The sequence below is a fragment of the Magnolia sinica genome, chromosome 3 (genome assembly GCF_029962835.1).
Source record: "Magnolia sinica isolate HGM2019 chromosome 3, MsV1, whole genome shotgun sequence".
NCBI lineage: Eukaryota > Viridiplantae > Streptophyta > Magnoliopsida > Magnoliales > Magnoliaceae > Magnolia > Magnolia sinica.
The window spans coordinates 19,014,007-19,086,095 of NC_080575.1; the positions used below are offsets into that span (position 1 = coordinate 19,014,007).

Here is a 72,089-nt window from a genome sequence, read left to right on the forward strand (position 1 = left end):
GATGATTGAATCGACAAGCTCGAAAGCTAAACAATGGAAGACTGCAGACCAAACTCAAAGTCATACTCTGAAACATCCTCGAGCATTGGCCATTCTCGCACCATCATCTGAGCCACCAGGCCTCGTGGCTGACGACTGAGCGCGTCCGCCACCACGTTTATCTTACCCGGGTGGTACTGAAGATCAAAATCATAGTCCTTCAATAGCTCCATCCATCGCCTCTGACGCAGGTTTAATTTGGACTATAAAAATAAATACTTCAAGCTCTTATGATCCAATAAGAGCTCGAACCTGACCCCATATAGATAATGACTCCACACATTCAGTGCGAAGATAACCGCTGCAAGCTCCAAATCATGGGCGAGTTAGTTCAGCTCATGGACCTTGAGCTGGCGCAAGGCATACGCCACTAGCTTCCCGTGCTGCATCAGGACAGCACCCAAGCCAACTCTGGAGGCATCGGTAAAAATAACAAAATCCTCACTCTCATCAGGAAGAGTGAGAACAGGAGCGGACGTGAGGCAATCCTTTAACTCCGTAAATGCCTCCTCGCAGGCATCACTCCAGATGAACTCGATGCCCTTCTGCGTCAACCGGGTCAGCGGTGCTGTAATATGGGAGAAATCCTCGATAAACCATCGATAATACCCCACTAAACCAAGGAAGCTATGGATCTCAGACGCGTTCGTGGGCTGGCCCCACTGACGCACTGCCAACCTTCAAGGGGTCCACAGTGACACCCTCCCTCGTCACCACGTGACTGAGGAACTTCACCTCCTCCTACCAAAACTCACACTTCTCCAACTTTGCATACAGCTAATAGGCACGGAGGGTCTCCAACACAATCTGCAAGTGCTTAACATGGTCCTCCCGAGTCCTCGAATATATAAGAATATATCAATGAATACCACCATGAACTGGTCGAGGAACGGCCAGAAGACCTCATTCATCAGCTGCATGAATACGGCGGGAGCATTGGTCAGTTCGAATGACATGACCAGAAACTCAAAGTGACCATTGCGTGTCCGGAAAGCTGTCTTCAGAATGTCCTCCTCTCGGACCCGAATCTTATGGTAGTCAGAGCACAAGTCTATCTTGGAAAAATATTGTGCACCCTGTAACTGATCGAACAGATCATTAATACAGGGAAGCGGGTATTGGTTCTTGATGGTGACTCTGTTGAGCTCACGATAGTCAACACATAGCCCCAACGAACATCCTTCTTCTTCACAAACAATACCGGGGCTCCCAAGGCAAACTGCTGGGACGAATGAAACCTAACTCACAGATCTCATCCAACTGCTCCTACAGTTCCCTCAACTCCAATGGTGCCATCCGGTAAGGGGCCTTCGAGATTGGCACGGTACCGGGCACCAGATCAATCTAAAACTCCACCTGCCGTCGACATGGAGGCAAACTATCTCCTGAAACACATCCGGTACTCATAAACGGCAGGTGCTCAATACTCTCTGCCACGAATCCTCAATGACCGAGCCCAAGAAACTAGATAATGGCTCTTCTCTGGGCTCGGGACGAACTGGAACACGGGCAAGCCTGGAATGTGAAACGAACCTTCCTCGCGGCACAATCTAAGACGGCACCATACTCTGCAAGCCAGTACACAGAATCACATCAAAACCTGACATCGGCATCACGAACAGATCGGCAGGAAGGAATATCTCGCCTACTAACACCGGGCAAGAAGGACAGCGACGGGTCAACATAATAGACTTTCCCATGGGAGTCGAAATGGTCAAAGCTTCAGACATGGACTCCGATGGAATACCGGTCAATCGACAAAAGTGCTCATCCATAAAAGAATGGGAGGCACCAGAATCAAATAAAACATGAGCAATGCAGGAAGAAACAAGAAGAATACCCTCGACTACTCCACCGGTCGATGATCGCGGTCTGGCTCGACGCCCGTGCGAGAATAGAAGCGGCCCGAGCCGGTAGGGGAAGCAACCGGAAGATCGAGGGTCTGAGTCGTACTCTGGCCGCGATACACTGGACCCAGGGGACCGGACATGCGGATATCCCCTCTGCCTGAGTGTGCCGCGCCGTTGTCTCGCTGCTTTTCTGCTGCCGCCGAGGAGGTCTCGCTCGGCCGCTCTGCGCCGAGGAGGAGCCCTAGGAGCGGCGGGTGGAAGCTGAGCTCTGCTGCTGCTGAGGAGGACGAGGAGGAGGCAACTGCGGTGGCCTCTGCTGCTGAATGGGGAGAGGACACTCACGCCTCCGATGCCCGACCTGTCCACAGCCGAAGCATACACCAGAAAAGGGGCCGGAAGATGAAGCGGCTGGCGGTGCTGATGATGATGAAGAAGCTACTAACTGAACCGCAGGTTGCCGAAATCCTGATCTGCCCCTCCTCCTCTGCTGACGGAGCTGCCTGGAGCTGCTGGCTGGTGCCCTCCTCTTCCGGTCTCCACCGGAACTCTGCTCTCTCGACCTCTGGGTCATAGCCCAGTCCTCCTCATAAACCAGTGCCCGATGAACGACCTGGTCAAACGTCTCTAAACAATGCCCTACCACACGACTGCGAAGGGCAGGACGTAAACCAGTCACAAAACGACAAGCCCTCATCTTCTCATCGCTAGTGAGATGAGGAGCAAATCTAGATAGGGCTAAGAAACGGGCCTCATATTGAGATACAGTCATATCACCCTGCACTAGGGTCTCGAACTCGATCATCCACTAAATCTGAACCTGCTCAGGGAAGAACTTCTGGTCGAAACGGACCACGAACTCCTCCCATGTCCAAGAAAACTGAGGCCCGACCATCCTAGATACGGATGACCACCAGTGACGGGCCTCACCCTGAAGAAGATATGTCGCAAGGGATACTCTCTGACCCGCAGGACACTGAATAGTGTCAAAAATCCTCGCAACCTCAGTGCGCCAAGCCTCAGCAGCAGAAGGGTCAGGGTCACCACTAAACCTCGGGGGATCATGCTGTCGGAACTCTCGAGCTATCGCACTAGCACGCGGTAAGTCAGACTGCCCAGAAACCTCAGCGGTAGCAGGCTGACGGGTCTGCAATGCGGTGGCAACAAGCTGCATCAACTGCTGGAAATGCTCGGCTCCTATAGGTACTGTCGGAAAGGCAGGGGCGGCACTCGCCTCAGGTGGAGGCACGGGGGCGGCCGGCGGAGCAGGAGCCTCAGTAACTGGAACAGCAGGCTGAGTAGGGGGAATAGGTGGGGGAACCGGAGCAACTGGAGGTATGGGCGCTACGGGCTCAACTGGAGGAACAGGCCGGATCGGGACCTCAGGAATCGGATCCTCAACAACGGGAGCCGGATGTGCTCGAGTAGAAGGGGTAACTCGGGCACCTCGTCCACGTGCACCACGACCACGGGTGCCACGACCACGGGAGCCACGTCCACGCGGCATCGTCTACAAAATAATGACGACTCAAGGAATCAAGACAATTACAGGCTCAATACGGAGCGAAAGGAAGGATCTCGGGACACTACTTGTCCCATGTTCTTAGCAGACCTGCGATGTCATCCTTAGTCTTTCCAGAATTACCTGCTATGCTCTGATACCAACTCCTGTCACGCCCCAGACTCGGTATCCGGACTCACAAGGAACCCGATGGCCGGTTCTGGCCGCAACAGCCTCCGTAGTACCCCATTCTCGGCTCCTGAGGTAGGTTCCGATCCTGGGATCCTACAAGGAGGATTTTCATAACAATATAATCACTTCCAATGCGAGCATACCCAAGATCACAGCAAGTACATCTGAAAATAACAAAGGCACACATCACAAAATCCACTAAAAATTTGAGCTTTTACAATCATCCAAAAGGTCCAAAAGGACATACATGAGAATAAAAAGGAAAAGAGAGAGAAATCAGCAACACTGGAGTCCTCACTGCTCAACTCTACTCCATGCTCTGCTGCTACGGCGCCTACCTAGAGTCTCCTGCACGTATCAATCGTGCATAAGCTTATAGAAGCTTAGAGGGTGGTGTAAGTGTGTGACAATGGTGCACAGAAGAATAGTAGGAGGTATAAGGAGAGAAGCATAATCAATGAACATACCACTAGTCTTACCAAGGCTTACCATGAATGCGGTGCAATAAGTAATGAGTGCCATACCAAGGCAATGTATGAAAGGGGGGCTTGTACAGCCAATGCTAATGCGATGTAAGTAATGTCAGTGCTCATATCCAAACCACAAGTCAAGTACATTTCCAATAATAAGGAAATCACCGAGTCCATTACACTGTTCAATGACTGCTGCTTTATCGATCCCGCACAGTCAAACGAGCGTAAGAGACCTCACTACCTGCCTGTGGACAACTAATCACCAACAAGGCCTGAAGGTAGCGGACCCATTTACGAGCTGGTCAGACTCAGCCTAGCAATGCCTCCTCACACCAGGCAGGTAAGGCCACACCCCTATCCAACCGACTACACGACAGTGGGAGTCGCGGCCTAACGGTATAAGGCCCTCGTGCGCTCATGTATTCCACCCGGTCACGGCGTTGGAGCAGATCCTTGGTACCATGAAAGTTTTGGGAATCTCACCCATGGGCATCCTACGCACCCAGTATGCTCAAGTAATATTTTCGGTGTCCACACATGCGGCCATCCACAAATGTCCCTGTGGAGGCAAGGCCCTGATGAAGCAAGGGCGATATCCTCATGAAATGCGATGCCAATGCATGAGTCGCACACACAAATCATGCACAAGTTTCAGGCACTCAATGTGCAAAAGGGAAGAAACTCCATCCCTGAATGACCACTATACAATGCAATCAATTCATACAGATGATGCATATGGGTTGCAACGATGTAAGTGTGCTACCTGAGGAATATGAAATCGTCTGTCCCAAGGAGGGTCAAGATCTAGGCACATCGATGGTATTCTAAGAAGAAGAGAAGTCCTCTAGTGGGATCCCATTACTTTGGGATGACCCACATAGTAAGAGAGTCAAAATCCTAAGGAGGAACAGTCCTAGCCAGGCCCAAGGTGGGCCTTTAACCACCTATAAGGGCCTCTATGGGCCTACCTTAAGGCCACCAAGGAGGACATCCAACCTCAACTGGGTCCCAAAAGGTAGCCTACTATATATGAAAAGAAAGGTCCAAGGCACAATCAACCCATGGCCTAGTGGGCCATACACTAAGCCCAAAAATAAAGGCAACCTGGTGGGCCCTTAAACAAGGTTAGGGCCCAACCATAAGGGTCATAGGTTCATTCATTGTAGTAGGCCTAATGGGCAGCCCATTATCCCAACATATGGGAAATTCTTAAATTTTTAACACATGTAAGTTGGGCCTCACATCTCGGCCCAAGTATGGATTTATTATAGTGGGCAAACAAGGGCCCAACTACTTGAGTATTTGGCCCATAAGGCCCATCACAATGACATGGTAAATATAGGACCCAAGGGTTCAATGGGCCTATCAAAAGTTCCAGCCCAACCAAGGCTATAAGGCCCTTACTTAACTAAGAGACTAGCCCAAGAAGAATCCTATTTGGGATGGGCCTTTAATCATACACTAATTAAGCCCAAAAAAATAAAATTAAGATGATAAGATACTGACATAAATCCTCCTCAAATCTAGTGGGCCATATTGCCCCAAAGAACATCTATAGGCAACAGTTATTGGGCTCAATGCCAAATTCCAGCCCACCCAAATTTCTGGGTTGGTTGGAGTTCAACATTAGAAGTATTTCTTAGTATAATTAATTCTGGATGGCTCACACATCACTGTGGGCCCCACCAGATGAGAGAGGATATACAATACATATATGAAATGGGCCAGACCATTAGAATGCAAGCCCAGCAGTAGCCTAAGGCAGGGATGTCCCATGTGTAGGCAGCCCTATGGGCCTGGGGTATCTGGCCCAAAAATCCACCTAATGTGTTCTAATTGAATAAAAAGGGGGCAAGTATGATCGATCTCCTAAGGACCCTGTATGGATGGGTGGTGGGACATTCAACACATCGAGGTGGGCCCACGAAGCATGCTAGATGCCCCAGCCTGGGCGTCCCTGCCTAGCAGACCACTTCCAGCCATACCACGGGCAACTCAAATGTATTTTGGATCTGAAATTTTACAGAGTGATACTTCCATAGGTGACCTACACCCCCACAAAATTTCAAGATTTTTGGACACTTAGAAATATTTTAATTTATTTAAATAAAATAGACTGTCCAGAAAATCGGACTGACCTGGACGTCCCAACATGGTGGGCCAGTCCGGCGCTTGCCACGGTGTACACGGAGGTCCATTGGCCCTGAAATTTGGTAAGTGGGTCCTAGAATGGGTGGAACATATCTCTATAAAATTTCATAATTTTTAGACTTATATTAAATATTTTAATTTATTTAAAGAAATCAATCTGTCCTAAAAATCGGACTGATCTGGACACTGTATTGTAATGGGCCAGTCCAGCCACCACCATGGTGTGTACAGGTGTCCATTGGCCCCAAAATTTTGTAGGTGGGTCCTACCATAAGCGAGACACCTCTCTAAAAAATTTTATGATTTTTGGACACTCATAAATATTTTAATTAAATTAGGAATTTCAATCTGTCAAGGAAGAGATGTTGCTGTCCATGCATTATTTACCCAATAAGGTGGACCCAACCTTCATCCAAGAGGGGGAAAATGGAGGTTTAGTATTTTCTTCATAAAATAAAGTAAGGTGGGGTCCATAAAAGTGGCCCATCCTTCAGAGAAACCAAGCTGAAGTGTATGTTTTCCCTCCATACATGTGGGTTAGACAGCCCAACAAGGTGGACCGCCCACCCCTATGGGCCTCCTTTTTGGGTACCATATCATGGACCATCTGAGGTATGACCCATCACACCTCATGGTGGGGTCCACACCTTCTCATTACACTCCATACTTATAAAGAAAATAATGACAATCATGATCCAAAAATCCATGCCAAAGATTGAACATGACAATCCATGCAACAGTCCAAGTTTTTGGACAGCAATACATGGCTGGACACATCAGCCTATATCTCAATAATCCCAGCCATAAAAAGGGTGTGTGGCCTTCCTCAGTGGGCCCCACATAAGTCCAAATCACATACTAGAACTAGGACACTTGCATGCATTTGATTAAGGTGTCCGATGATCATGGAGTTAGGTGATAAGAGCATCCCACCTTGCTGGATTTTTATTTTTATTTATTTTGGGACATCCAAGGCCCACTATAAATGGGCCACACACACACTATCATCCATACATCAGAGAAAAGAGAAGAAGGAAAGAGAGTAATCCGGCCATAGGGGTAGGGCCCCGCCACTAGTGGGCCCTCCCAAGAGTGAATCATACCCATACAACTACATTGATTTTACATGCAACATAAAATCACTACATGCATGATATATAATTGTTATGGATGGTTGGGATGCCATCCCAACATGATCCTTAGGGTCTAAATGACCTTAAGATGGAGTGGATTATAAAATACATCATGATGGGGTCCATGGAGAATGGCCCCATCATGGATCATGACATGCATGTAGGATGGGCCAAAGGGCCACATCCATGGGATCAAATGGGATCCCCACCATGGATTGGTGGGTCCCATATGATCCATCTAGAAAGACAAAAAAGATCAAAGGGTAGAAAATAAGATCAACAATTATAATCACCCACCTTGAATCTTCAAGCTACCACCAACACTAGGTACTCCAAGCTCCAAGCTTAAAGGTTCAATGGTCAAGATGAGTTTGTGATGGCTAGATGGAGGAAGAAAGGAAGGGAAAGTTGCTGGAAATTGGGAGTGGGAGGGCTGGAAATTCTTCCATGAAAGAGGAAAATGAGAGAATGAAGGAGGAGAGAGAGGAAGGGAAGGTTGTAGGGGAGTCATCATTACTCTCCCTCCTTGGTTAGAGAAAGAAATCATGACCTATGGTGATACAAACAATGCTTGCTATGGTAGGTTAGGTGTGGGTAGTGTTTAGGATGGGTAGTGTTTATTCCATGGGAATTGTAGTGTGTGTGGGTGGTGTGCATGGGATCTTGTGCCTGAGAGTGGTCCATATGCTTTTGTACAAAAAGTGGGCCACATGATGAAATGCTCACAACTTTTGATCTATAAGTCAGATGAATGCACAAGACGCGTCATTGGAATCGCAATGACGATGCGGTCACAATGGTATAGGTCTCAACTCGATCCGAGTCGGGTCTTCATGACTGGGCTCAGGGATGACCGCAAACACTATCCAAGGGTCACGGGTCGCCGGGATTCGACCGGTAGGACCGCGGGATCAAGATGGACGGAATGCATACTCACACACACACATGCACACATGCGAACTCGGGTCGGGTCTCACACCATTGCACTTGGGTGATAAAATCCCAAGCAAGACAACCTTTTATCATAATTAGTGTTTGAAAGACCTAACTGAATTTACTTTCAAAGAAAAAAATCTACAGAAAATTTGGAGGGTTTAGAAAAGAACTTACCTTAGCTATCTTTCACAGATCTAATCTATCTCAGTCTCTCCCCAACAACAGTGCCAAAAACTTAATTACTTGCCTCCAAGTGCAGAGGTTCGTAAGTAATATCCTGTGAATATAGGGTCGATCCCACAGGGAGATGAATTGCAAGAAGGAGAAAATCAAATGTAAAACAAACTAAGTACTAAAAACTAATTTAATGATTTGATTTTAGAATTTTTGAATGGATGTAATTCAACTGAATTAAAACAACACCTAAACTTCAAAGTTTCACACATAGGTTAATGGTCCAAAATTAGGATGACTTGGATAACACAACTAGGATCCGAGCACTATGGTTGGCCTAATCAGAAAATAAAACAGTTTAAATAGTTTAAATAAATAATATAAAAGATTAGAAAATCATGGATATGCACCATTGATATATATTCTCAAGCTTTAGTGATTTTAAGAATTCAATATCAATGAGATAATGAAAATCAAAGAAATATAACAAGTTGAGAACCTCTCCTATCTAGGAAATTTGATTAATCTAGGGTATGAAAGTGCCCTAGTTTGTCAATTATTGTGAGTGTTGAGTTGGCTAGACAGAGAAGCTCCATAGGAAGATCAATCAACCATCTGCCTCAACTGGATGTGGGCCCGAAATCGCCACATGTAAATCTTGGCCTCACATCCCATGTCCCAAAACACCAGGTAATTAAATCCCTTTAAATTGATTAGAAAATCATATGGTTTTTAGGTTAGAAAACTTTTCTTCAAACTGCAAAAAAATCTCTAAGTTTTCTACCTTTGTCGATTTATCGACAGACGGTTTGATGAAATTGAACCTTGCTGTCGATGTCCTCGAACTCACTCAATAATATCGAAATGAGGACATAAGATGTCTAGCAACTGCATATACCTCTGCATGGAATTATTGATGTATCGATAGTTGTATTGATATCATCGATAATTGAATCTCGAGTCTATCGAAGTTGACTCGATGAAATCAACATCATATATAATGTATCCAAGTTCTACTAAGGCAAATCACAAAATCCTCAATATATTGAAGTCTCCTCGATATCCTCAAAATTCAAATTTCGATGATATCAGAAGCCCTTCGATGATATCTGTTTTGGACACTCTGTTTTTCAATAATATTTTCAGGTTGTTCTATCTTGGATCGAGGGTCACTCAATAGAATCGATATTCAAATTTCGATGATATCGAGGCTGGGTCGATGACATCGAGAATGGACATAAACTATCCAGTAAGCCTAACTGGAAAATCCTTTGGATTTATCGATTCATCGACACGACTATTGATATTATCAACATTCAAATTCCGATGATATCGATTGTGCCTCGATCATTCTTTTAACCTGAAAATTTTCAAAGGAAAGTCTCTCTCATTTTTCAAGTGTTGAGGAATCGAACCTCGTGTCGATGAAATCAAAGTTCGAAATCCGATGACATTGATGCATGTTCGATTTCCTCGACTAGCAGACAAATGGTTTCAAAAGCGTTTGATATTTGAGTTCATGTCATCGGGCGGACAGTCGATGTTATCGAGAGTATACGCTCGATGATATCAACCCTACTCGATGATATCAAACTCGTTCAAAAATATGACCGTTTCATATCTGTTGGAACCTTCTGCCTATTTAATGAGAGCTTACCCTTGGTTGTTGGATATAGAAAAAGAGAGAGTGTTTTTGTGTACTTAACCCTAGATCATATACCCTTAGCCTTTTTCTCTCATGGGAGTTCATCCTCCAATCCACCCTCATCATTGACATTCAATAGAGTGGATTGGGGAATAAACTTCTGCATTCAAGGATCCTCCAGCTACCACCTTAATGGCAAATCATTAAGCTGGGATGCCTTGCATGCATAAATGATTGGAATCGCTCTATCTTCCTTATAGAAAAATATTCAATAGAGTAGGATTTCATTATAACATTGACTCAACCCGTCGCCATGTATTGATATATCTTCTGAGTTGCGGATCAAGGAAGCTGAAGTTCTTCATTAAAGGAGGAGATCTTTAACAATGCGCTGAAAAGGACTCATCTACTTATCTATAAGTTATTAGAGTCCAGAGGACCCTTGTGATCATTCCTTCTGTAAGATTGCGTCTAAGGTGTTTCTCACCCCATGCAAGTCCTTGTAAGAGGCCTCCGGCGAGAGTGTACGTGGTGGGTGCTTTTTATTGACCCTTGCTCTATGGAGTACATAAACTCTTAGGTCCTTGTAGTAGGTCCTTGACCAGGGTGGTCTAAAAGTTGGGTGCTTTGTGTTTACCCTTGCTCTATAGAGAGCATAAACTCTTAGGTCCTTGTAGTAGGTCCTTGACCAAGGTGGTCTAAAAGTTGGGTGCTTTATGTTGACCCTTGCTCATGGGAGCATAAACTTGTGAGGTTCCGTGAGTGGATCCTTGGCCAATGTGCCTAAATTTAGGTGTTATGTGTTGACCCTTACTTGTGGGAGCATAAACTGTCAGCATAGGTGTAGGTTGTACTGGTTAGAGGTGAACCTGATTTAAAACCTCTGGTTTGAGGTGAACCTATTATGAAACCTCCCTAGTGAAATCTGGTACACTCAAGGGTTGAGTGCATTTACCGGGAGTGGAGTAGGCAAGTAGTCGAACTACTATAAAAATGATTGTGTTTGTGATTGCTATTGTTTTTCATTCCTATGTAATTATATGCTTTCATATTTGATTATCTAAGATCACATCTAACACATAGTTACATCCATCATAAACTCTGATCCGCATCTTATTTATCTTTCGAAGTATTTTTTATGATTGGATCCTCTATTTGGTTTGGAAGCCATTAGAATTATTTTGAAGAAATCATGATTCATGCATATCTAGTCAGGACAAGTTTGATAGGATTTTAAATAAACCATAAAATTTTATAAAAGTCCTATTCACCGCCCTCTAAGACATATTGGCATATTCCTACTTCAACTAAAGCGGTCATTACCATAATTTCAATTGGTATCAAAGCGGGTCTCTCTTAAAGGGCTTCACTGCCTAGAGAGTGATCTTGACTAAAGTTGGTAATATGGCCAAAGGAGAGGGCTCATCGGTCACTAGACCTCTAGTATTTGATGGATCAAATTATGTATACTGAAAGGCTGGAATGCACTACTTTCTGAGATCTTTGGATCATGATATTTGGGATATAGTTGAAAGAGGATATGTGCCACCATCTGAACAAATAATACTTGAAAATGGCACAACTATCACCAAACCAAAATCCAAAGAAAAGTGGACAACATTCGATAAAGAAAACCAAACTGTTGAGGCTAAGCCTATGAATGCTATCTACTGTATTATGTCCCAAGATATTTTCAATTAAATCAGTATGTGTGGAACAGCCAAAGAAGCATGCGATTTATTGGAAACAACCCATGAAGGAACAGGCATTGTGAAGAGATCTAAACTGCAACTCCTAACATCATAGTTTGAAAGTCTCAGAATAGAAGAGCATGAGACCTTCATATAGTTTTTCACAAAACTGAATATCATTTGCAACTCCATGGGTGGATTAGGTGAGAAAGTTCCGGTCCCAAAAATCTATAGAAAAATACTAAGATCATTAGCAGAACGGTTCAATCCTAAAGTAACAACCATTGAAGAATGTAAAAACATAAATGAAATGAAAGTAGAAGAACTAGTAGGTTCCCTACAAACATTTGAACTACACTTCAAACAAACCCCAAAATCCAAAAACCACTGTCCTCAAAACTTCAAAGAATACAATAAATGAGGACATTGGAAGCGAAAGAGAAAGTGAAGATGAAGAATTGACTTTATTGGCACAACGGTTTAGAAAATTCTTTCAGAAAAATCGTGGCCATCCATTTAAAGGAAAAAAGGTGGACAACAAACATTCTGCAGGTAAATTTAGTAAAAAGACCAAAGAACCACAATGTTATGCTTGTTAAAAGTTTGGACACATGTCTACTGAATGCCTAAATAGAAAAACTAAGGGTAAGGCAATGGCTGCCACATGGGATGATACGGAAGAGTCAAGCTCAGAATCTAGCGACTCAGAGAGCGATAAAGACTAGAAATCTTTGAAAAGCCACTGAATCATTTCCATCTGATAATGAAGAAATAGAAAAAGAAGAAGATGAACAGAATAAACTACAAGATGCTTACAATCAACTATACATCCATAGCATCAATATAGTTAGAAGACTTGGAATGTTTAAAAACAAAAAGGAATTGTTACAAAAAGATCTGGATAAAACTTTGGAAATTAATACACATCTAATTAATGATCTACAATACTATCATTCAGAGAATGATTAGTTGGAAAGAATCAATCTGTCCTTAAAAACTGAATCATCAAAACTTACTAAACAAATTGAACTATTGGAAGAAGAAAATGAGCATCTCCAAAATAAGAATCACACACTCCAATTTGACTTAGAAAAATCCAAAAAAATCTGCTGAAATAAACTATAAATTTTCCCAAAGTGGTGAAAAGCGGGAAAAATTGTTATGGATGGGAAGACGAGGAAAAGACAAGAGTGGTCTAGGGTATGATAAAATTAAAACAAGAACTGGAAATGAAGCACAAATGGATAGATCTGTTGCTTCAGGAAGTAAAATTAGAACTACTCCAGTTTATCATCTATGTGGTGACTCGGGTCATTATAAGTTTGAATGGAAGACACCTGGGAGGACTCAATATAACTCTGGTCAAAATCATACTGATAAACACAAGCCAACCAGAAGAACAATACAAAATAACAGGAGTCCACCTAGAAATATAGATAGACGAAGAACACATCCATCGTCACCTAGAATGACCAACAGGATGAATCAAGTGGTTGAACCGAAGAAGAAAACTAATAAATCTGTAAGACAAGAAAACATGATTCAGTTGCCCAACTCGCTTTAAGAAACTAAAGCTTCCATGGTTAAAAAGCCTGTCACAAAATGGGTAATAAAAGAAAAAAAGAATTGCCTTGTCACTCATTCAAATCATATAATAGGCAATGATACTAAGTGGTACCTAGACAACGGTTGTTCACGACATGTCATAGGTGACAAATCCCTCCTTTCGAATTATTCAGATCTTAATAATGGGATAAGCACTTATGGAGATGGAAGCACCGCTAAGGTAATTGGACAGGGAATTATTAAAGGAATAAATTTGCTAAACAATGAGAATGCCTTTTACATAAAAGGACTAACGCATAATCTTTTAAGCATTTCTCAAATATGTGACAATAAGCATGTGCTTATATTCAACAAAGAAAAATGCGAGATCCTAGATCTTTCAGGAAAATCAATAATGAAAGGTTCTCACACAAACAACCATTGTTATGTTATTAAAGGAAAAGGAAAGGCTGATTCACATGCCTAAAAATAATTGGGCATGGAAAAACATGTCCAGGTCTTGCATCTAGATCTGGATAGCTACTAAAAAGATGCAATTTTGCTAAGCTCGTAATGAAACATCTAGGGTCCCTCACCTCAACCTTTTTGTATATAAACATTCTAATGTTTATAATTTTGGTTTGTACAATGCTTGTACAAAATTTTACTATGTACTATACTGATTCAAAGATATACTACATTATACATGAAAGTATGTCAAAGTACTGTAGAAAAATGAAAAATATTCACCTTTGATATGTGTGTCGATAACTCATTTAGATCCTCGATTAAATCGATCAAGGTCGATATCATCAACACCTATTCGGAATTTGAAAAGTCACATAATCAAAATTGTTATCAAAGACATCTTCGATAAAATCGAATAGGGCATACCGATATCATCGAAACCATGTTCGATGACATCGAATCTCACTGCCTAATAAAAGGCCGACAAGCGGTAAAGATTCACTTCTTAGCTTCCCTGCTTGATTTTTTCTAGGTTTTTCTTCCATGGCTCTCATCATATGTCAAGCATATGCCATCTAAAGTGTCCGAACTCAGGTAATCTCTAACACATACTCTTGATTCCTCAAGGTATACTCTGTTGTGTTAAGATTCTTTTATTTGGAAATTTTGAGTCGGTTCTCAAGATCTTCAAATTCTTCCCTCTTTTGACAACTTCCTCAGAGTGTCCTAATGAGTAAGGAGAAAGGGAAGTCTCCGGCCATCGGTGAATCATCTCGGCCTATCAGAAAGAAAGTTGTGGCTTCAAAAGGAAAGGGTAGGACTCAGTCTCAACAATCTCCTGCACACCCACGGATCTCCTCTACGCGACAGTCGTCTCATAGAGAAACCCTGGCTGATGCACCAGCACCACCAGAAACTATTGTGGTTCCTCCTCCACACATACTTAAAAAAATACTCTAGGAGGCGCCTGGTGTTTGAGCGTAGGGTTGACAGGAACTGCATAAAATCCTACAACATAGAAGCTCTATTAGAGGCAATCGACTGGCTTCCTATTCTTGATTTCGGGGGAGCATGCCACATTGAGCGGTCCTATCGGTTCTTTGTCTACTGTCATTCTCCAACACTAGAACCACCATCTTTTACAGTCACAGTTGGAGATGATAGTGTTGAGATCACTGTAGAGTCCATTGTTAACATTCTTGATTTAACCTTATCTCTAGTTGGCTTGTCTGACCTTGATCTTGAAAATCTTATCACTAGGTCTAACAGTCTCTTTTAACTTATGAATATACTCTGAATAAGGTAAATACTAGTTTTTGGGTGCTTATGAAAGGGCTTTGGTCTTTTTGTTTGGGACGAATGTTATACTACTGCCAATCTTGGGCAATATATTTTTGGATATTTTGGGATATGGATGGTTATCACTTACACATATTCATTGCCATGTTTTACATTTTAGGGATTCCCTGTTTTCTCTGGTTATAGCTCCAATAGTGTGAGATGCATGAGATATTTTGATCTAAATATTGTCTGCTATGCATACATGGTTTACATCTATCTATTTTGTGCGTATGCTCCCTGAATGATAGTTCTCCCATATTATCTAAACTTCAGTTAATATCAACTATTATGTTATCCTTTAACAATGACTGACAAAAAGGGCGAGAACAAATCCCACACCCTGAAGGAAAATTGTGTGTATTTGTTTGTGCTTAGTGATGCAGGTGTTAGGGGGAGCAGCTGCAACAAGATAGGGGGAGTTTGTAGTTAGGGGGTGCATCTTCTGAATGTTTGTGTTTGTGAATTAGATAGGATTATACAATTGCTTAAAGTTCATGCATACACAATTTAGGATGTCAGTATAGAAGTTTTTTTAGGGTGTTTTGGTATTTTATCACGTAATTGACAAAGGAGGAGATTGAAAGTGCCATAGTTTGTCAATTAGCGTGAGTGTTGAGTTGGCTAGACAGAGAAGCTCCATAAGAAGATCAATCAACCGTCTGCCTCAACTGGATGTGGGCCCGAACTCACCATAGGTAAATCTTAGCCTCACATCCCATGTCCCAAAACACCAGGTAACTAAATCCCTTAAAATTGATTAAAAAATCATATGGTTTTTGGGTTAGAAAACTTTTCTTCAAACTACAAAAAATCTCTAAGTTTTCTACCTTTGTCAATTTATCGACAGACGGTTCAATGAAACCAAACCTTGTTGTCGATGTCCTCGAAACTCACTCGATAATATCGAAATGAGGACAAAAGATGTGCAGCAACCGCATATACCTCTGGACGGAATTATTGATGTATCGATATCATCGATAATTGAATCTCAAGTCCATCGAAGTTGACTCAATAAAATCGACATCATATATAATGTGTCCAAGTTCTACTAAGGCAAATCACAAAATCCTTGATATATCGAAGTCTCCTCGATATCCTCAGAATTCAAATTTCGATGATATCGAAAGCCCTTCGATGATATCGATTTTAGACACTCTGTTTTTCAGCAATATTTTCAGGTTGTTCTATCTTGGATCGAGGATCACTCGACAGAATCGATATTCAAATTTCAATGATATCAAGGCTGGGTTGATGGCATTGAGAATGGACATAAACTGTCCAGCAAACCTAACTGAAAAATCCTTTGGATTTATCAATGCATCGACACGACTATCAATATCATCGACATTCAAATTCTGATGATATCGAGTATGTCTCGATCATTCTTTTAACCTAAAAATTTTCAAAGGCAAGTCTCTCTCATTTTTCAAGTGTCAAGGAATCGAACCTCGTGTCAATGAAATCGGAATTCAAAATCCAATGACATCGATGCATGTTCGATTTCCTCGACCAGTTGGCAAATGGTTTCAAAAGCGTTTGACATTTGAGTTCATGTCATTGAGCGAACAGTCGATGTTATCGAGAGTATACGCTCAATGATATCGACCCTACTTGATGATGTCGAACTCTATCAAAAATATGACCATTTTATATCTGTTAGAACCTTCTGCCTACTTAATGAGAGCTTGCCCTTGGTTGTTGGATAGAGAAAAAGAGAGAGTACTTTTGTGTGCTTAACCCTAGATCATATACCCTTAGCCTTTTTCTCTCATGAGAGTTCATCCTCTAATCTACCCTCATCATTGACATTCAATATAATGGATTGGGGAATGAACTTCCGCATTCAAGGATCCTCTAGCTACCACCTTAATGGCAAACCATTAAACTGGGATGCCTTGAATGCATAAATGATTGGAATCGCTTTATCTCCCTTATAGGAAAATATTCAATAGAGTAGGATTCTATTATAACATTAACCCAACCCGTCGCCATGTATTGATACATCTTATGAGTTGCGGATCAAGGAAGCTGAAGTTCTTCATCAAAGTAGTAGATCTTCAACAATGTGATGAAAGGGACTCATCTGCTTATTTATAAGTTATTAGAGTCCAGAGGACCCTTATGATCATTCCTTCTGTAGGATTGGATCTAAGGTGTTTCTCACCCCTTGTAAGTCCTCGTAGGAGGCCTCATGCGGGAGTGTACGTGTTGGGTTTTTTTGTGTTGACTCTTGCTCTGTGGAGAGCATAAACTCTTAGGTCCTTGTAATAGGTCCTTAACCAAGGTGGTCTAAAAGTTGGGTGCTTTATATTGACCCTTACTGTGTGGAGAGCATAAACTCTTAGGTCCTTGACCAAGGTGGTCTAAAAGTTAGGTGCTTTGTGTTGACCTTTACTCTTGGGAGCATAAACTTGTGAGGTTCCATGAGTGGATCCTTGGCCAGTGTGCCTAAAATTGGGTGCTATGTGTTGACCCTTGCTCATGGGAGCATAAACTGTCAACCTAAGTGTAGGTTGTACTGATTAGAGGTGAACCTGATTTAAAACCTCTGGTTTGAGGTGAACTTGTTGTGAAACCTCCTTAGTGAAATCTCATACACTAAAGGGTTGAGTGCATTTACCGGGAGTGGAGTAGACAAGTAGTCGAACCACTATAAAAATGAATGTATTTGTGATTGCTATTGTTTTTCATTCCTATCTGATGATATGATTTCATATTTGATTATCTAAGATCACATCTCACACACAGTTACATCCATCATAAACTCTGATTCGCATCTTGTTTATCTTTCAAAGTAGTTTTTATGATTAGATCCTTTATTTAGTTTGGAAGCCATTAAAGTTATTTTGAAGAAATCCTAATTCATGCATATCTACTCAGGACAAGTTTGATAGGATTTTAAATAAACTATAAAATTTTATAAAAGTCCTATTCACCCCCCCTTTAGGACATATTGGCATATTCCTGCTTCAACTAAAGCAGTCATTACCGCAATTTCAGGATAAGCATATCCATCAATGTGAATCTCATATGATGAAAACATATGGATCTCACAAGAGGATAAGAAAAACAAAACCTAAATAATAAATAACGTGCATACACCATTCTTCTCATCATTAAATCAATCAATCATCATAACTTAAAGAATTATTAAACCCATGTGCTTCCCTTCTAGCTTAGGCTAGAGGGAACTTAGAAAAACATAATTAGAATAGAAAAAGAAAGAAAAAAATAAGAAGAAAGAAATAAATGTAAATAGAACAGATTTTTTTAAAAAACAAACTTATAGAACTTTAATAAAATTAAAAACTCTTTAAAAACCCTAATTCTTGCTTTGGGATGCCTTGAATGATGCTTTAAAATGCCTTAGGAAGCTCTATTTATTAGTAGGGAACTCCAATTTTCGTACAAAGTTATAAAAAAACCCTGGAAATTGCCTCAAATATACTCATTTACCAAAATAGACTTCTTGCTGCACAGTTTGTTTAAAATAGATTTTCTGCTGCACAATTTTCCAAAATAGACCTCAGAGCTTTAGAATACAGTTTTTTAGGACGATTTCAGGATTCTTCACTTCAAATCTTCGATTTTCTTCATTCTTCACTTAGTTTTCTTAGATCTTTGGTATGTGAATTCTTCAATCTTGGTCTCCTAAGATCCATCCCTCGTCTTGGTAATTCTTGAGCATCAAATTCATGCTTTTTAGCACCTTTTTTCAATCCAAGCTCTTAAATTCACCTTGCAACACTTACATGAGTAAAATAGAATATTAAGCGGATTCATGTTCATAAAACCATGATGTAAATGGGAGAAATTATGTAATATTTGAGTCTCAACACCACCCCTATGATATTGTGAAATCAATTTTCATTGCACATTATGAAATTGATCCTCATTGTTGATTCTCCCACAATTTCTTTCTAACATTTCATCGAAAGCATATCGAGCATCATTAACACACAATGACTTCACCAGAGTGATATGATCATGCAAAATAATCTAAAATGCCAATGCGTTGAGAGATTAAAGATGGCATTTTTATAGATTATGAAGCTTTAAGAAGTAGAAACCTCATGTTTACCCCTAAAATGGAATTTTTTATGGATTAGACCTACAAGCCACTGAAATTTCTAATTTACACAAGAAAACAACTTCTTCACAGATTCCAGCTTTAAAAAGTTGAAATTTCATAACCATGAGTAAAAAACCCACCTTTTTTTTAACAGATCTTGTCAAACCCTAATCTCTACAAAGCAAAGAATGTGAAATTGCACATCTCTGTCTTGGAAAATATTGGATCCAAGGTTCAGACAGTCCAGATCAAGTACCATTTATTCCCATTAACAATATATAAGGGCCACAACTGGGTAAGCCATGGCAAACACAATCGTATTGTCATCTTGCCAAAGTAGCCAAGAATATCAACATTTTAAAATGAGTACCTAGTTAGAGAGGGAGAAGGAGAAGAGGTGAAGGATGGGGTTGCTGGCTGCACCAAATCTGAGTTGCAGCAAAGGCGAATTTTCACTGAGGATGTTTCAAGGGGTTGCACTGGTGGTGGAGACAATGCACAAAGATCGAGAAGTTGCTGGGTAACAAATGGGAGGGTTGGGATTTGCGAGAGAGGGAGAGGGAGCACAGTAGAGAGAGAGAGAGTTTTTTTAGGGTTTGGGTAAAGACGAAAGGTCCTGTAAGGGGCTCCATGGGCCTTATTTTAGGCATAACTAAAGATGGACAGTCCTGTTAAGGGCTACATGGTGCTCACCGTGATGGATGTGGTTCATCCACGCTGTTCATTCATTTTGACTATTAGAGTTAGGGCACAATCCTAAAATAGAGGCATATGGAGAAGCCCCAAGTGGACCACACCACTCCCGAGAATTTTTCAACGATAGGAACTTAATCTCCATTATTTCTTATGGTGTGGTCCACTTGAGCCTTCAATCTGCCTCCTTTTTTAAGCCCATGCCCTAAATTGAGTTGTCAAAATGGATGGACGACTTAGATAAAACACATACATTATGGTGGATCCCATATAGACCCTTATGGGACCATCAGTCTTTAGATAGGTCCTGGTAGGGTAATAACTATTAGCTACAGATTTAATCTGTAGTGAATTAGCTACGGTTTATATGTAGTCAATAACTCTCATAATCCGTAGCTTTTGCTAGTTGTTTTTGTAGTGAATTCTCCATTCATTATCCTTCTCCTAGACTCCAAGCCAAAGTGATTTATGACACCCTTCTTGTGATTAATCACTCTAATGAGCATTTGAAGCTCTATTATGAAGTTGTTCACTCTCACTCATATTTTTGAGATTAGACATAATCATATAGGTAAATTCATTTCTAAATTCTCTAAAATACCCATTTAGTTGAATCCCCACATAAAACCAACTATCCCATAGTTATAGGAGATTCAATTACCTTGGCATCTCAATAGGAATATTGTTTTCGATAGTTGATTCAAGAAAGCGGAAGGAAAACAACTTCAAGGATCAGGAGAGCATAAAAGAATCAAATTTAAGAAGTGAATTTACATCTCAAGCAAGGCGCATCAATGGGGCTCAATCTAAAAAGTATGGTTGTCAGTTTAAAGTCTGTATACTCTTTTTAGTGTAAGATTAAGTACAAAGTTTGTCACCCAACCATTAAGTCCTTGTGTAGGCATTCAATGGGAGTATAAGTGTGTTAAATCCTGTGTAAGCCTATAATGGGAGTATACATTTGTTAAGTCCTTATGTAAGCCTCCAACGAAAATGTATGTATATAAGTTTCCGTGGAAGCCTTTAACACCCCAACTTTTCAGGACCCGAGTACACGACCTGTTTCCCAAAAACTTGAGTGTTAACCCTAAAGGATGGTCCAATTAAAGTATATTTTTTTTATTCAACTATCAGAGTAAGAAGATGAGTGTAGAATGGACAAATCAACATAAAGGAAAATTTCATTTACATTTAAAATATACAAGAGCTGCCCATAATGACTTATACAAACCAATGTCCCCATTCTTACAATTACAAAATAAAATAATATTACATGTGAAATAAAGTAAATTACAACAAATTTGAGATATGAATTCTTGTAGCAACCCTTAGTAATTACAATCATGCATCCCTATCGAATATAGGTTGTTCCTCGTCAATATAAACATGAATTTCACCTGGGCCACCTGTGCAACCTGTACAGTTATATATTTGATGGATGAGTGACCAACTCGGTGTGAATTCTCCTCAAGATTACACACCGCCGTTATTAGGTAAGAAATAATATAAAACATCCAGACAACCAAAACATAGTAAATGCAGTCTTATTAGATGCATGGATACATAAATGCAATCATTGTCCCGAGTAAAATGTTAAGATTGACATTAGGGTCGTCACCCATGTAATCATCGACCCGGTTAAAACATCCAGACGATCTATGCCCCGGGTAAAACATTCAGACAGGCATTGGGCTCATTGCCCATGAAATGAATGTCCAATCATATAGTCAGCTAACAAACACTACGTGAAAAATGGAAAAAAAGGATAAATTTCGAGACGGTTCTGGACCGTCTCTAAAATTGCTTGGTTTAAAGATGCTTTAGAGACGGTCGTAAACCGTCTCTAAAATTTTAGACGGCCCCTGACCGTCCTTAATATTGTCTTAAAAATATGAACGTCCAAAAATCATTTAAGACGGTCGTTGACTGTCTTATATGCGGACATCTAAGACGGTCATTGGCCATCCGCATTAGAGATGGTCCTCGACCGTCTTATATGCAGTCATTTGAGACGGTCATTGGCCGTCTGCATTAGAGACAGTCATTGGCCATCTTTTACTCGTAATCCGAGACTGTCAAAGACCATCTCTATTAGAGACGATCCTTAATCGTCTTATAGCCTTGTCAAAGACTATCTCTATTAGCGACGGTCCTAAAACGTCTCTATTAGAGACCATCAAAGACCGTCTCTATTAGAGACTGTCAAAGACCATCTCTATTAGAGACGGTCCTAAACCTTCTCTAATGCTCAGGTCAACATGCCTCCTTAAAAAAATTATGAATTTCGAAAAAAAATAGTTAAGAATCTTAGAAAAATAATTAACAATGTTTAAGAAAAATTTAAGTTTAAAAAAAAAACTGTAATTTTATAAAAATCTAGATTTTGTGAAAAAAATTAAGAACTTTGAATAATGTTGATAATTTAAAAAAAATCAATAAAAAAATAATATTTTGAAAAAGAAAATTTAAAAAATTAAACAAAATTGTGAAAAAATTGACAAATTGAATATATATATATATATATATATATATATATATATATATATATATATATATATATATATATATATATATTAAAAAAGAAAACTAGATTTTGCATTTTGCCAAGAAAATTTGAAAAGTTATATAACAAAAGTGAGATTTAAAAAAATGATATTTTGAAAAACAAAATTTAAGAAATTAAACAAAATTGTGAAAAATTGTAAAAAAATATATATTTTAAAAAAGAAAACTAGATTTTTTATTTTGACAAGAAAAATTGAAAAGTTATATAACAAAAGTGAGATTTTGATGATGTGTTGTATATCCTTACCGCCCCTATGTTTCTTCAACCCATTTTTGTGCCGGGTATAAAAAATTGTGTAGATTTAAATCTTAAGTGGACCACACCACTAGAAAGAATGATAATATAGTACCTCGCCATTAAAAATTATAAAGAGCCCATCGTAAGGTTTTAGTAATGTTTATTTGCAATCCAACTTGTTGATAATGTAAAGAAGATCTAGATGAAGGTAAACTACAAAGATCATCCAAAACTTTTATAGCCTTCAAAAGGTTTTTAATAGTTATTCATCATTGTTTTGATTGGTATGGCCCACCTAAGATTATTGAGTTCATGTGATTTAAAATCACATCCTAAAATATGATGGAAAAATATATAGATGGTGTCGATATACATAAAATATATGAAGGTGGGCCCTACACGGTTAAAGTAACACCCGTGAAGGAGTTACCTAAATAGTGAAATGGTACTATAAGGTCACCTCATGGGAACTTCCCATGAGGTTAATCTGTGTGTGCCCCACCATGATGCGTGTAGAACATCTCAACACCATGCATTTGATGTGTCCCCTTTAAGTCCAAAAATCAGTCTTATACGAAACTCAGGTGGGCCATAGCATCTAAAACTATGTGAAGACATCCCTAAAATATATAAAAGCATTTGGTGGGGCCCACGTGAGTTTTGGATGTATATGAAACTTGGTCTGACTCCTCATCCAAGTGGGACACACATAATGAATGGGCTGGATCTATGAACCACATCTAGGTGGGCCCAATAAATGATTATGAATGTTTTAATGGGAGGGTAACCCTCTCAACTATAGTATGTGGTGTGGCCCACCCAATATTTTTCTCATGTGTATCATGATCGGGGCGAGTAATTAGTCAAATTAAGGGTAATGATCAGTAAAATAAAGTGAATGGACCAGACATGTAAAATGGGCCAAATATTCTGGTCAAAATTGTGACCCAACTTACTGACCTCGTGAAAACCTAAGAATTGATGTTAGTAAGTTTTGTGGGCCCCATCATGATGTGTGTCGAACATCAACACCGTGGATTTGATGTGTCCCCTTTAGGTTATGAGATATCTCTTTGTTTATATTTTTTTTTTATATCTTTTTGATATTATGAACATGTTGGATGTCAAATAAACATTACTGTGGGCCTAAGGAAGGTATCAATGGTGGAAATCATTATTCCACACTGTTTGGCGTGGCATGGTACACTTGAGTTTTGGATTTACCAAAAATTTGGGATCAACCCACACAGTTCATCCATTTTTCGAGATAATTTTAGAGAATTATCAAAAAAATGAATCATATCCAAAGATTAAATGGACCACACCACAAATAAGGGGAACGGATTGACTACTCCCTCTGACACCATCCAATAGCTAGTGGTTGGTGCTCTGTGAGCCCAACTATGGTGTATGTGTTTAATCCATGTTGTCTATCTATTTTTAAAGATCATCTTACGATATGAGACCAAAAATGAGATATATCCAAATCGAAAGTGGACCACATTCCAAGAAACAGCGTTGAATGAGCGTCAACCATTAAAAAACATTTTGGGGCCATAAAAGTTTTGGATCAAGCTGATTTTTGTTTTTCCCCTTCATCTGGCCATGTATAACTTAATCAACATATTGAATGTCAAATAAACAGTACAGTGGGCCTTCGGATGATTTTAATGATGGATATCCAATCACTATTGTTTTCATGTGGTGTGGTGCACCTGAGATATCGATTTATATACTTCTCAATTTTGAGATCAAATCATAAAATGATCTTTATATACCTCTCAATTTAGGACCACACCATATTTTGGATGAAGTTGATATTTGTTTTATTATTATTATTATTATTATTATTATTATTTTCCTTTTATGTCTGACCTAATTAACAGGTCGAATAAAAATAAATATTACAGTGGGCACTTGAGATTTATATACCTCTCATTTTTGGGCGCCCCACCATGATGTATGTATTTCATCCATTTTTACTGATAATTTAGGGCTTGATCCAAAAAATTAGAGGGATAGAAATCTCAGGTGGACCACACCACATGAAAACAATAATGATTAGATATCCACCATTAAATTCCTCCTAAGGCGCACTGTACTATTTATTTGACATCCAATCTGTTGATTAGGTCATACAGGCCTAGAGTAAGGGAAAAAACAAAAATCAGCTTGATCTAAAACTTCTATGGCCCCCAAAATGTTTTTAATGGTCGACACTCAATAGTGTTTTTTGATTATGTGGTCCACCTAAGATTTATTTCAGGCTTATTTTTTGGGATCATATAAAAAATGATGTTATGAAATATATGGACGGCGTGGATGAAAGAAATAGATCATGGTGGGGCCCATAAAGCGATACCAAGTCCAAAGTTCAAGTTAACATTTTCCATTTAATGTTTTTCATTGTGAGCCTTGCATTTTATGTAAAATGGTGTTGACTCATCCATTGCAATAGTGGCTAAGATATAGAGTTATCCAGACCATCGAAATAATCGGTCTAGTTGTAAATCGTAAATATTTATAACATTGTTTTATAAAACGATCTTAACCATTCGAAAAATGGTCCCATGCATGTACGACCGTTAATAGAGATGGTGTTAAAAATAATGGTAAACTCACAATATACGGATTTGAAATTTTTTTCATTAAAAGACGAAAACCATCCGATGCCCGCTCCTGTTTTCCAATTTTCCCTCTTTTCCTCATCTTCCATCGACGAGAAGCCCTCTCTCTCTCTCTCTCTGCTATGAAAAGCCATGGCAGTAGCAACAGCAACAACTGCAGTAAAAGCTTCTTTAGGATCTAGCGGTGGAGGAGGATCCACAGATTCCTACATCAGAACGTGATTAGCTTGACATCCAAATGTGAAATCAGATATGAAGGCATCCTCTACAACATCAACACCAATGAATCTAGATCGGTTTGCGGAACGGTACTCTCTCTCCCTCTCCATTTTTACTCCAGATTGGGGTTTTTTAGGGTCTGGAAGGGTTTTTGTAGGATTTTGGTATATAGGTTTTGATTTTTGTTGGATTTGGGGATATGGGTCTTGTTAAATCTAACGTGAGATTTGTTGGGTTTTTAGGATTTTTTTTTTCTCTTTTCATTTTATACGGGTTTTAAGTGTATTTTTCAATTTATATATATATATATATATATATATATATAATTTTTCTTTTCATTTTATACGGGATTTGTTGGACGCATTTATCTCATGCATGTCTTTAATTTTGCGCATGTCACTTTGTTGCTACCTTTTAGCTGCTTGACTATTGGCATTGTTGAATCTGTTGTTGTCAACTCTATATTTCCATGTGGAAAGCCATTTTGTTAGTTTTCTTAATAAATTGAGAGTTATATATTCAGGGTAGGTTGGGTTGGCATCCAGTGTATCCACATGGCAATCTTAAACCTAAACCTATAACCTAAACCTATAGCTTATAACCTAAACCTAAAACCTAATGTATTCCCAAATTCCTAAACCTAAACCCACACCTAATCCTAATCTCAACTCCCTAACCTAAACCTATACATATAACTTAAACCTATTCTCAAATCCCAAAACCTAGAACTATAATCTAAACCTTAACCAAAAACCTATAACCTAACCTAAACCTAAACCTATAACCTTAACCTAAACCTAAACCTATAACCTTAACCTTAACATTAACCTTAACCTAAACCTAAACCTATAACCTAAACCTATTCTCAAATCCCAAAACCTAAACCTAAACCTATAACCTAAACCTATTCTCAAATCCCTAAACCGAAACCCAAACCTATAACCTAAACTTATTCTCAAATCCCTAAACATAAACCTAAACCTTAATGTATTCTCAAATCCCTAAACATAAACGTACACATAATCATAATCTCAACTCCCTAACCTAAAACTAAACCTAAACTTGAAAACCAAAACCTAAACCCGATACCGAACCCGAACCCGATTTCCTAAACCTAAACCTTAACCTATTCTCAATTCCCTAAACCTATAGCTTATAACCTAAACCGAAACCTAAACCTATACCTTAACCTAAACCTAAACCTAAATCTATAACCTATAACCTAAACATAAACCTAAAATCTAAATGTATTCTCAAATCCCTAAACCAAAACCTACAACTAATCCTAATCTCAACTCCCTAACCTAAACCTAAACTTGAAAACCCAAACCTAAACCCAATCCCGAACCTGAACCTGATTTCCTAAACCTAAACCGTAATGTATTCTTAATTCCCTAAACCTATAGCTTATAAACTAAATCTTAACCTAAACTTAAACCTAAAACCTAATGTATTCTCAAATCCCTAAACCTAAACCTACACCAAATCCTAATCTCAACTCCCTAACCTAAAACCTAAACCTAAACTTGAAAACCCAAACCTAAACCCGAACCCGATTTCCTAAACCTAAACCTTAACCTATAACCTAACCTAAACCTATACTTATAACCCAAACCTATTCTCAAATCCCAAAACCTATAACTATAACCAAAACCTTAACCAAAAACCTATAACCTAACCTAAACCTAAACTTATAACCTTAACCTAAACCTAAACCTATAACCTTAACCTAAACATAAACCTATAACCTAAACCTATTCTCAAATCCCTAAACCTAAACCTATAACCTAAACCTATTCTCAAATCCCTAAACCTTAATCTATTCTCAAATCCCTAAACCTAAACCTAAACCTATACCTAATCCTAATCTCAACTCTCTAACCTAAACCTAAACCTAAACTTGAAAACCAAAACCTAAATTTGATCCCGAACCCGAACCCGATTTCCTAAACCTAAACCTTAACCTATTCTCAATTCCCTAAACCTATAGCTTATAACCCAAACCGAAACCTAAACCAACTCCTTAACCTACACCTAAACCTAAACATATAACCTATAACCTAAACATAAACCTAAAACCTAAATGTATTTTCAAATCCCTAAACCTAAACCTACACCTAATCCTAATCTCAACTCCCTAACCTAAACCTAAACCTAAACTTGAAAACCCAAACCTAAATCTGATCCCAAACCCGAACCCGAACCCGATTTCCTAAACCTAAACCTTAATGTATTCTCAATTCCCTAAACCTATAGCTTATAACCTAAACCTTAACCTAAACCTAAACCTAAACCTATAACCTATAACGTAAACCTAAACCTAAAACCTAATTTATTCTCAAATCACTAAACCTAAACCTACACCTAATCCTAATCTCAACTCCCTAACCTAAACCTAAACCTAAACTTGAAAACCCAAACCTAAACCCGATCCTGAACCTGAACCCGGTTTCCTAAACCTAAACCTTAACCTATAGCCTAACCTAAACTTATAACCACAAACCTATTCTTAAATCCCAAAACCTATAACTATAACCTAAACTTAACCAAAAACCTATAACCTAACCTAAACCTAAACCTATAACCTTAACCTAAACCTAAACCTATAACCATAACCTTAACATATAACCTTAACCTAAACCTAAACCTAAGCCTAAAACCTAAACCTATTCTCAAATCCCTAAACCTAAACCTAAACCTAAACCTAAACCTATAACCTAAACCTATTCTCAAATCCCTAAACCTAAACCTAAACTTTAATGTATTCTCAAATCCCTAAACCTAAACCTACACCTAATCCTAATCTCAACTCCCTAACCTGAACTTAAACTTAAACTTAAAAACCAAAACATAAACCCGATCCCGAGCCCGAACCCAATTTCCTAAACCTAAACCTTAACCTATTCTCAATTCCCTAAACCTATAACTTATAACCTAAACCTATACCTTAACCTAAACCTATAACCTATAACCTAAACCTAAACTTAAAACCTAAATGTATTCTCAGATCCCTAAACCTAAACCCACACCTAATCCTAATCTCAACTCCCTAACCTAAACCTAAACCTAAACTTGAAAACCCAAACCTAAACCCGATCTCGAACCCAAACCTAATTTCCTAAACCTAAACCTTAACCTATTCTCAATTCCCGAAACATATAGCTTATAACCTAAACCTATACATTAACCTAAACCTAAACCTAAACATAAACCTAAAACCTAAATGTATTCTCAAATCCCTAAACGTGAACCTACACCTAATCCTAATCTCAACTCCTTAACCTAAACCTAAACCTAAACTTGAAAACCTAAACCTAAACCCGATCATAAACCCAAACCCAATTTCCTAAACCTAAACCTTAACCTATTCTCAATTCCCTAAACCTTAACCTATAACCTAACCTAAACCTAAATCTATAACCTGCACTAATAACCTAAACCTAAACCTAAAACCTAAGTGTATCCTCAAATCCTTAAACCTAAACCTACACCTAATCATAATCTCAACTCTCTAACCTAAACCTAAATCTAAACTTGAACACCCAAACCTAAACCTGATCCCGAACCCGAACCCGATTTCCTAAACCTAAACATTAACCTATTCTCAATTCCCTAAACCTATATCTTATAACCTAAACCTAAACCTAAACCTAAACCTAAACCGTAACCTAAACCTAAACCTAAACCTATAACCTATAACCTTAACCTAAAACTAAACCTAAACCTGTAACCTATAACCTAAACCTAAACCTAAAAGCTAAATGTATTCTCAAATCCCTAAACCCAAACCTACACCTAATCTTAATCTCAACTCCCTAACCTAAACCTAAACCTAAACTTGAAAACCAAAACCTAAACCCGATCCCGAATCCAAACCCGATTTCCTTAACGTAAATCTTAACCTATTCTCAATTCCCTAAACCTATAGCTTATAACCTAAACCTAAACATAAACCTATACCTTAACCTAAACCTATAACCTATAACCTAAATATAAACCTAAAACCTAAATGTATTCTCAAATCCCTAAACCTAAACCTACACCTAATCTTAATCTCAACTCCCTAACTTAAACATAAACCTAAACTTGAAAACCGAAACCTAAACCCAATCCCAAACCCGAACTCGATTTCCTAAACCTAATCCTAATCTCAACTCTCTAACCTAAACCTAAACCTAAAACCTAAGTGTATTCTCAAATCCTTAAACATATACCTACACCGAATCCTAATCTCAACTCTCTAACCTAAACCTAAACCTAAACTTGAAAACCCAAACCCAAACCCGATCCCGAACCCGAACTTGATTTCCTAAACCTAAACATAAACCTATTCTCAATTCCTTAAACCAATATCTTATAACCTAAACCTAAACCAAAACCTTAACCTTAACCTAAAACTAAACCTAAACCTATAGCCTATAACCTTAACCTAAACCTAAAACTAAACCTGTAACCTATAACCTAAACCTAAACCTAAAACCTAAATGTATTCTCAAATCCTTAAAGCTAAACCTACACCTAATCCTAATCTCAACTCCCTAACTTAAACCTAAACTTAAACTTGAAAACCCAAACCTAAACCTGATCCTGAACCCGAACCCGATTTCCTAAACCTAAACCTTAACCTATTCTCAATTCCCTAAACCTATAGCTTATAACCTAAACCTAAGCCTAAACCTAAACCTTAACCAAAACCTAAACCTAAACCTAAACCTAAAACCTAAATGTATTCTCAAATCCCTAAACCTAAACCTACACCTAATCCTAATCTCAACTCCCTAACCTAAACCTAAACCTAAACTTGAAAACCAAAACCTAAACCCGATCCCGAACCCAAACTTGATTTCCTAAACCCAAACCTTAACCTATTCTCAATTCCCTAAACCTATAGGTTATAACCTAAACCTAAACCTAAACCTATAACCTATATCCTAAACCTAAACCTAAAACCTAATTGTATTCTCAAATCCCTAAACCTAAACCTACACTTATTCCTAATCTCAATTCCTTAGCCTAAACCTAAACTGTCGCGCCCCAGACTCGGTAATCGGATTCACAAGGAACCAGATGGCCGGTTCTGGCCGCAACAGCCTCCGTAGTACCCCATTCTCGGCTCCTGAAGCAGGTTCCGATCCTGGGATCCTACAAGGAGGATTTCCATAACAATATAACCATTTCCAATACGAGCATACCCAAGATCACAACAAGTAAATCTGAGAATAAAAAAGGCACTTATCACAAAATCCACTAAGAATTTGAACTTTTACAAGTTTACATGAGGTCCAAAAGGACATTCATAAGATAATAGAAGAAAGAAAGGAAGGATGCAATACTGGGTCCTCAAGCTCAGCTCTAATCCAAACTCTGCCACTGCGACACCTGCCTAGGATCTCCTGCACGCATCAATCGTACATAAGCTTATAGAAGCTTAGAGGGTGGTGTAAGTGTGTGATAATAGTGCACAGAAGAATAATAGGAGATACAGGAAGGAGACATGCTCAATGAGAATAACACTAGCCTTACCAAGGCTTATCATGAATATGATGCAATGAGTACTGGATGCCATACCAAGGCGATGCATGAAGGGCTTACATAGCCAATACTAATGCGATGCAAGTAATGCCAGTGCTCATAACCAAACCATATGTCAAGTATATTTCCAATCATAAGGAAATCACCGGGGTCCATTACACGGGGGCTTAGCCGCTTTATACACGCGCACAGCCAAACGAGCATAAGAGACCTCACTACCCACCCGTGGACAGCCAATTACCAACAAGGGTCGACAGCATCGGACCCATTTCACGAGTTGGTCAGACTACTAGCAATGCCCTCTTACATCAGGCGAGTAAGGCCACACCCCTATCCAACCGACTACACGACAGTGGGAGTCGCGGCCTAATGGTATAAGGCCCTCGTGCGCTCATATATTCCACCCGGTCACGGCGTTGGAGCAGATCCTTGGTACCATGGAAGTTTTGGAAATTTCACCCATGGGCATCCTATGCACCCGGTATGCTCAAGTAACATTTCCGGTGTCCAAACATGGCCATCCACGATGTATCTGTGGAGGCTACAACCCTGATGAAGCAAGGGTGATAATGCTCATATATTATGCAATGCCAGATGCATGAATCACACAATCAACTATGCATCAATTCCAAGCATCCAACATGCTCAAGAGGGAATATTACGTCCCTCAGGAAGACAGCATGCAATGCCCAATGGCACAATCATAACCACACACACAGTGTCATCCAAGCATACAATGATGCACATGGGTCATGAAGATGGGTCTAGGCGCATTATGCGGCGATATACAAAGTAAATTACATTCCTCCTATCCAAGAAGGAACCAAGACTAGGTACTTAGACAATATCCATAAGGAATCCCACCTCTAGTGGGGGCCCATTTACCTGGGGTAGCCCACAAGACTAAGCATACAACTACGGGTCTAAGTAATATAGAAATGAGCCTAGCAACTGTCTAAGATAAGTATCCAATCACTTTTAAATACAACCAGACCTAGAGGGGTCCATAATGGGGACATTTAACCACCATTCTCCAAAAAGGCATATCTACCATGAACTATATGGATAAAAGGCCCAAGGCCTACATTTAAGATAAAAATAAAAGTAATTACATACATATATTCCTCATAATAGGCCATAAAAAGATATAATACCACTTTTAACAACATGGCTCTAAGAGGGGAATTAAGGCCCAAGGCCCAATTCCCAATGGCCATAGAATCCATGCATTAAGTTGGACTTGGTGGGCAGCCCGCGTACACAATATACGGCCCAAAAATAGGTTTAAGTTTGGATGAAATGGGCCCCACTATATCAGCCCAATAATTAGTAATTTAAGTAGGCAACCGAGGGCCCAATACTATCCTTACCTCAGCCCACAAGTCCATCAAAATGGTGGAAGTCGGCCCAATGTATGGTTGGGCCAAGCTGGGATGTCCCTGCCCAATCTGGGCTCACTAGATGTCCCAAAATTCTGATCTTAAGATGGGGTCCTCATAAGATCACTAAAAGTGACCTAAAGAATGCCCTGATTAAGCCCAAGGATTATAAGAAAGCATAAGCATGTAACACGTACACAAGTTCTCAATATGGTGAGCCCCACAGCCAAATAAAGTTGTAACCATAAAATTGTACATTGAAGGCCATTTGATAAACTTTTGGCCCGTTTGACTTCCTGGGCCTGCTAAGGTCCAGAAATTAGTTGAGTATGTGGAAATAATCTCATGAAGGCCAACTATACTCACTGGGGAACCCCACCAGATGGAGAGTGTGTATATATCATGAAAAGACCAAGTAGGCCTACTACTGGATTGTGAGTCCAGCAGCAACCCAAGGCAGAGAGTGCTTCCACAATCGGGCGATCCAAGGCTTGGACGGCCTGGACCAAACATGCATTAAGGTAGGTTCTACATACATGCATATTGAGCCTTAAATAAATAGCCTAAGGTCTATGGTGGGCCTTTAACCACCCATAGAGAAACCTATGAGCTTACCTTAGGATCACCCAGGAGGACATCCAACCTCAACTGGTTTCCAAGAGGTAGCTCACCACTACCCATATAATGAAAGATCTAAGGCTTAAGCAATGTGTGGACTAGTAGGCCATACACCAAGCCCAACTCATAAGCCATATAGTGGGCCCTCAAGTAAGGTTTGGGCCCAACCACAAAGGTCATAATTCCACCTATTGCGGTGGGCTTCATGGGCAGCCTAGTAATTCGTTTACATGGGCAAGTTTCACATTTAACACAAGTGAGTTGGGCCTCACTTTTGGCCTAAGTACAGGGTCAGTTTAATGGGCAGCCATGGGCCCGACTTCTTGTGTATCATTGCCCCTAAGCCCATCACAATAGATAGGAGAGTATAGGCTCAAGATCAATGGGCCTATCCAAAAGAACTGAGTCCACAAGGCCTACTTGCTAACACAAACATGCATATACTATATCACATAATGGGCCCTAAAGAAATGGCCCAAAACAAAAGTCATCCAATTCACACATTATGGTGGGCTTGAGGGCAGCCCATAAACCCAAGAATACACATAGGCAAGGCCTATACTGACAGTGTGGGCCTTGCCACATCAGCCCAAAGACTTAACAAGGCCCTCCACAATATACATTTATATGGGCCCCACAAGTCAGCCCATAATTAAGCATTTCATGAGGGCATCACGGCTAATAAATACACACGGTCAGCCTGTAGACGGATCATTGGGTCCGTGAAGCAATAAGGTCAGGCCCTACACGATCTTGGGCTCAAGAAATAGGTTTCCAGCCCATTGGGCCTATAAACTACCAAAAATCTGGTTAAGGCTAACCCCCAACATCACCACAAAGGTGGGCCTTAAGAGGAACTAATTACGCCCAAAAATATCTAAGGAAATAAGGCAAAGAGTATGTGCAACACTCCCTTAAATCTGGCGGGCCACAACAGCTCCAAAACAATCAACTATGGAGCAAATTTGGGCCCCTTGTTGGAATTCCAGCCCACCCACTTCCTGGGCCTGCTGGAATCCAGAAATTTATTTAATTCAGATGGGTTACTGGCCCATGGTGACCCACACATATCACAGTGGGTCCCACTAGATGAGAGGGGAATACACAACACACATTAGAAGTGGGCCATGCCGCTGGAATACAGGCCCAGCAACAGCCCAAGGTAGGGGCGTCCCGTGATGGGTAGTCCTACGGGCCTGAGTATCTGGCCCAAAACTGACCCAAGTTTGCAAGCCACACCACGATCAGTACAGGGGCCCGATGGCCATGAAAATTTACAAGATGGTCCTCCCATAGGTGGACCACGAATCCTCAAAATTTTGTGATTTTTGGACGATCAGAAGTATTTTAATTAATTTAAATAAATCAGACCATCAAGAAAATCTGGTGAATCGGGACACCTGGACGTGGTGAGCCATTCCAGCACTTGTCACGGTGTACACAGGGCTCCATTGGCCCCAAAAATTTGTAGGTGAGTCCCACCATGGGTGGACCACCTCTCTGTAAATTTTCATGATTTTAGGATACTCAGAAGTATTTAAATTAATTTAAAGAATAAAATCTATCCAGGGTGAAATATTGCTGGAATATAACTGTCCTGAATTTGGGCCATCCAATGGGTGGGTTCTGGGCCTCCAAAATTCATGAAATTTGGACCCAAGGTCCCTCATCAAGCCTAAAACAAGTTGGCATCCAGAAATATGGCCCACCTTCTTAGAAATTATTTTTTTAATATTATTTTTATGGGACTATGCTGCTGGACTGCACAGCAGAAATTTCTGGCAGTCCAGTATGTTGGCCCCCCCTTTTGGATGCCCAAATAGGATTCCTTGGCCCTGAAATTTTTTGGATAGGTCCTAATATGGGTGGGACACCTCCCTACAAAATTTAGGATTTTTGGGATAGTAAAAATATTTTATTTAACTCATGCAATTTATGGACAGCAAGGTCCAGATTTTTATTTTCCTGCTGCAGCAATGCTGCTGTCCCTGACTTTAGCACCCCATTTGAGTGGGCCCAGGTCTATGTAAGTTTGGAAAAATACAAGGCCAACCTTCCTATACAAGTATACATTAAGGTGGGGTCCACAAAGGTGGCCCAGCATTTCAAAATCAGGCTGATATTTATGAGTTTCCAGCAAACAGTGTAGCTGGACAGTCCAGAAAAATCTGGACCGTCCACCCTCCTTGGCCCACCCTTTTGGGTGATCAAATAGGGACATTTGAAGCTGAGGTTTAGCATACTTTTAGGTGGGGGTCCATACCTCAAAGAGAAGTCTAAGAAATCAGGAAAAATGAGACCACAAACAAGGCCTACAACACATACATTACAGCATAAAAAAAATTCCAGCAATCTGGACAGCAACATGTTGCTGTCTAGATCAGCCCAAAAATTTAATAAATGGGAAATAAATCATAGATTCCACAAGGTGGGGTCCACCCTGATGTGTCACACAACTCCCAGGCCCAGCACCTCCCCAAGAAAATCCATAAAATCAGGCCCAAAGGCTTTCCAAATCAAGTAGCAAAACTATGCAGCACAGTTGGGCCTGGGTGTCCAACAACTTGGGCCTGGATGTCCCAAAATTTAAAAATTCTGGTTGCATGGCACATCAGGTGGGCCACATAATCATTACATCCAAACCATAGAAAGTGGAGAAGAGAAGAATAAAGGAAATCTCATCAAGATGGGGTCCATGGAGAATGGCCCCATCAAGATCACATGCATGCAAGAGATGGATAAAAAAAAACTTATCCAAGGAGTGGTGGACCTTCACCATTGATGTGGTGAGTCCTACACTCTCCATATGATGCAACAAAAGATCTATGACAATAAGAACCATGCAATCTATCCTACATGCTCACCCACTTGTTGGATCTTCAAGATTCTTCAACCACCATGCTCCTTAAGCTTCAAGGAAGGGGGTTCACCGCAATCACTATCCGAAGGTCGCGGGTCGCCGAAATTTGACCGGTAGGACCGCGGGACCAAAATACATGAGATGCATACTCACACACACATATGCACACATGCGAACTCGGGTCAGGTCTCACATAAACCTAAACTTGAAAATCAAAACCTAAACCCGATCCCGAACCCGATTTCCTAAACCTAAACGTTTACCTATTCTCAATTCCCTAAACCTATTGCTTATAACCTAAACCGAAACCTAAACCTATACCTTAACTTATACCTAAACCTATAACCTATAACCTAAACATAAACCTAAAACCTAAATGTATTCTCAAATCCCTAAACCTAAACCTACACCTAATCCTAATCTCAACTCCATAACCTAAATATAAACCTAAACTTGAAAAACCAAACCTAAACCCGATCCTAAACCCAAACCCGATTTCCTAAACCTAAACCTTAACCTATTCTCAATTCCCTAAACCTTAACCTATAACGTAACCTAAACCTAAATCTATAACCTACACTTATTACCTAAACCTAAACCTAAAACCTAAGTGTATTCTCAAATCCTTAAACCTAAACCTACACATAATCCTAATCTCAACTCTCTAACCTAAACCTAAACCTAAACTTGAAAACTCAAACCTAAACCCGATCCCGAACCCGAACCCGATTTCCTAAACCTAAACATTAACCTATTCTCAATTCCCTAAACCTATATCTTATAACCTAAACCTAAACCTAAACCCGTAACCTATAACCTTAACCTAAACCTAAACATAAACCTATAACCTATAACCTATAACCTAAACCTAAACCTAAAATCTAAATGTATTCTCAAATCCCTAAACCTAAACCTACACATAATCCTAATCTCAACTCCCTAACCTAAACCTAAACCTAAACTTGTAAACCCAAACCTAAACCCGATCCCGAACCCGAACCCGATTTCCTAAATCTAAACATTGACCTATTCTCAATTCCCTAAACCTATAGCTTATAAACTAAACCTTAACCTAAACCTATAACATATAACCTAAACCTAAACCTAAAACTTAAATGTATTCTCAAATCCCTAAACATAAACCTACACCTAATCCTAATCTCAACTCCCTAACCTAACCTAAACCTAAACTTGAAAACCTAAACCTAAACCCGATCCCGAACCCGAACCTGATTTCCTAAACCTAAACCTAAACCTTAACCTTAACCTATTCTCAATTCCCTAAACCTTGACCTATAACCTAACCTAAACCTAAACCTATTATCTGCACTTATAACCTAAACTTATAACCTAAATCTAAGCCTAAAACCTAAGCCTAAACCTAAAATCGAAATGTCTTCTTAAATCCTTAAACCTAAACCTACATCTAATCCTAATCTCAACACCCTAACCTAAACTTAAACCTAAACTTGAAAACCCAAACCTAGACCCGATCCCGAACCTGGACCCGATTTCCTAAACCTAAACATTAACCTTAACCTATTCTCAATTCCCTAAAGCTATAACCTATATACCATAACCTATAACTAAAACCTAAACCTTAACCTAAACCTATAACCTAAACCTAAACTTAAACCAAAACCTATAACCTAAACCATAACCTATAACCTATAACCTAAACTTATAACCTATAATCTAAAACCTAATCCTTAACCTAAACATAAACCTATAACCTATAACCTAAAACCTAAATGTATTCTCAAATCCTTAAACCTAAACTTACACCTAATCCTTATCTCAACTCCTTAACCTAAACCCAAACCTAAACCCGATCCCGAACCCGAACCCAATTGCTGTAATAATGTAGCCCAATCACATGGCAAGAAACAACAATGTATCCCTTTTAACACATGCCCCTTTTTACAAAGCCTTAATTTTTGTTGTTGTTTCTATTAACTTGAATTGTACCCCAATCACATGGCAAGAAACAAGAATGTGTCCCTTTTAACACATGCCCCTTTTTACAGAGCTTTAATTTTTGTTGTTGTTTCTATTAACTTGAATTGAAATATTTTTTGTATTATTTGCTTGCATTAGTTTTATTTTAATGATCAGTTTTATTTTTAAAAAGTGTCCACTTTTTTGGAAGAAGTTTATGCAATTCTTCATGATTCTGAATTATAATGTTTTGTTGGTTTAATATTTTTTTTCAGATGAAAGACAAAAAGAAAATTATTGCTAATTTTTTTCTTTTTTTATTTATGATGTTAAACTTATATGTATTTATGCGTGGATGAATGTAATATGGATAAGATTGCTTGTGTTTGGATGGATATAGTTTATGTCTGGATGAATGTAGTTTATGTTGGATTTACGTAGTTTGGGTTTAGATAGATGTGAATGTGAATATGATGAAATATATTATATAACAGGTGTATATCAGGAAGAATACGATGAAATATATTGTAATAGGTGTATATTGACCCTCTCAAATTTAAAAATGTGCTTTGAAGGCTCATAAGGGACGGTCCATGACAGTCCTTTTTAAGGACGGTCTGTGCCGTCCTTTGAAGGCTCATAAGAGACGGTCCATGACAGTCCTTTTTAAGGACGGTCCATTACCGTCCTTTTAAAGTACGGTCCATGGCCGTCCTTTGAAGGCCCATAAGAGACAGTCCATGACAGTCATTTTTAAGGACGGTCCATGACCGTCCTTTGAAGGCTCATCAGAGACGGTCTATGACAGTCCTTTTTTAAGAACAGTCCATGACCGTCCTTTTAAAGGACGGTCGATGGCCGTCCTTTGAAGGCTCATAAGAAACGGTCCATAACTGTCCTTTTTAAAGATGGTCCAGGACCGTCCTTTTTTTGTTTATAAGAATGATGATTTTTGACCGTCCTTTAAGTAATACGACACTTCAAAATTTGACGGCCCATGTGACGGTCCATGACCGTCCTTTTTGGTCATTTGAAATGGTTTTGGACCGTCCTTTTTTTACAGTTTTGGCGTAGTGAAAGATCCAGACAAGCAAATATGTATGATGACAATAGATGCTGGTTTGTGCTCCAGGCAAAACATCCAATCAGGCGAATCCGTATGTCACATACGACAACAATAGATGCTGGTCTGTACTATGCATGCATGATTAGTCAACCCATTATTAGTCTAATTGTAACCAGCCAATTTAAATAAGCTCACGATCACTACGGAGAACACATGGCTTAGCGTAAGCCAACAACTCGGACATAGTATCCCATGACCACCATCCCCGACCCATGAGACTATCATCTTAGGATGTTTAATGGAAACCCATCGACTAGTGGCCAATCATATTATAAGATATGGGGCTTACTATCGCATGGTTGCACAATATAAAACATCGAACCCATATAGGAAAAATACTAGAACAAAGCCACATAAGGTGATATCAAAGTAGGCCACATAGGGCGATATTAAAGTAGGCCACATAGGGCGAGTATCAGAACCACGCGAAAAAGACCACCCCTGAAAATCACTAGACACAACAACCCTGGATGGTAGGCCTACATCAATTATCTATCTAAACCACCACTCAATAACCACTAGATCGAAGGTCCATTGCAATTACCATCGATCGAGTTACATCCCAAGTATGGGTGTACATTTATAAGTTTTCCACTAATGTACTAGTTAAAATTCCATAAGCAATCCACAATAATACACAAGCATGAACAAATATACAGGATGAATATTAAACATGTAATATAGCAATTCAATTTCCACCAACTAACACATGTGATTATAAAAGAGAGATATTAAATATAAATTAAAATACAAACTATAACTTAAGCTAATAGGAAAATAGAAAGCTCAAGGGGAAGAATCATCACCTTATACTTTGAATTGCCTCGTAGTATTGCTAAGTGCTTGCACCCTTAGTATCAAGTCCTATCATGAATTATGAAATTGTATGGTTAAATCAAGTTCTACATACTTTTTATGGTTGAGATTATAACCTAGGGTTTAGATTACTTATTCTTAGAGTTTTGATGTGAAATCAGAATTTTTACCTTAGAGTTTAGTCTTAAACTTAGACTTTAGGATTTTAATCCTAAATTATTAATACTATTATTATCATTATTATTGTACAATGGATTGAGTAATATTCCTATTTGGAGTATTAATCTCTCGGTATTAATAATTATGATTCGATGGTCCACATTTAGATGTACCATCATTATCCAATATTCTCATAATGACCAACCATCTTTTAAATAATATGGATAATAATAATGGAATATTTACAAGTGAAAATATAATAAGGACTAATACTAATGATTATATTAACAAGTATTATACTAATCCCATAAGGGAAATTATGAATATTTTCTAATACTAATATTAATTGTTATTATTAATGAATCTAGATATTAGGATCTACCATGAATTATGACATTCTACAATTTGGCCCAAAGCTTAACTTACTATTTACATTTCAAGTATAGGTCTAGGGTTTAGATTAATCAAGTTTAGGATAAGTTATAGGATTTAATATGCCAATTGATGTACGATTATTCACTATACTAATGATATTGATAATTGTAAAACTGCCATTGGTTCTAGCGATTATCATTAACTAACATGACCTCAATAACTGTTATGATATTACGTATCATGGTACACTATTAACGCTACTATTTAAGGGCGATAACTACAATAATACCGCTTAGTAATTATAGTCTTTCTTATGACATCTAGTTTGCGCATAAATAATCCAACATTGGTTAACTATTTTCTAAGTTTCATAATCTTCATTAAATGGTGGCAACAATGATGACAATACGCCGACATGGGTTTGGTTTAGGGAGAAAGTGCTGACTCACTTTGACTTGGCTTGAGTCGAATCGACTCGGCTCAATACAATGAGCAATGCCTCTCCTTTTCTCTTTCTTTCTTCTTTCCCTTTTCTTCTCCTTTTCTTTAATCCCTGTCTTTATAACATGTTCAGCAAGGTTGCTGGCTGAGCAAGGTCCCAAAATGGTCAGGGATTCGGGTCAGCCCCCCGACCCAGTGAGCTGACTCGGTCAGGACCGAGTTGTCTCCATCTCCTCCCTCTTTCTCCTTTCTTCTTCTTCACATTTTCCTTTATTTCCCACTAGTGTTTGCACATTGCACGTCCAGCCACAACATGGACTTGGGACTCCAGTAGTAAAACCAACCCAGCTCACTCAACACGCAGCGAGGCAACTCGTTTTGAGTCGTTCACCATTCTTTTCCACTTGACTATGCATTGTTGGGTGAGATGGACTGACCACTATTACAGCAAGGGGAAAATGGGCCATGGTGTTTGAAATCAGAGGATCCAGCTTTCCTTAAAAAAAATGACCTGAACAGAAGGGAGAATCGATCAAATGAGTTGACTCAGCTGGTCAGAACTCGGCTGGGATAGTTACCTGACGGATAAGGCTTGAGTTCCAACGTCTAGACCGATCTGTAGTCACGGTCGAACTAAAAATCATGCAGCAGACCCTCCTTCAACAGCTCCAGCAGACGCCAAGAGCCACCTGACTCGGTCCGGCCTCAACTCGGTTCGAGTTGAGCCAGAGCCGCACACAGCAGAATCCGCTCCCTCTTACTCTCTTCTTTCTTCTCTCTTCCTCTTTATGCTTTTCTTTCACTTCCTCTCTGTCCATGTGCTGGAGGTCCAGCAGCACCTCCAGACGATCAGCCTCAATCTCGACAGTGAGTCAAGCCAAGTGGTGCAACGGCCGCACCCACTCTCCCTCTTTCTCTGTCTCTTTTCCTTTTTCCTTCATTTCCTTCCTTCTCCTTCTTTTCCTTTTCTCCTGCATGGGTTGCTGTAGACATGGCCCACCTTGTGAACGAAACTGATCAGGAGTTAGCGGCTGTAACAGGGCCAGTGGCCCTTCTTCTTGACGAGGGAGATGACCTGCCATTAATGGCAGATCATAAACGCCCATGTTTTTCTTCAAAATGATACATGGGAATGGTTCACATGGATTCTAGGAAGCTTATGGATAAGCTCTTTCGAAGCTCTAAGGGAGATTTAGGTGATGGGTTCAAAGGAAGGAAGGATGGACGGTTTTTCTTGGGCGGCCGCAAGAACCAGAGGGAAGCTCATTGCTATTCCATCCAACAGCCTTTTATCAAGCCCTAAGCTCCCTTAGAATCGTCGGATAAGGGCTGGATGGCTTGGATTGAATCCTGCCCTTTGGTTTTCTCAAAACCGTGGGAAGGATAGGTGTCGGTTTTGCATAGAAAGCCCTAGCGCACGAGCAATGGACGGACTGTTGGGATCTGTCTCAGTGAATTTCTGGGATTGGAGGATGCCTCCCACCGCGCGGATCGCTGAGCTGGTTGGGAGAGGGCAGTTTCCTCTTTAGGAAACATGGTTGTACGCAGCCCACTTGCGCCCGTGAATGTGCAACTGTACGCCGTTACCTCATGTAAAAATTCCTCATTTTTGGTCAGAGCCATGCTCCGAATGTGATGGACGGCTCGGATCATGCACATGACCACACCTGGTGGGCCACATCTCAAGGAGCGGACGCCCATCCGTCTTCTGACGGAAACCAGAGACAGGGAGAGATCGCTCAACTTATGGAAAACGCGGGTCAGCCCGCTTTGACCGGGCGGCCCAGGCCAATGCACCGCGAGTGCACCCCTGTGGTGCACATGTGACGCAGGTGTGGGGTCCACCACGAAGTTAGTAGAAAATCCACTCCGTCCATTCCATTTACAGGGTCATTTCATATCCCTTTACCGAAGACAGGGCAAATCCAAGGTCCAGATGGGGCCCACAACTTGATCTGTAGTCCTAAGGGTGGTTTCCCGTTAACCTATTGGTCGGATGATTCTGAAGCTGAACGTCAACGGATAAAATTTCCTAATGGTCCATTTGCAAAACTTTCATCACATATTACTAACCAATACGAATATTAATATAAATTTCCTTACTGATGTATATTACTTATAATTAAAATAATTAAAATCTCATACACATATATTCATATAATTTTAATAGAGTCTGGATCCTCTGTTACCAGGTAAACAGAGAATTCCTGTTACCCGGATCCTCATTGGTCCACGTCACCACTTACTTAAAGGATTAAAAAAATAAAAGAAAGCTTTGGACGCCAAACCGTTATTAAAAAAAACAAAGGAAAAAAAAAAACAGAAAAAGAAAACGGGAAGAGAGGGCTCTCTCCAAGGACCCACTTCCAGTCATCACTGCTGAGTTAACCAGCATTTTCCAAACAAGCCATTAGAAGCATCCAAACGGCCGCGGTCGAGGACACTACACGTATCCTCGGTTTGAGGTTGATATAGTTTCAAGGAGGAGTGACGCCAAGTGAGACAAAGGGCGCAGCAAAGGGATTGAGCTTGCAAAAGGAAGAAAGAAACATTCGAAGGTATGCAAGCATGCAATGTATTCATGCATCTATACCATGCATGCATGCATGTATATGCCTGTATTTTATTCTTTCATCTATGCACTACATGTATTCATCATGCTCTTTGAAGTTGAGGCAGACTCTTGACTGTCGCGCTAATGTGGGCCAGACATGGTTCGTTGCCACTCCACCGTACATGTGGTTGTACGTTTGGTGATACTGGACCATCCATGAAGTGGTCCCTCTGAGGGGATGACTCAGTGGTAGAGAAAGCCTCGAAAGTTAATGCTCTTAATTCAAAAAAGGGAATATTCTGTTCATCAGATGCTGGAATTTTTCAAGATTCACCGATCATCCGTAGCTGGGCCCACCAATATGAGGGTCTAGATTCACCTATCGTAGGGATTCCATAGAGTAGCAACGGGCCAGCTGCAACTGGTTGGCTAAAAGATGAAGTGAGCCCGCATTTAATCGTGCATCTAGATTCCCAAATTGTGATGGATTTTTCGAATGCATTGATTTTCTGTTTTTTTTTACGCAACACCCATGCTCTGTAGGGGGCCACCGTGTTTTTTTATGTAAATCCACGCTGTAAATCAAGTGAGAAATCTTATTTTAATTAAAATACACAAGATCCTCCTGATAAAAAGCTCTGACGGGCCATTCCAATGGGAACAATGTGAAATTGCTCCCAAAAATCTAGGCTGAGATGGTGTGGGCCACTTGATATTTTTTTTAATCATGGTGTTTTTGTATTTAACTTCATCCTAGTGAATTACACCTGATTAATGGATTTGATGAAAGATTCACACCAGTGCAGCCCCACAAACAAACCCATACTTCGTATACCATCCCCAATTGTCTCCTCTTGTGTGGCCCATATGAATTACGTATCTAGATGATATTTTCTCCAACGGCCTAGAATATATCATAGAACCTGGTGGACGGAGTGGATGTTGCATATATAATACGTTGGCCCCACAGAGCAAGGGAATCTTACACACTTATGTCAAACAGGTGCTGCGAACGGAAGTATATTGGGGTGACCCAACACCATGTGTTCTTGGGTGCTGTGTGGCCCACTGTGATGTATTTGTTTATCCACAACTAGATGAAATAGATCAAAAGCTCAGGTAGCCCATAAGAAACAATGATGATTGAGGGCCCTTATTAAAAACTTCATAAGGTCATTTTCCCTTCTCCAAGTCACGTGACATTAACAATAAGTTGGATAGTAAATAAACAGTGGGTGTGGTCCACTCGAGCTTGGGCTTATTTATTTATTTTTTGGGCTCATGCCCTATAAAGCTAGTAAAATGAATGGAGGGCTAGAATATAAAACACATATATTAGGGTGAGTCCCACATTGCCCAATACACTGGTTGGGTGGTGCTGAAGTCACTATCCAATCTGTCCTGAGCCCGGATTCTTTGTTATTTGGTAAATAGGGATTCCCTGATTGCCTAATCCTCATTGGTCCATGTCACCACTCACTTTGAAAAAAAAAAAAAACTAAAAGAAAACTTCGGACTCCAAACCAGCTCTGGCCATGTGACCAGCACCACCATGCAGCCAGCCCACTTTTCGAATGTCATTTCCTCCAGTGGTAGCAATTGCTGACGTCATTCAACAATTCAAATCTTCTCCCACTCGATCTCATCCACAAATACCCACTTTGATGAGAAAAGAAAAAAAAAATAAAAAAAATAAAAAAAAAATCACCATCTATGCTGATAGTCTGTCTGATTTCATCCTCAAGTTCTGCACAACACAAGCTCAACAACGCAGACCACTCCTTTCATATTTGTAATTCTTTATAGTTGCATAGCAGTGACGTTGTAAATTTAATGAGAAGGAAACAGAGACATGCAAATACTTCCAATATTGTTAGAAATTGAAGTAAACCCACTTAGAAAGTGGTTATATCAATTCATTGTAATCTTCTCTTCATTAGCCACATTTTGTAAGTTGTAACCTTCAAGATGTTAGAAACTATGGAACATCCCAATAGCTGGGATCTGGTTTACTTGTACAAGTTCTAACACTTATTGGATAATTTCTGTTACTTACTAGCATGTTTGTCTACAAACCATTTAAATGCTTAAATGCTTCACATAGTAAATTATATACATAGCAATCCATTTACATATGTAAGCAATTTACCACATTTGTGATTTTGATCCAATTTACATATTCAAGTCACTTTCCCAAGTTGGTTCCCCCCCAAGAAACAAATGTGAATGGCAAACCGTGACTTGTTAATATGGCCCAACGTGTGAGAATTGGTTGCATGATGGGCCCACCATCCGACAACATCAATGCACATGGGGCATAACAATTGTCCTAATCAGAGTATCCCCGATATTATCCATATCTCTAGCTTGGCGATACGGATAACACTGATAGTATCAAAAATTCTATGTATCAGCGATATATCACTACATATCACTAATGTATCGCCAATATTTTTGACGGTGTAAATTCCAAGTCTGTTGTATTGCCAATATTTTCAACTATGGAAATTTCAGGTGTTGCTTGTATCACTAGTGTATCGACAATATTTCAATAATATTGTAAATATGTCGATGTCACCAAAAATCTGTTTATATATGGATCGGAGTAATTTTTTTTCTTATGTTATCATCTAGTTTTCTCTCATCATTTATTTGTCTTATAAACAGGATTATTATATTCTCATACTATGACATCATATTGAAGTGATTTTTGGTATGCCATGGTGAGTTATTTTACCCTTTTTCAGATAATATTAATCAAATTTAAAATGATTTAATATACAATATTAAAAAGGTATGTGATGAACTCATGATTGTTTCTCATTGAATATAGGAGAACATTCACTCATAAAAAGTCAATTATACTACTAGATGTGCGCCATCAAAGTTTTATAATTTTATCAAGAAGGTGAATCTGAAGGATAAACATATTAAAGTGCTAGAAGATACTCTATTTAAAGGATTTATGCATTTTCCCAAGTTTCTAGTTCAACGCACATTTCTAAATACTATTCTTACTAGATGGGATGACGAACATAATTGTTTCCTCCTCGGAGGAAAGAGGATCTTTTTTAAACCCCAAGACATTGCCGTTATATTGGGATTGAGTATAAATGGAGAACATATAGATTTGAGAAGGGAATTGAGTGCAAGTGAGAAAGAACTAAAGAAAAAATATTTTGCAAATGTTCTTCTCAAGAGAGAGTTAATAGAGGAGAATATTAAGAATTTATTGGAAGAAAGTTCGGAAGAATCTATATCTGATTTTGCGAAATTGTTCATCCTGTATTTATTCAATACAATTCTTTTTCCAATCACCAGCGAGACAACTCCTATATTTTTGTTACACTATGTGAATGAGTTGAAAAATTTGCATAGTTATGCATGGGCCACTGCCATTTGGACATTTTTGGTTAGGAGTATTTCTGAAAGCTTGAGGAAGAAGAAAAAGTACGTGAATGGATGTGTCATGGTTTTGGAAGTAAGTATTACTTCTTATATAAATGAGGTTGTTTTCAATCAACATATATATATATATATATATATATATATATATATATATATATTTACTTTACATGTCTTTCTCATCAATGATATTATTTTCAACAGCCATGGTTACACGAGCATATTATTCTTCTGTCATGGTTATCAACGAAGATGGTGTATCCACGTATTTTAAGATGGGTCGATAGCAGTTATCGACAGACGGGCATGCATAAAAAATTTTTAGACAATCTTATCTACACACAGGTATATACATTTGTTAAAGAATTATTTATTTAAACATTCATCACTATTATGTCCAAGTGTACATTTATATTGATATATTTATCTCCATCAGATTATTGAAGATATAACTCCTACAAATGAGGAGAGTCACCTTTTACCTCTCACTGTAAGCACTTTATATTTATGTTTTTGCCCATTACGTAATTACCCCATGGTTGCATACTTGAGATATATAAGTCTTTATTGTGATTGATATACAGGAGACATCAAATTCAATCAAAGAGATACGTTAGTGGTTAGAACCATGCCTTGTGAAGATTGAAGAGAAAATAGTAAATATTCCTCATATAATGATTATTTTGTTTATAACATAGATTCTTGGTAATATAAATGATCTCACACTTGATCATATAAGTAATGGTTGTGATATTCATATAGGACGCCTCAAGCTCGAATAGAGAAATACGTCAGTGGTTGGAACCCATACTTCTGAAGATTGATGAGAAAATTGTAAGTAAAATTTTATATATTTTTTATACATATTTTTAGATTATATAACTAATTTCACATTACTTTATATAAGGTGACTTCAAATACAAATAAAGAAATTCGTCAGTGGTTGGAACCTATACTTGTGAGGATGGAAGAGAAAATCGTAAGTACTTTTTACATAATGGTTATTTCATTTATATACATGCACATATTTCTAATTAAAAAATCATTTTGAAATACTTTGTTTTTATTGCAGTTTATTTCAACTTGTATTGAATTTTATACTATTGAAATAGGACCAGTCTATGACTCAGAATAGGAATCACGAAGAAAGCTTACATTACCAAGAAATGTTAAAGGAACGTAAACAATTATTAGAGGTGTTAAAGGGAATGCAAGATAAGCTAGATACACAGGCAGCACTCATCAGAGAGATATTTGATAAATTAATAAAGTCAGAGAAGAAATGCCATTATGCTAGTCCAATGTGTGAGACAATGAAGGATAATTAAATGGCAACATGTAGTCCATAACTTTCCCCTCATTAGCTGCAAATGAGCCACATATTTTCTCTCTTATGAATGCAATAGCCACTAATCATGATTTTGTACTTGGAAGTCCGAGTTCCATAGTGAAGCGTGTAAAAGAAGGTGGTAGGATTAGAAATGCTTCAAAAGTCTTACAATCACCGTACATGATAACATATCATAAACGTAATACTAAAAGCAAAGTAAAATCACTTGATAATGATTCAATAATGGAAGAGAGGGTGGCTGAGCTTATGTTGTCTCAAGAAGAGGATGTTGCAATTAAAAGTTTCGTTCACATGACTGATTGCAAGTATGACACATAAATTAACCAGTTTATCATTATTCACTTACTTTCATTGTGGTAATTCTTCATATTAATACCCAATACGTCTTTAGGGAGGATTCTTGTGGACCACTTTATGTCCTTCGAAGTTCATTAAACTTATTAATTGATCCTAGAGGATGGCTTGATGATGAGGTATATCCACATATACTATTTTCATTCTTGTACTACCTCATATAACAGCATATATTAATCTGCTATTAATGGATACAAAGAGTATAATCATTTGACATATTATATATATATTTAAATTGTGTTTCAGGTTATAGACAAGTATAGTGAATTCCTGAAGAGTCGACAAAATAGTGATAGACCGGATTTATTAAAATGTCATTTTTTAATACCTGGTTTCATGTAAGTTTTTTTATCTAAATGCGCAATATTCATACAAATATTGATGTATTAAGTAAGCATTTTAATTTGTTCATGATTGAACTATTTCAGCAATTTATATGTTAAAGGAGAAATAATAAGGCAAAAAAAAAAAAGTGAAGACACGAATAATAGTTTTAGTCGTCAACTTCAACGTGTCTTTGAGACGATACCTTATGATTTGGGGAGTAGAGATAAAATTTTTATTCCTATGAATGAAGTATCACACTGGTACTTGCTCACTATTGATCTGAAGAAAAAAATATTTTTAGTTTACAACTCTATCAAAGGTTATCATACATCTATTTACATCAACACAATGGTATGTAGTTGTTTTTATGTTTCGATTTAAATTATTTTTTCGAAGTAAATTGTTTAAACTCGAATAATATGATTATGAGAATATTTACTTTTTTTTGTTATTGCAGGTTACAAGTGTAAAGGAATATTTTTCAATACATGGTATACCCGATTGCGATACTTTTCAACTCATTATGGATAATGAATGCCCTCAACAAAAAAATTCGTATGTTTATCTTTGAATCACTTCTTTGTACGGATGTGTGTTGATTTTATTTTAATAGGTACTCACTTTTATCATTTTAATGTAAATAGGTATGATTGTGGTCTTTTCGTGATAAAATTTATGGATTGCTTGTCCCAAGGAGAGATTTTATTTTAATTCGGTATTTTCACTTCTTCTTTAGGATTTTTCATTTATGTATCATTTATGAGATATATTTATAGTCCAATGTCATGGTCAGGGAGATATGCAATTTGAACGAAAAAAGATAGCTGCACAACTTTTGCTTGGCAAGATAAGTCCATAGAAATAAGGTATTAGTTTCGATTTTAATTTCTTACTAAGTTCAGAATCACAAACACTGCTTACTTCTTACATTTCTTTTATTTCTAGCAGACATTATGAACTGATTGAGTTTATTGTGCCATTTCCATATATGAAACATTCATATACTTTTTTGATGTGAAGCAAGACTTCGAAAGTATGAGTATGACTTCCTATACTTTTGTGGCCTGCTCAATGTGATATTGCAGGTGCACATGAGTTGGAGATGGCTAGTGTGGCTAAGGATGATACTGATTACCAGAATATGATTTTCTTCTCTTTTCGAGTGGGGTCTTTGTGTGGATTCGTCTAGGGAAGATATTACAAGCTAAAGAGATCGTGATTGTTTATCTCTCGTGATTATGTTCCATAGCCCTTGTTGTTTCTTTTTGCCCTCGTGCTCTAAAACTGGTTTTTGGAAGAAGTTCATATGAAGAAGAGGTCGAGGGGCCTCAATGCCTATTCTGTATTTGCAGGCCTCGAATTTTTTTGGGTTGCTCAGTTTAACATTGTATAGTTTTTTGTTAGTTGTTTGTTGTGACTCATGGCCTCAAACTTTTTGTTAGGTTGCTCTTTTATTGGGAAGTATATCTACTTGATACGATGTGTCATTTCTTATATGCCCGTGTCTAGGCTATATGATAGGTGAGGAACTTTTTATTTGTAGTGCCCACCCGAATGTTTGTACAATTTTTCCTTAGATGTTTGGATTTTTATAGATGGTGTACTCTTACTTTACAAAAAAAAAAAGGTATGATTTAACATGTTTGTATAGTAGAATGTTGGCGACTATTTTGATACACATATGGTTGATCAATGCATCTATTGACATGTGAAAAAGGCCATGGCATTGTACAAGGGTGTGACTGTTTAAAGAATGTTGGGTCCTTACTCTTGCTCCGGTGGTAGACTCTTAGGAGTTTCAACACTTGGTCAAGGGTTTGAGTACCCATAGGTGGTGAAATTCCACTATGGCATGAGTGTGTTGGGTATGTGTGCGTGTGTAAAAAAAAAAAAAAAACAATGCAATGCTACGACGCTTTGTAAAGTTCCATTAACCGTTTATGGCCTATCCCAATGCCAATTTTACTTAATCCTATTTTAGAGTCAATTCCTCTATCATAATTTTGCTTCTCTTATCCTTTTACATTTTGAAGACATGAAATTATTATAGGGCCTTTAATTAAGCCTTAGCCTTCCAAAGGTATGTTTGATTTATGTATGATCTGAATTCTTTTCAAATATTTGAAAGAGATAGACAAATAATTCATTTAGGACCTTGTCTTTGAAATGCATTGGAATTTAAGTCACAAATCAAGGTGATTGTGAGTCCAAGTAGTATTTGAGTTGGCTTCCTAGTGATGATGATTTGAAGGCCCTAATGAATAAATCCAATAAAAAGTCTGGTGGAGGATCTACGAAAGGAAAGAACAAAGGCCACAACATGAAAATGTTACATCATATGCATAAATCTTCCAGGTATGTACATCTTGCACGAAAATAATTAATTTATGTATGTTTTTATACTTTCACTACAACAAAACAAGGTTTAACCGATGCTTTGGTGGGATCATTTGCCAGCGCCAGGTAAAACCGGGCGAAGCAACCAAAGTACGTGGCACAATCACTCTTGGTCTCCCTCTCTCAGGTCTCTCTCTCTCTCTCTCTCTCTCTCTATGTCTGTAAGTGCTATAGTTTCTATCCCTCTTTGTTGTCAAATTTGTAGTGCCAAAATCACTATTATACTCTGTTATATATAACTTGCATAAGTGAAGCTTTCTCAAGGATCAACATTCATAAACAAGCTAAGCTCACAACAAGCAAAGCTCTCAAGTACAAGACTCAAGATCTTGAATGAAAGAACTGCTCACAAGGCAAGACTCAAGCTGAACTCAAGACTCAAGTTGAAAGTCAAGCTGAAAACAAGACTCAAGCTGAAACTCAAGTTGAACTCAAGACTCAAGTTCAAAGTCAAGCTGAACTCAAGACTCAAGCTGAAACTCAAGCCACTTTCAAGATTGAGCTACTTCAAGGTTTAATCTACATCAAGACTTCAAGGCTCATTCTTCATGGTCTCTTGTTTCAATGTCCATACTTCATGATTGAGGTTTGTTTGACCATAGGATGACCTTAGAAGTAGGTCATTTCGGATACATAAGCCGAATATTTATTTTACATGTGATTGGTCTGTTCTTCGACTAGTCCTAGGCCTTCTTCGACTAGTCCTAGACTTGCTTCGACCAGTCTAAGAAATTCCTCGACCAGTCGTAAGTTTGTTACAAATTCCGGATAAAATCTGTTAGCCTTCGACTAGTCCTGGAATCTGTTCGACCAGTCGTAGGAACAGTGTTTCTGCATCTTCGACCAGTCGTAGAATCTACGACTCGAAGTCCAGCGAAGATATTCAGGACCTACGACCAGTCGTAGGAGAGCTACGACCAGTCGTAGAACGGTCTGAGCATATCCCGCCGAATTTTTCAAATATCTGTTAGAGCTTCGACTAGTCGAAGAGCACTCTAGACCAGTCGAAGACCTGATCTTCTCACCTATAAATAGTGCACGAATCTCAGAAGAAATCATCGATTTAATTATAGTATTCAAGCCAATCTTCGTCGAACTTCTGAGAGATAATTTTGTGCTCCATCTAAGCTAAGTGTGCTTATTTAATATCTTCTTTCCTTAGCTTTATTTTAATTGATTTTGTTTCTGTTATTCCAATCTGATTTGAAAAGAGGAATTGTTATTCCCTTTCTTTGGAATCAAAATCAATTAAGGCAAGCCCTGTTTGGTTTAATTTAAAATCAATTAGATCTAGAACCATTGTAATCGAGTACTGGACATTGAACTTGGACATTCAATCATCTACTTTGATTTGGTTCTACCGGGCTGCTACAACGAAGAAGATATTCAGGTATTTTACATATTGTAAATTCCTTTCTATTATTTTGGTTTCTTTCAAGATTTGTCAGAAAAATCTTGTTATATTGGTTATCTGAGGAGAGCCAGGAAAACTCAGAAGTGGGGGTTTTTTTAATTGTGTAAGCCCACATACAAAGACACAATTGTAAGGGTTTTGGGTGAACCTGGGAAAACCTATCTTTAGTGAACGCTAATATCCCCTGTGTGAGGATATTAGGAGTGGAGTAGCTTTTTGTGTGGCTGTTGGATAACAGTTGGTGAACACACAGGCGAACCACTATAAATCCTTTGTGTTGTGGTTGTTTATTTTATTCTTTTAATTTTTTTTATTCTTTTTGTGGGATGTATGTATGGTGGTGAATGTTGTAATTATTTCAAGCTTTGTGAGAATGTTGTAATAGCTTAAAATTTACTTTCTGCTATTCCTTTATAAGCTTATTTTTCAATTTCATTTGAAAGTTGTTCTAGCAAGGTTGCCCTGCCATTTTTATGGTGTATGGCTGTCCCTAGAACAATACATCTTTAATTACAAGTTATTTCAATTCAGTTCATATTTGTTTTTGTATTCCTCTTCGATTTGAGACTTGATACAAAGACCTTTCTAGAAATAAGGTTGTCCTACCATAAACTCTGTTTTTGGTGTAAGGTTGTCCTTAGAATAACGTTTGTATCAACCTCTCAAGATCTGAATTTTGAGGTTGTTTTTCTTTCCTGCATTATTATTTAATTTGGCTATCATTTTCTTTATTATTCCGCTGTTATAAGTTTTTATTTGGCATTGTCCTATTCACCCCCCCTCTAGGACATATAGCTTGGCCTTTTCAATGTCAATCTCGCTCTCAATCTCTCTTGAGATTGAGTATATTCAATGTTGAAACCCTAATTAGGGATTTACATGTATGATTTACAAGGGCATGTTTGAGTTGAGTATAGGGTTTGTGCGCGTGTTTTGCTGTGAAATGTAGGGTTTATATAGGTAGAGAAAAGGAGCAAAGAATCAGGCAGCCCCTGTTGCCGGAGAAAGAGATGGCATAGGAGATCTCTCTTCTCGTTAGATCTGCTGAGATGGGAATGAGATCTCTCCTCTTCTTTGAAGCTCATCTAGTAAGCTCAAGTACATCTCTCTCTCTCTCTATCTCTCTCTCATTGATTTCTTCTCTCAACCCTTCAAAAGACAGTTGTTATTAATTAGATCCTGACCTACTTCAGGATGAAACTGGGCTAGGCCCCACCCCAGATTAATCTAGTATAAAATGGTGGAAACATGGTATATGTTGGATATCAAATTATACAGAAATAATGCATCCAAACGTAGGAACTGCACCTTTAATTCATTTGGTGACATATCCAAACATAATGTTTATCTTCAACTTAAATCTGCTGCTTTTATTGGCTTCATTATTCATAGGTTCTGTATGATGTTCTGTCAATGAAGATTTTCTTGATGTGTTTGCTTAGTTTTGTAGGAAATTAAACTGCCAATTAGTTGCAGAAAATGTAACGTGAGATATTATTCTTTTCTCGAATAAAAGAAAAGGAAAAAGGAAACGAATGAAAGAAAAGAAAGCGTGAAAAATAATTGTTTACTGTGATTTACTTACTATAGGAAGAATTCAAGAAAAAAAATATTAGATTGACAGTTTACATGCGACCGTTTACCCTCAGCTATTTCTGGTCAGATTTACTGCAGAAAGAAAATTAACAGTTTTAAGACTACTGCAAATAATATATAGGTTTTCATCCCTGAATTGAGATAAGTCGCATTGTTGTTTGTAGAACTACTCTTTCTGATATGATATCTATGCATGAGTTTCATGCATCAACATGGATTTTGATCAAGTAATTTCGATTTTTAAGGTTGAAAATGGAAGAAATATGCAAACTGAATTTCTTTACTTTTCACCCTTCAAAATTGTTATTTAATGTGAAAAAAGTATGTTGATGATTGTAGGCTGACCTGTAGATTATCCAATCTTTTTATCCACATGCAAGGGATCACCATTACATAACTCTGTAATAATGTATTTCTCTAAAACATGTCTCTTTGTTTAAATTTTCTTATTTATTTATTTTTCTTTTCTAAATAGAGAAAGATTCTGGCAAATCTATAGATCGGCCTACGCTCATCACGATATACTCTCCCTAATTCCAGAGACATTAGAAATAGGACCCTTATCCTAAAGGACAACCCCATCCACGAGCAGGGTATCCATCATGATTAGAGTGTCGGTGCCCTAATGCAGTTAGTAGTTTGTAGATTTGGTGGCCCTTTTGTACAGTGTTTTTTTATTTTTTATTTGGGTCCTGGCTCGGTGTATTCTTTTCCCACTGTTTTTGCCTAATAAAATTTTCATCTTTCAGGAAAAAAAAAAAAATTTTGGTTAAAATAAGCATGACTACATTTTTATAAGGGCTAAGAAGAACATAAAATGTACCTTGGTTTCAGATCCACATCCAAGTGATCACCATTGCATAGCTCTGTAATAATGTATTTCTCCAAAAAAATGTCTTTTTATTTAATTTTTTTTAAAATATTTTTTTTCCATAGTGAAAGATTCTGGCAAATCTGTAGATCAGCCTATGCTCATCAAGATATATTCTCCCTAATTCCCCTCTCAGATCGCAATTTCTTGATGAAAATCATGACATAGAGGAGAAATTTAGGTATAGAGCACTTTTGACCTTGTGTTGACATGACACGTGCACTATTTACTTTATCATCATTATCTTGTCCTAGCTATTTGAAGCCATATAAACAATTTACTTCTTTTGAGGAGCGTATGAAAATTCCCCAACTCAAGCTACATGACTTCATCATCTTCATCATCATCTAAGCCTTATCTCAAGTAATTGGGCTTGGGTACACAAATCCTGCTCATCATTCCACTTTATGAAGTATTCAAAGAATGTCTAAAACACCCATGTACAATGAATGATAGAATAGTAAATAAACATTTAGTTTTCAAATGATGTTGTTTCTGTTTAAGCATGATATCATTGTGTTTTGCCACCTTTCTTTTTGATTTCATTCTAAGGAAATTATACATTTTCACATAATTTCATTATATAATATCTGACTTCAATTTTTTGACTATCCACTGTTTAATATTGCACATATTTGGGACAAGTGAGAGACAGTGGATTGAAGCCCAAGTTGAAAATGCTAAGTAGCGGGCTATTCTTGCGGCACTTAAATCTCAAGTATCATCTAATGAAGCTCACATTCATCATGATCTTCATTCTCTTCGGTAACTTTCTTCCTTTTGCTAGTTGTTCTATTCAGCCATCCACCTTGGTACTGAATTCTTTTAGCTACAGTACTGCCAATTTTTATTTTTTATTTTTGGATTTAGGTGCTTCTTTTCACTGGATGATATTCTTGGCAAGCACTCTGTGGACATAATATGTCTAGCTGATGATCATCACAGATTTATCGTTCTCCAAATACATGTACAAACCAGTGTTTGAAATAGCACACCCATAGCGTATACATAGTATACTGTAGCTATACTGCCTCACATGCATACAGATGCATCTTTGCATCCAAGTCAGGATCTGGCTAATTGGTATTCACTTTATGCTTTCTTTGCAAAGGTATATCGATACAGGAGATTTTTTACGAGCTTGAGGAGAGGAGACTTATATCTAGAGGCAACTGCAAATTTCTGGTGCTTATCATCCAATGTTCATCATCAGCTTTCTCACTTTCAATTTCCCGTCTCCATTGATAAATCTGTGAACTCTTGTTCCTCCTCTTAGATGGGCAGAAGTCTTAAACTTCTTTTTTATAATATATTTGTAGGCAATAAACTTTTGGAATTGATAGTTTCTGATACCTGGGGATGTACTTGGTTTTGCTATTAGATACATTTCATTGATATTAGTAGATTTACATGGTATTTTTGCATGGTATGCGCTTGTGTTTTTCAAAGACTAAAATTGAATATTGAGAATATCTTTGAGTGCGTATAATCAAAAGTATTCAAGCCACTGGTGGTGGTGAATTCAAGAAATTCAAACCCTTTCTTGAAATATGTGGTAATACTCACGGTTTCTCTTGTACAGTCTCCATGAATCTCTATGGTGTCTGATGGCTACATCCTACCAATTATGCCATTCAATGTTGTAATTTTTCTCATTAACCATCTACTTTTTCCAAACACACAAACTCTTTTTATTTTTCTTTTTTTATTATCAATTTCTGGGGGTTTTGGATATGAATGTTTTAATTAGGCTAGCTATGTATTGACTGATCATCCTCGCATGTGATATTAATGTACATCTAGACCATCTAAATTGTGGATGAAGCATATCTCTAAAATCACAATAATCACCAATTAATGGCCATCAAATGGATGGCTATAAGTAGGGAGCGGTCCAAATTTGAAGGGAAAAGTCAAATGGTTAATATTATCTTACAAATGCAAAATTTTCATTTATGCTTCATTCCAGTAATGGTAGTTTATTTTTTATTTCCATATGCATTCAAAATCCCGATGCGAGAGTCCTAGATAAATCAAAATCAAGTCCAGCAAGGACTTTAACAGATGAAGGAAGCTTATCCTAATTGATGCTAAAGGAGAAGCAAAAGTACAGAGACGAAGTGAGGTAGTTAATTTTCTTCAAGTTGTGCTTGCCTTTCCCTTTCTTGCATATCGTGTACTTTTTTAAGCGTCTAGCTGTCATCAGTGGGTTATAGAGCTTTGTGACTTTGCATCTACTAATATAGGTATTCAGTCAGAGCTCAGTAAGGGGCTTATCATTCCCTAATCGGTTTAAAGGTTTTGATCTATGCTTATACTTGAAGTGTTGTGGTTGAATATAATGCAGATACTTCTTTCATGTAAATTGGAGTCTAGAGGAATTATCTGCTCCTCAACCAAATATGTGATGGCTTGATCTAGTTTTGTTTTTCACATGGGCATTTTTCATGAAATTTTTGTGAGGCTTTATTCAGGTTACCTAAGTGCACGAGGTTAATATTCAGATATGATGATCTTTTGGGAATCTAAAATCATTAGCTGCTATCAGATTTATTCAAAGTTGTTGATCGAAGAGCAAAGCTAGTTGCGAGTGAGTTGTCAGATGAGTAGTCCATACAGCCACCAGGTATGCATCCCAATGCATGTAATGGTTTTCTATTTAACAATGTGTTTTGTTTGTACCTGGAGGGGGATCACCATTTTTTGAGCATTTACACATGCTTTTCATGGATTTTAATTTTAATTTAATTTAATTTAATTTAATTTAATTTAATTTATTTTTTGTGGTTCTCTGCTACTTAACTTTTCTCTGTTTTCTTCTGGCAACAAATATGCTTTCAATGGTAAAGAAATTCAAGCCAAGAGGGAGAAATCAAGTGAATATGAAATTAGGACCTACCGAAACACTCTCTCTCTCTCTCTCTCTCTCTCTCTCTCTCTCTCTCTCACCCCCTACGCCTCCGATTCCCTTCCCTCTCTCTCTTTCCCACCCCCTACGCCCCAGATTCCCTTCCCTCTCTCTCTCCTGGACCTCTACTCCCCTGATTCCCTTCCATCTCTCTATCTATGCATCTCATTCCTCTCACGAATCTCCCAAGTTTTGAGATTGCTCCAGGTTTTGAGATAGCAGCGAGCGAATAAGGTCTCAATGCTCTCTCTCTCTCTCTCTCTCTCTCTCTCTTTAAATCTTTAATGGTTTTATTGACTTGTCTAGATTTGGGGTTTTACAGGAGGAGATTCACTGGATCATTTGCTTCCTTAGATTTCTAGGGTTTTGTTGTTTCTATGCTCTGTTTTGAATATAAGGGAAGGTACATGATCTATAGTTATCATTATTCTTATCAGCATGATTTGTTCGATTTCTAGGGTTTTTTCCTTATGATGGGAGGTACAACATGGAATGCGAGTTTATCACAACATATTTGGTTGATCGATTGATTGCTATTGTTTTTATCAAGATTAGATAATTCAAGAGTAGGTTCTGCTCGTGTCATCTACCCTTTCTGTTCCTTGGCTTTTGCTCTCAACAGCCACACACTCCCTCTCCTTCATCCCTTTAGAAAGCATGGGGAAGTCATATCCCACTGTGAGCAATGAATACAAGCAGGGAACTGAGAAATGCAAGAGGAAGCTCAGGGGACTCATTGCTGTGAAACATTGTGCCCCCATTATTCTCCGATTGGCATGGCACTCAGCTGGTACTTACGATGTTAAGATGAGGACAGGTGGTCCATTTGGGACAATCAGGAAGCCGGGTGAGCTTTCTCATGGCGCCAACAATGGCCTTGACATCGCTATCAGGCTGTTGGAGCCCATCAGGGTGCAGTTCCCCATCTTGTCTAATGTTGATTTTGACCAGTTGGCTGGTGTTGTTGCTGTAGAAGTTACTGGAGGCCCTGAGGTTCTTTTCCATCCTGGGAGGGAGGACAAGCCTGAACCCCCTCCAGAAGGCTGCCTTCTAGATACCACCAAAGGTTCTGACCACTTGAGGGATGTATTTGGTCACATGGGTCTCAGTGATCAGGACATTGTTGCTCTCTCTGGCGGTCACACCCTGGGAAGGTGCCACAAGGAGTGCTATGGATTTGAGGGAGCTTGGACTACCGATTCCCTGATCTTCGATAATACCTACTTCATAGAGCATCTGAGTGGAGAGAAAGAGGGTCTTCTCCAACTTCCAACAGACAAGGCCCTTCTTAGTGATCCAGTTTTCCGTCCCCTTGTTGAAAAATATGTTGCTGATGAGGATGCTTTCTTTGCAGATTATGCTAAAGCTCATTTGAAGCTTTCTGAATTGGGATTTGCTGAGTGCTGATTTGAAAATCTTAATGATGTGGAGGGAAGTAGGGATGGAAGTTAAAATGGGTTGTTAGTAGTAGCGATGATGACTACTATCGAAATAAATACAAGGCCTCAAGTCTTCATTTTGATTTACGAATTTCCGTGGCAATGAGCTGTTTGGCTTTTAATGTTCTGTTTTTTTGTGGCTTAAGTACTGAAATAGTAGGGAGTGATATATTTTCTCCTTTTTGGTAATTTGAAGATTAGTTTGTGCAAATGTTATGTTTTTTTTTTAAAGATAATTCAAGAGTATCGTTTCCTATTTAGATCCATTTTGAAAACCATATGCGAAGTTGTAGGCACCATTAAAAAAAGGATTGATTTGATACATGTCATATCTGGATATTTGATGTTGAAAAGAAGGATTGATTTGATACATTTTATATGTGGATATTTGATGTTGAGTTCAATTTCTGATTGGCCATCACGGGTTTTCTTTCTATTGGTGTTAGCTTAGTAAATGCCATGCAGCCGTTGGATGGGTTTGAATGTTTTTGGTCAAGTTTCCAAAGGGTGGGGCCGAGGCCTCAATTTTCAATCTTGATGGGTACAGCTGGGGTTTAGATCCGACAACATTTTCCATTTTGGCCCAAGATCTTACTCTATAACAGTTATGCGGCTACAATTTAGTAAGTCGGTGGTGCCCCCTACATTTAGGCCACACCCAGATGTCCATTTTCCAGAACCATTTTCAATTTGTAAAGTACTAGAAGGTTTTGGAGTCTTGTATGATTCTCCAGTCTTCTTTTTTTTCGTTAGTGGGCTGCTATTTAATCCTGTCCATTGATGGAATGTGAGCTATGTAGTTTGTACCATATGCTACTTTGTGTGTAGTATCTACTACATGTGACTTAAAGCTATTTTAATGAGCTACGTAGGTTGAAGGTAGTTTAAGCTATTTAAGATACTGGTTGAAACTTCTCATCTGGCTAACTTTTTTGTTTCTTCTAGAGGCTTTATAGTTGTCATTGTGGTGCTAGCAAAGCATGAGTCTTATTTTTGTTAATTTCATCTTTTGAATACATGTGAGACCAGACCCGAGTTCACATGTGTGCATGTGTGTGTGTGAGTATGCATCTCGTGTATTTTGGTCCCGCGGTCCTACCGGTCAAATTTCGGCGACCTGTAACCTTCGGATAGTGATTGCGGTCACCCTTGAGTTTGGTCACGTAGATCCGACTCGGATTGACCCAAGACCTATGCCATTGCAACCGCATCGTTGCCGCGGTTCCAGCACCGCATCTCATGCGTAAATCCGGCGTGTCCATCAAAAGTTATGGGCCGCGCATTATTTAGCCGTTGATTGCATTTTTGGTGGGACCCACCTGATTGCACATTTCCCCATGTGCACTATTCCCCATGTAAGCCACCTTTAGCCTAGCAATGATGACTTCTTTTCTCAAGAAAACCATGATGAGATTAGCTTCTCTAGGCAATGATGAGCCACCCTATCCCATGAGCAATGATTATTTTCTCTTTTCAAAACTCATCTTTTTCTAAGAAAGTAATCATTTCAACTTTAGAAACTCTCTCATCTCCCTCTCTCTTTCTTCATTTTCTCTCTTCTCCTCTTTATAAATGCCCTCCAATGTCCTCCATTGCTGAACTTTTCCAGCCCTCTTTCCTCTTCTTCCCCCCTAGATCTAACCATCAAAGATCCATCATCACCATTGAACCTCCTTCCTTGAAGCTTAAGGAGTATGGTGGTTGAAGAATCTTGAAGATCCAACAAGTGGGTGAGCATGTAGGATAGATTGTATGGTTCTTATTTTCATAGATCTTTTATTGCATCATATGGAGAGTGTAGGACTCACCACATCAATGGTGAAGGTCCACCACTCCTTGGATAAGTTTTTTTTTAGCCATCACTTGCATGCATGTGATCTTGATGGGGCCATTCTCGATGGACCCCATCTTGATGAGATTTCCTTTCTTCTTCTCTTCTCCACTTTCTGTGGTTTGGATGTAATGATTATGTGGCCCACCTGATGTGCCATGCAACCAGAATTTTTAAATTTTTGGGACATCCAGGCCCAAGTTGTTGGACACCCAGCCCCAACTGTGCTGCCTAGTTTTGCTGCTTGATTTGGAAAGCCTTTGGGCCTGATTTTATGAATTTTCTTGGGGAGGGGCTGGGCCTGGGAGTTGTGTGACACATCAGGGTGGACCCCACCTTGTGGAATCTATGATTTATTTCCCATTTATTAATTTTTTTGGGCTGATCTAGACAGCAACATGTTACTGTCCAGATTGCTGGAATTTTTTTTATGCTGTAATGTATGGGTTGTAGGCCTTGTTTGTGGTCTTCTTTTTCCTGATTTCTTAGACTTCTCTTTGAAGTGTGGACCCCACCTAAAAGTATGCTAAACCTCACCTTCAAATGTCCCTATTTGATCACCCAAAAGGGTGGGCCAAGGAGGGTGGACGGTCCAGATTTTTCTGGACTGTCCAGCCACATTGCTTGCTGGAAAATCATAAATATCAGCCTGATTTTGAAATGGTGGGCCACCTTTATGGACCCCACCTTACTTTATACTTGTATAGGAAGGTTGGCCTTGCATTTTTCTAAATTTACATAGACCTAGGTCCACTCAAATGGGGTGCTAAAGTCAGGGACAGCAGCATTGCTGCAGCAGGAAAATAAAAATCTGGACCTTGCTGTCCATAAATTGCATGAGTTAAATAAAATATTTTTACTATCCCAAAAATCTTAAATTTTTGTAAGGTGGTGTCCCACCTATGGTAGGACCTATCCACACAATTTCAGGGCCAAGGAATCCTATTTGGGCATCCAAAAGGGTGGGCCAACATACTGGACTGCCAAAAATTTCTGCTGTGCAGTCCAGCAGCATAGTCCCATAAAAATGATATTAAAAAAATAATTTCTAAGAAGGTAGGCCATATTTCTGGATCCCACCTTGTTTTAGGCTTGATGAGGGACCTTGGGTCCAAATTTCAGGAATTTTGGAGGCCCAGAACCCACCCAATGGATGGCCCAAATTCAGGACAGTTATATTCGAGCAATATTTCATCCTGGATAGATTGTATTCTTTAAATTAATTTAAATACTTCTGAGTATCCTAAAATCATGAAAATTTACAAAGAGGTGGTCCACCTATGGTGGGACTCACATACAAATATTTGGGGCTAATGGAGCCCTGTGCACACCGTGCCAAGTGCTGGACTGTCTCACCACGTTCAGGTGTCCCGATTCACCAGATTTTCTTAATGGTCTGTCTTATTTAAATTAATTAAAATACTTTTGACTGTCTAAAAATCACAAAATTTTGAAGATTCGTGGTCCACCTATGAGAGGACCATCTTGTAAATTTTCATGGCCATCGGGCCCCTGTACTAACTGTGGTGTGGCCTGCAAACTTAGGTCAGTTTTGGGCCAGATACTCAGGCCCGTAGGACTACCCACCACGGGACGCCCCTACCTTGGGCTGTTGCTGGGCCTGTATTCCATCAGCATGGCCCACTTCTAATGTATGTTGTGCATTCCCCTCTCATCCGGTGGGACCCACTGTGATATGTGTGGGTCACCATGGGCTAGTAACCGATCTGAATTACATAAATTTCTGGATTCCAGCAGGCCCAGGAAGTGGGTGGGCTAGAATTCCAGTATGGGGCCCAAATTTGCTCCATAGTTGATTGTTTTGGAGCTGTTATGGCCCACCAGATTTAAGGGAGTATTGCACACACTCCTTACCATATTTCCTTAGACATTTTTTGGCATAATTAGTTCCTCTTAAGGCCCACCTTTGTGGTGATGTTGGGGGTTAGCCTTAACCAGATTTTTGGTAGTTTATAGGCCCAATGGGCTGGAAACCTATTTCTTGAGCCCAAGATCGTGTAGGGCCTGACCTTATTGTTTCACGGGCCCAACGAGCCGTCTACAGGCTGACCGTGTGTATTTATTAGCCGTGATGCCCTCATGAAATGCTTAATTATGGGCTGACTTGCGGGGCCCACATAAATGTATATTGTGGAGGGCCTTACTAAGTCTTTGGCCTGATGTGGCAGGGCTCACACTGTCAATATAGGCCTTGCCCATGTGTATTCTTGGGCTTATGGGCTGCCCTCAAGTCCACCATAATGTATGAATTGGATGACTTTTATTTTGGGTCATTTCTTTAGGGCCCATTATGTGATATAGTATATGCATGTTTGTGTTAGCAAGTAGGCCTTGTGGACTCAGTTCTTTTGGATAGGCCCATTGATCTTGGGCCTATATTCTCCTATCTATTGTGATGGGCTTAGGGGCAATGATACACAAGAAGTCGGGCCCTTGGCTGCCCACTAAACTGACCCTGTACTTAGGCCAAAAGTGAGGCCCAACTCACTTGTGTAAATGTGAAACTTGCCCATGTAAATGAATTACTGGGCTACCCATGAAGCCCACCACAATATGTGGAATTATGACCTTTGTGGTTGGGCCCAAACCTTACTTGAGGACTCACTATATGGCCTATAAGTTGGGCTTGGTGTATGGCCCACTAGTCCACACATTGCTTAGGCCTTAGATCTTTTATTATATGGGTAGTGGCGAGCTACCTCTTAGAAACCAGTTGAGGTTGAATGTCCTCCTGGGTGATCCTAAGGTAAGCCCATATGTTTCTCTATGGGTGGTTAAAGGCCCACCATAGACCTTAGGCCATTTATTTAAGGCTCAATATGCATGTATGTGGAACTTACCTTAATGCATGTTTGGTCCAGGCCATCCAAGCCTTGGATTGCCCGATTGTGGAAGCACTCCCTGCCTTGGGTTGCTGCTGGACTCACAATTCAATAGTAGGCCCACTTGATCTTTTCATGATATATACACACTCTCCATCTAGTGGGGTCCCCTAGTGAGTATAGTTGGCCTTCATGAGATTATTTCCACATAATCAACTAATTTCTGGACCTTAGCAGGCCCAGGAAGTCAAACGAGCCAAAAGTTTATCAAAGGGCCTTCGATGTACAATTTTATGGTTATAACTTTATTTGGCTGTGGGGCTCACCATATTGAGAACATGTATACGTGTTACATGCTTATGCTTTCTTATAATCTTTGGGCTTAATCAGTGCATTCTTTTGGGTCACTTTTAGTGATCTTATGAGGACCCCATCTTAAGATCAGAATTTTGGGACATCCAGTGAGCCCAGATTGGGCAAGGACATCCCAGCATGGCCCAACCATACATTGGGCCGACTTCCACCATTTTGATGGACTTGTGGGCTGAGGTAAGGATAGTATTGGGCCTTCGGTTGCCTACTTAAATTGCTAGTTATTGGGCTGATGTAGTGGGGCCCATTTCATCCAAACTTAAACCTATATTTTTGGGCTGTATATTGTGTTCCCGGGCTGCCCACCAAGTCCAACTTAATGCATGGATTCTATGGCCATTGGGAATTGGGCCTTGGGCCTTAGGCCTTAATTCCCCTCTTAGAGCCCATGTTGTTAAAAGTGGTATTATATCTTTTTATGGCCTATTATGAGGAATATATGTATGTGGTTACTTTTATTTCTATCTTAAATGTAGGCCTTGGGCCTTTTATCCATATAGTTCATGGTTGATATGCCTTTTTAAGGAATGGTGGTTAAATGTCCCCATTATGGACCCCTTTAGGTCTGGTTGTATTTAAGAGTGATTGGATACTTATCTTAGACAGTTGCTAGGCTCATTTCTATATTGCTTAGACCCGTAGTTGTATGCTTAGTCTCGTGGGCTACCCCAGGTAAATGGGCCCCCACTAGAGGTGGGATTCCTTATGGATATTGTCTAAGTACCTAGTCTTGGTTCCTTCTTGGATAGGAAGAATGTAATTTACTTTGTATATCGCCGCATGATGCGCCTAGACCCATCTTCATGACCCATGTGCATCATTGTATGCTTGGATGACACTGTGTGTGTGGTTATGATTGTGCCATTGGGCATTGCATGCTGTCTTCCCGAGGGACGTAATATTCCCTCTTGCATGTTGGATGCTTGAAATTAATGCATAGTTGATTGTGTCATTCATGCATCTGGCATTGCATAATATATGAGCATTATCACCCTTGCTTCATCAGGGTTGTAGCCTCCACAGATACATCGTGGATGGCCATGTTTGGACATCAAAAATATTACTTGAGCATACCGGGTGCATAGGATGCCCATGGGTGAAATTCTCAAAACTTTCATGGTACCAAGGATCTGCTCCAACGCCGTGACCGGGTGGAATATATGAGCGCACGAGGGCCTTATACCATTAGGCCGCGACTCCCACTGTCGTGTAGTCGGTTGGATAGGGGTGTGGCCTTACTCGCCTGATGTAAGAGGGCATTGCTAGGCTGAGTCTGATCAGCTCGTGAATGGGTCCGCTACCGTCAGGCCTTGCTGGTGATTGGTTGTCCACAGGTGGGTAGTAAGGTCTCTTACGCTCGTTTGACTATGCGGGGTCTGTAGAGCGGCAGTCATCCAGCAGTGTAATGGACCCCGTTGATTTCCTTATGATTGGAAATATACTTGACATACAGTTTGGTTATGAGCATTGGCATTACTTGCATCGCATTAGTATTGGTTATGTAAGCCCCTTCATGCATTGCCTTGGTATGGCGTCCAGTACTCATTGCATCATATTCATGATAAGCCTTGGTAAGGCTAGTGATATTCCCATTGAGCATGTCTCCTTCCTGTATCTCCTATTATTCTTCTGTGCACTATTATCACATACTTACACCACCCTCTAAGCTTCTATAAGCTTATGCACGATTGATGCGTGCAGGAGATTCTAGGCAGGTGTCGCAATGGCAGAGTTTGGATTAGAGTTGAGCTTGAGGACCCAGTATTGCATCCTTCCTTTCTTTCTTTTATTATCTTATGTATGTCCTTTTGGACCTTATGTAAACTTGTAAAAGTTCATATTCATAGTGGATTTTGTGATATGTGGCTTTTTTTATTCTCAGATTTACTTGTTATGATCTTGGTATGCTCGTATTGGAAATAGTTATATTGTTATGGAAATCCTCCTTGTAGGATCCCAGGATCAGAACCTGCTTCAGGAGCCGAGAATGGGGTACTACGGAGGCTGTTGCCACCAGAACCGGCCATCGGGTTCCTTGTGAATCCGGTTACCGAGTCCGGGGCGTGACAATACAGCAATAACATTTCTTCAGCAATGTGGGTGTTATTTTCTCTTGTTATAATGTTTTATGGAGGCTTGCTAATTATTATAATGAATGGCTGCCATTCCATGCCCCTCCGAACTGTATTTGCCAAGCTGGCTGATGTGTTAAGCATCCAAGCTGTCTATCCTCACTGTTTAGAGTGGAATGTTAGAACAATATTCATGTAGCCAACCACAATTAACTGGGTTAAGGCTAAGAAGAAGTAGACAATGATGATCTTGTATTTCTATCTTTTGTGTGTGTGTGTGTGTGTGTGTGTGTGTGTGTGTTTTGATTGATTTGTCTGAAATGCAAGTATGTGATGTGTAGAGATGCAGAGAGTGCAAATGTAATAGTGACTGCTGGACATGAAGAACTAAGATTTTGGGACATACAGCATGGATGAATGCTTGGTTCACTAGTCTTTTCAAAATGACAGATCACTTTGCTCTGTTTTTGTTTTGATATATTTTCATGCTTCTTGATCAACAAGATGTGACTTGGTGACCAAGTTTTGTCGTTATTGGCGATTGCAATTGGATGCATGTCTTTTTTGGTGTTAGTGTAAATATTATTGAGTAAATGTTCTATATTCTTTAGTTCCTTCTTACTGTTGGGAAAGATAGTAAAATTTTTTATTTTTTTTTCATGTGTTGTTTCAACTTGTTACAGTTCATTGGAATAAGTGATGCTTGTTGGTTTGTTAAACACATGATAGCAAACCAGATTTTTGTGATGTAGGTTGAGGTATTATGTTTCTTTTCTTTTTCTCTCTTTTTTATTTAATAATGCAAGTTTCTATTTGGATGTACACTGAAGCCTACAGGACACTTGCAGTACTGATTCAGGAGATGGATACTAATCATCAACTGCCCATTGTTCGAGGCATTGAGAGAAACAGGAAACATTTCATGTTCGCCTCTGTTTCGAGGTTCCTTTTCGGTAGGACTTGAAAATTTAAATGGATGGATAATTAGGGTGGAAACAAATGATGCCTGCTCAGTTCCTCCAACCAAGGGACATCCAATATGCTAGAAGAGGGTTTGATCTATGGCTTGAATGAACTTGGTTAGCATGGGATGCTTAGAAGCATGGAATAAACTGTAAGGTCCTAATTTGTTTTGCTGCTACTCAGCGGTTTGAGTAGTTATGTTCTATGATTTAAGTGTTATTCACAGTCAGTTTCAGAGCAATATTGGTAGCTAATTTTTGTTTTGCTGCTACTCAGCGGTTAATTGATTATATAGCTTCATGGTTGTTTGAGTAGTTTTGTTCTATGATTAACTCATGTGAACATTCTGGATTTATAGTTTTAACGGTTAATTGATTTGTGATGTGCATTTGTTTATTCATGTTTAGGAATGACTTTTTATTGCAGAACAAAAATACTATTCAAAACTAGATAGCGACATGAACTTGTTGGGGTTATGATTCTATATGATGACTTCATGCTATCAATCTTTCTTTTGCCATTGCCAACTTCGCAATTGTTGAGTTTTCATCATTTTATATCGAGACTAATACTCCAGTGATTCATATTTGAGTTAGTAATGTTCCATCAGTTTCTGTTCTTCATTGAAATGCCAATGTTTGTGTAAGAGAGACAAGAAGTTGTCATCGAAAAGGTTGTTCGAAATAAACACAAATGTGTCACAATTGTGAAAGGCCATGAACTCTTTGGTGAGCAATGTCCATTGTCCACTGCAATTCTTTTTCATTTTTAGTTCAAAAGTTTGATGGATTCCCTTTGTTTGCTAGAAGTTTCTAATTTTGTTTTATAACTCCACATGATGCATGGCTTATTATTTCAAGTGTTAAACTTGGAGTCAGTTTCTGGGAAGTATTGTAAGGCCTGGGGATACTGTAGCTAAAGGAACCGTTTTGAGCACGGATCCATTGACAAAAGTAGGGGGGCAAAAACTTAGAGTCAGTTTCTGGAAAGTATCTGTTCAAGTGGCAATCGTACGTGATGAGGATTTGATAAGGGCCCATGATGCAATTGGAACAAGTATTGCTTGGCCCACTACTTTATGTATGGTAAGTTTTTATTTTTTATTTTTTATTTTATTATTATTATTTTTTAAGCAATAGAACTTATTGTATGAGATTGTGAATAGTAATTGATTTATTTTTGTTATTTTTTATTTTATTATTATTATTTTTTGTTATTGATTTATTTTTATTTTTAACTTTACCATTTATAGTAAGTCACATTTTTAGGGAGTTTAAGTCTAAAAATTTGTCCTAAGTTTGAGCTCATTATTTAAAGGATTTTAATTTCATTTTTATTCAGCAATTAATTTATTTTGAATTTATTAGAAATTATTTCTAATTTTATCCCTCGTAAATTCGTGGAAGCTCTGTGAGGAGTCCGGAGAGCACTGTGGATTCGGAGTAGTTATGCCTTGTGAAAGATGATGATTGGCCTCATCACGTCCCTCTCTGTGTCATAATCACAAGCAGATTGACTACAAGGAGGGTAATTGTGAGACCCGACCCGAGTTCGCATGTGTGCATGTATGTGTGTGAGTATGCATTCCGTCCATCTTGATCCCGCGGTCCTACCGGTCGAATCCCGGCGACCCGTGACCCTTGGATAGTGTTTGCGGTCATCCGTGAGCCCAGTCATGAAGACCCGACTCGGATCGAGTTGAGACCTATACCATTGTGACCGCATCGTCGTTGCGATTCCAACGACGCGTCTTGTGCATTCATCCGACTTATAGATCAAAAGTTGTGAGAATTTCATCATGTGGCCCACTTTTTGTACAAAAGCATATGGACCACTCTCAGGCACAAGTTCCCATGCACACCACCCACACATACTACAATTCCCATGGAATAAACACTACCCATCCTAAACACTACCCACACCTAACCTACCCTAGCAAGCATTGTTTGTATCACCATAGGTCATGATTTCTTTCTCTAACCAAGGAAGGAGAGTAATGATGACTCCCCTACAACCTTCCCTTCCTCTCTCTCCTCCTTCATTCTCTCATTTTCCTCTTTCATGAAAGAATTTCCAGCCCTCCCTCTCCCAATTTCCAGCAACTTTCCCTTCCTTTCTTCCTCCATCTAGCCATCACAAACTCATCTTGACCATTGAACCTTTAAGCTTGGAGCTTGGAGTACCTAGTGTTGGTGGTAGCTTGAAGATTCAAGGTGGGTGATTATAATTGTTGATCTTATTTTCTACCCTTTGATCTTTTTTTCTTTCTAGATGGATCATATGGGACCCACCAATCCATTGTGGGGATCCCATTTGATCCCATGGATGTGGCCCTTTGGCCCATCCTACATGCATGTCATGATCCATGATGGGGCCATTCTCCATGGACCCCATCATGATGTATTTTATAATCCACTCCATCTTAAGGTCATCTAGACCCTAAGGATCATGTTGGGATGGCATCTCAACCATCCATAACAATTATATATCATGCATGTAGTGATTTTATGTTGCATGTAAAATCAATGTAGTTGTATGGGTATGATTCACTCTTGGGAGGGCCCACTAGTGGTGGGGCCCTACCCCCATGGCCGGATTACTCTCTTTTCTTCTTCTCTTTTCTCTAATGTATGGATGATAGTGTGTGTGTGGCCCATTTATAGTGGGCCTTGGATGTCCCAAAATAAATAAAAATAAAAATCCAGCAAGGTGGGATGCTCTTATCACCTAACTCCATGATCATCGGACACCTTAATCAAATGCATGCAAGTGTCCTAGTTCTAGTATGTGATCTGGACTTATGTGGGGCCCACTGAGGAAGGCCACACACCCTTTTTATGGCTGGGATTATTGAGATATAGGCTGATGTGTCCAGCCATGTATTGTTGTCCAAAAACTTGGACTGTTGCATGGATTGTCATGTTCAATCTTTGGCATGGATTTTTGGATCATGATTGTCATTATTTTCTTTATAAGTATGGAGTGTAATGAGAAGGTGTGGACCCCACCATGAGGTGTGATGGGTCATACCTCAGATGGTCCATGATATGGTACCCAAAAAGGAGGCCCATAGGGGTGGGCAGTCCACCTTGTTGGGCTGTCCAACCCACATGTATGGAGGGAAAACATACACTTCAGCTTGGTTTCTCTGAAGGATGGGTCACTTTTATGGACCCCACCTTACTTTATTTTATGAAGAAAATACTAAACCTCTATTTTTCCCCTCTTGGATGAAGGTTGGGCCCACCTTATTGGGTAAACAATGCATGGACAGCAACATCCCTTCCTGGACAGATTGAAATTCTTAATTTAATTAAAATATTTATGAGTATCTAAAAATCATAAAATTTTACAGAGAGGTGGTTCACTTATGGTAGGACCCACCTACAAACTTTTGGGGCCAATGGACACCTGTACACACCATGGTGGTGGCTGGACTGGCCCATTACAATACGGTGTCCAGATCAGTCTGATTTTTAGGACAGATTGATTTCTTTAAATAAATTAAAATATTTATATATGTCTAAAAATTCTGGAATTTTGTGGAGATATGTTCCACCCATTCTAGGACCCACTTACCAAATTTCAGGGCCAATGGACCTATGTGTACACCATGGCAAGGGCCGGACTGGCCCACCACGTTGGGACGTCCAGGTCAGTCCGATTTTCTGGACAGTCTATTTTATTTAAATAAATTAAAATATTTCTAAGTGTCCAAAAATCTTGAAATTTTGTGGGGGTGTAGGTCACCTATGGAAGTATCACTCTGTAAAATTTCAGATCCAAAATACATTTGAGTTGCCCGTGGTATGGCTGGAAGTGGTCTACTAGGCAGGGACGCCCAGGCTGGGGCATCTAGCCTGCTTCGTGGGCCCACCTCGATGTGTTGAATGTCCCACCACCCATCCATATAGGGTCCTTAGGGGATTGATCATACTTACCCCCTTTTTATTCAATTAGAACACATTAGGTAGATTTTTGAGCCATATACCCCAGGCCCATAGGACTGCCTACACATGGGACATCCCTGCCTTAGGCTACTGCTGGGCTTGCATTCTAACAGTCTGGCCCATTTCATATATGTATTGTATATTCTCTCTCATCTGGTGGGGCCCACAGTGATGTGTGTGAGCCATCCAGAATTAATTATACTAAGAAATACTTCTAATGCTGAACTCCAACCAACCCAGAAATTTGGGTGGGCTGGAATTTGGCATTGAGCCCAATAACTGTTGCCTATAGATGTTCTTTGGGGCAATATGGCCCACTAGATTTGAGAAGGATTTATGTCAGTATCTTATCATCTTAATTTTTATTTTTTTGGGCTTAATTAGTGTATGATTAAAGGCCCATCCCAAATAGGATTCTTCTTGGGCTAGTCTCTTAGTTAAGTAAGGGCCTTATAGCCTTGGTTGGGCTGGAACTTTTGATAGGCCCATTGAACCCTTGGGTCCTATATTTACCATGTCATTGTGATGGGCCTTATGGGCCAAATACTCAAGTAGTTGGGCCCTTGTTTTCCCACTATAATAAATCCATACTTGGGCCGAGATGTGAGGCCCAACTTACATGTGTTAAAAATTTAAGAATTTCCCATA

At 39.1% G+C, this 72,089-nt stretch overlaps 2 protein-coding genes across 2 annotated transcripts; both read left to right on the top strand.

Moving 5' to 3' along the window:
• The first annotated feature begins 19,612 nt into the window (after positions 1–19,612).
• On the top strand, positions 19,613–49,496 carry LOC131238823 (uncharacterized). The gene is made up of 8 exons (XM_058236419.1): positions 19,613–19,728; positions 46,220–46,829; positions 46,958–47,098; positions 47,190–47,243; positions 47,516–47,587; positions 47,661–47,732; positions 49,243–49,340; positions 49,430–49,496. Exons 1-8 carry the CDS (start codon positions 19,613–19,615, stop codon positions 49,494–49,496), a joined length of 1,230 nt encoding a protein of 409 aa, XP_058092402.1.
• A 9,034-nt stretch (positions 49,497–58,530) lies between these two features.
• LOC131239642 (L-ascorbate peroxidase, cytosolic-like) lies at positions 58,531–59,498 on the top strand. Its single transcript, XM_058237441.1, has one exon. It carries the CDS (start codon positions 58,629–58,631, stop codon positions 59,376–59,378), a length of 750 nt encoding a protein of 249 aa, XP_058093424.1. The 5' UTR covers positions 58,531–58,628; the 3' UTR covers positions 59,379–59,498.
• The last annotated feature ends 12,591 nt before the right edge of the window (positions 59,499–72,089 follow it).

Coding starts and splice junctions, on each gene's coding strand:
- LOC131239642 (XM_058237441.1), top strand. CDS start 58,629: ATGGGGAAGTCATATCCCACTGTGAGCAATGAATACAAGCAGGGAACT.
- LOC131238823 (XM_058236419.1), top strand. CDS start 19,613: ATGGGGTTGCTGGCTGCACCAAATCTGAGTTGCAGCAAAGGCGAATTT. Junction 46,830..46,957: donor GATGTGTCATGGTTTTGGAA/GTAAGTATTACT, acceptor TATTTTCAACAG/CCATGGTTACACGAGCATAT. Junction 47,099..47,189: donor ACAATCTTATCTACACACAG/GTATATACATTT, acceptor TATCTCCATCAG/ATTATTGAAGATATAACTCC.